The sequence below is a fragment of the Pistacia vera genome, unplaced genomic scaffold (genome assembly GCF_008641045.1).
Source record: "Pistacia vera cultivar Batoury unplaced genomic scaffold, PisVer_v2 Contig614, whole genome shotgun sequence".
Lineage (NCBI taxonomy): Eukaryota > Viridiplantae > Streptophyta > Magnoliopsida > Sapindales > Anacardiaceae > Pistacia > Pistacia vera.
In genome coordinates, this window is record NW_022196462.1 from 556,398 (window position 1) to 628,486 (window position 72,089).

General features: G+C 35.9%; 3 protein-coding genes and 1 pseudogene across 3 annotated transcripts; 3 read left to right on the plus strand and 1 right to left on the minus strand.

Annotated features, from left to right (window-relative positions):
* Positions 1-4,760: 4,760 nt before the first annotated feature.
* LOC116110790 (pentatricopeptide repeat-containing protein At1g20230-like) lies at positions 4,761-15,907 on the plus strand. Its single transcript, XM_031397007.1, has 3 exons — positions 4,761-4,906; positions 15,537-15,680; positions 15,727-15,907. Exons 1-3 carry the CDS (start codon positions 4,761-4,763, stop codon positions 15,905-15,907), a joined length of 471 nt encoding a protein of 156 aa, XP_031252867.1.
* Positions 15,908-16,576: 669 nt separating this feature from the next.
* LOC116110791 (pentatricopeptide repeat-containing protein At1g20230-like) lies at positions 16,577-18,868 on the plus strand. Its single transcript, XM_031397008.1, is given in 1 exon segment — positions 16,577-18,868. A coding segment is annotated over 1 exon segment (2,292 nt).
* A 4,215-nt stretch (positions 18,869-23,083) lies between these two features.
* Positions 23,084-25,390, plus strand: LOC116110792 (pentatricopeptide repeat-containing protein At1g20230-like). Its single transcript, XM_031397009.1, has one exon. The coding sequence runs from the start codon at positions 23,084-23,086 to the stop codon at positions 25,388-25,390; it is 2,307 nt and encodes a 768-aa protein (XP_031252869.1).
* Positions 25,391-34,039: 8,649 nt separating this feature from the next.
* Positions 34,040-35,820, minus strand: LOC116110793 (annotated as a pseudogene).
* Between the last annotated feature and the right edge of the window lie 36,269 nt (positions 35,821-72,089).

The following is a 72,089-nucleotide window of genomic DNA, read 5'->3' on the forward strand; positions in this document are numbered from 1 at the left end:
CTAGGGTTGTGGGAAAAATGATAGACTCCATGTGGAATAACGATTCCTACGGTGACCCTCTAGTACTAAAATTGGAATATCTTCCTCTAGAAAACTCAGAATAACAAACCTTAAAATATTATATAAACTAGACTCCTAGAGCTCACAACATAAATGGCACAACTTCCAATTTGTTCTAAGGAATTTATGGTTGCTTCATGAAATTTCCATCTCCTGGAGACACCTTTTCCAAACGAGAATCTGAATGTCGTGGCGCTAGAATTTTTCTGTCGCAATGCCAAAAAAGCTTCGAATTTCAACACAAAAAGTTAGAATCTAAAGAAGTCATAAATATAAGAATTGTATCCTTCAATTTAACTTTCAAATGGTCCAAGAATCATCCAAATTGAAGGTTTACAGATCAAGTTATTGTTGAAATACCGAAGCATGCTCAAAATTGGAGCATTTTCTAGATTTTGTGCTCCATGCTAAATATGCCATATCTTCCTCATTTCAACTCCGATTCTCGAATCGTTTGTTTCTAGTCATCACAAATTCTCTTGCCAACATCATCTTTCATCTGAATATTATTTTTAAGCTTTTATTACCTAAAAACACAACAAAAATACATGTGATCCCAAAAGTGCATTTATGAAACAATTAAGTCAGTTCATGCAAATTAACCCTAATTTCCCATAAGCGATACCTATAAACCACTAAGTATAAGTGAATTTTCAAGAACTTATCATTATTTCTCTTGGATTGCATTAAAGTTCCCTACTCTGAACTTATCCACCTCCAATTGGTAGTAGTTTAGAAGGTACGAGAAGTCAAAACTGGGATCCTGCCTCCTTGTCTCTCTGATCAAGTATAGCAACATCCTAGAAGCATATAGCTCACCCTTATGCTTCTCTTGGGCTATTACCTCTTCTATATCAACCACCTCCTCTTTAAGAGCGACGATCCCAGCTTTGCACTCCTTCTTCTAGGACTTGATAACCTTAGCCTTTGATCGCAAATTGGACATCTGAAACTTCAGTGAGTCCCTCTCCAACTTGATCTCTTCCTTATTAGCCACCTCTTCTCAGAGCCCTTGAAGCTCGCAATCCCTTGACAACAAAAGCACCTCAAAAACTTCCCTTTTCTTGGCAATATCGACTTTGGCAACACCGAGCTCATCCTTCATTTTGCTGGCTTGGTTTGCCACAACCTCCTTAACTGTCTCAAGCTCTCTAATAATCTTGTTAGCAGCATCGATCCTTGGACTCGCCTCCCACTGAAACATCGCCAGGGTGTTATAACCTTGTGCCCAAGAATCAAAGGTTAGATAGGCTCCGAATATAAAATAAAACAAGAAAATACAAGTAGGCCAAAGCGAAAACTGATCGCATAACTTTGTAATATCATTCATCGCATTGGCTAGCTTCTCAATGAGAGACATTACTCCTCATCAATAATGATCTGGTGAAGGACCATTGCCCATAGAGCAATGCAGGTCGGGACTTTCATGCCTCCAATCTCCTCTTGATCCTTGCCGCCCAAGGAGGCCACGCATGACTCATCTTGAAACTGGAAGAAGGATCGTTCATCACCTAAGTTTGCCTTCTTCTGAGATGACAGTTGGCAACACATCTAACCCTTTGCACCTCTCTTTAGCCTCTAGGTAGTGATGTCTAGTGCCTTCTATGTCATTTTCTAGGAAACCCTGCATTGCTCCTTTCTAAAGTCCTGTCGTGAAGACTTTTGTACCCACCCCTTGCATCTCGAGGCTGTTTGCCTCAGAACCAGGTGTTAGAGTGGGTGCCCTAGTTCCAATCAATTATTGTAGAATTGACTCTTTGTAACAATGTTCATTGATCAATAAAAAGGAATTTTATTCTATATCGCGTAAATAATTATTGTATATATTAATATATGTCCGTAGAACCATGACAAGGGTATCAAGTGTTTCAAATCTTGATAGTGAGAACCCTATGAGCACATACGGTGGCCATTCTAGAAACGTATATAGCCCTAGTATTATTCTGAAGTAAGGGCACAGATAATACTATAAGGTTATCACAGTGTTGAAAGACCCTGTCGAAAGGCAGTGACTAATCTCACTTGTCGAGGTTGTTTGGTGACAACCTAGTGCAACACATGGGTGCTTGTTATAGGCAAGTTCACTGGACTGACCCACCAGAGGATTCTATATGGATGGTAACCCCAGTGTCTATGGAACAAATCCTCTAACGAAAGGTGGTGCATGTGATCCTTAGACTTGAGATCACTAGAGCGTCTTGTGCACCGATTGGTGTACTTTGACACTAGCCCAACACAGTTCTATTTAGAGCTATCAATACAGTAGTGATTGGTTACATCAAGGAGTGTATCAAGATTATGATGGATCGACAGAGGATTCATCACTCTCGGGTATGGGGGAAGTTATCTCACAACGTAATTCAGTAAATGACAATGGCATTAAAAACTGTGGCCACAGTGGGATTGAGTTATTGCTCTATCTAGTTTATAATTTCGGTCATTGGTCTAGTAACTGAATACATACATAGCAAGAGTAACTGAGGTTGACACTATTTATGTGCCTCGATCTCGTTGAGATAATGGATGATGAAAGGATTGGATTGTACGGTAACCATATCGTTGACAGGTAGTTGCTTCGCTGAATCAGACTTTATCGAGTGGCCATGATGTCTTGCTAAGGGCCAATCTTGGTCTGTGTGTAGTGAGACGATTAATTAGTGTTAATTGCGATATTACACACTACCGGTATGATAAGGAGCCTACGGGTCACACACATAGAAGATAATTTAAGAACCAGTTTATAAGAAGGGCATTTTCGTCTTTTTAGGCAAAATGGTATTTCCGTAATCTCACAGTGCAATTAAATTTTCTGAGGTTATAGCCTTTATTTAATTTGATATTAAAAATTAAATAAGTAAGATTATATTTAAATATGTGTACGGATATATTTAAATGACTTATTGTTAATGTTAAATGCTAATATATTTTACAAATATTAATTGAATTTAATTGAAATAATAATAATAATAATTAAAATATCTAAATGGGTTGTTTGGACATAGGGGTTGTTTGGGTTGGTGCCCAAGCCTATTCCATGATGGAATAGGACATTGTGTGAACTATATAAGTGCAGGATTTTGTGAAATGAAAAAAACAATTCATTCAATCATTTTGATTAAAAATTCCAGCCCCTTTTTCTCTCTTCCCACGCCAGATTGCTTTTATGTGATGAATCAAATATTCATTTGATTCTTGTTCTTGGTTCTTAAGGCTAAAGAGGATCTAGCAAATCCTTCTTTAGTTCCTTAGGGTTATCTTCATGTGAACTACCGCTGGTTCGATCCTACCCTTGGATTGGTAGCGAAACCCATTCAGAGACACGTTGGAGGAGCCTCTAAATGTGCGTATGATTTCTTAACTCTAAACTGATTTTTCTACAGATTCTAATTTTAATTTATAAACTGAAAATTTGTGTCCTGATCTTGGTCTTAAGACCGAGCGTATAGGAGCAGCACTAGTCTCAAGCTTCTTGGCCCATATCCCTAGAACCACAAACGGCAGTTAATAAATCTCACACAAATAAGGTGTTTAGTGAAACAAATTCTACTTACTCTTCCTCGCAGCCTTAATGAAAATGGTTTGAAATGTTGCCGACAAAGGACAAAACTTGAAGGCAATTAGATTCTTGAGAGTAATCAACTTACTCAGGTCGCAATCCACTTCTAGCAATAGGCTGAAATCAGCAAGGAGAGTTTGGGTCTCAATTGACAAGAAGCACTAGTCGCGATTGACTAAAAACAAAAAGGGGAGAAGTAAAGGCGTTTGCAAACCAACGGTGCTGCAACAATAAACAAACAGCAAGGAGACCTACCAACATCCCCAAAAGACGCGTCCCCTCGCATGAGCAAAAGAAGTAGTCAAAATCCCATTTTGGGATTCTGTTCAGAATACCGACCATCCCAGCATCATTACATTTCGTCTTGGAGAGGTAATAAGAACCCTCCTTAGTTTTCCTTAAACAATACATATATACAAACTAGTCCATGGAAAGCTCACCCAGATTGGCCTTCCGAAAGGCAATGTACATGCTAATCATATATAAATATGAATTGATGGTGAGCTACAAGGGAGCGATCTCAAATAGCTCCATCACCAATTGAATGAAGTGGTGTTGAGGAATCGACACCCCACACCTCAAGATCATCCTAGATATAGCCACCCAACTACTGGGTGGGTTATCCGATACGCTGCTGCCCATCGTGCAAAGTATGCAACCCAGCCATATTCCCGTTGAATGTGACCTAGCTTGTCGATAGGCAGGGCCACGAGAAGGTTTCCTGTGGGCTTAACCACTAACAAAGGAATAGGATTCTCGATGGACCTAGCGTCCTCCACCATATAAGATCGACTTTAGCTCCGCTGGGTCAACTCCCCTTGAAGATACCTCACTCGCGAACCTAGTTCACTTTATCAAATCATCTCCAAAGGCCACGGTTATGAGCCAGCTGATATTATCGGCCATTCTACAAACTCGTCGTTAGGTACCTGAAACACGTAAGGACAAGTGGTACAACCTAAGTTCCTCCTACAAACCAATCTACCTACACTTGCCCCTGGTCCTAAGACTGAAATGCTCCTAAGTAAAACACCAGTCGGTGAACCCTGAATGTCCACCCAAAAAGCTTAGCACGGATCCTAGAAACTCTGGCAAAACACAAACCTAAACTAACCTCACACGCAACCAACCCTGAAAAAGTGACATGCAAAAGAGGGAAAGAGAGGAACTCACCAATGAGAAGCGATGTGAAGGGTTAGAGCGTCACCACCAAAAAATGCAGCTAGAAAGCAAGAAGGAAGACATATCAGAAACCAATGATCTAGATGATGGTCGTTCTGCTGAGAAAATGTAAGTGAAGCGAGGAAATCTAGGTAATAATCCACATGGCATATTATTTAAATTCAAATATGATTTTTATATTCATATATTATCTTTACTAATATTAATATCATCAAATATTAATATTAAATAATATATATAATATTTAAATATATGAATATATTTAAATACATAATCTCACTGATTTTAGTTTCACTATGAAATTAAATATAGGTGACAACCTCAACAAATTTAATTGCACTATGAAATTATCAAAATGCCCTTTCATCTCAAAAGACGAAAATATCATTTCCATCATAAATGACGAAAATACCCTTTCATCACAAATGATGAAAATACCTTTTCTCACCAATTCATCCTTAATCTATCTTTTATATGTGTGACCCGAAGGCACCTCATCATATCGATAGTGAGTAATCTCGTGATTGACACCAATCAATCGTCTCACTAAACACATACCAAGATTGGCCTCTAGCAAGGCATCATGGCCACCTGATAGATTCGGATTCAGCAAAACAGCTTGCCTATCAACGATATGGTTACCATGCAAACCGATCCTTTCATCATCTGTTATCTCATTGAGGCTAAGGTACATAAATAGTGTCAACCTCAGTTATCTTTGATATCTTTGTATTCAGTTACTGGACCAATGACCGGAATAATAAATTGGATTGAGTAACAACTCAATCCCACTGTGGCCACTGCTTTAGTGTCATTGCCATTCATTGAATTGCGCTGTGAGATAACTTCTCCAGTACCCAAGAGTGATGAATCCGTTGTTAATCCACCATAGTCTTGATACACTTCTCAATGCAGCTAATCACTACCGTATTGATAGCTCTGAATATAGCTACGTTAGGCTGGTGTCAAACTACACCAATCGGTGCACAAGGCGCTCTAGTGATCTCAAGTCTAAAGATCACATGCACCACCATTCGTTAAAGGATTTATTCCATAGATATTGGGGTTATCATCCATATGGAATCCTCTGGTGGGTTTGTCAAGTGAACTTGCCTACAGCAAGCACCCATGTGTCGTACTAGGTTGTCGACAAACAAACTTGACAAGTGAGATCAGTCATTGTCTTTTGATAGGTTCGTTCAACACTATGATAGCCTTACCGTATTATCTGTGTCCTTGGTCAGAATAATACTGGGGCTACAGACATTTCTAGAATGGCCACCATATCTGATCATAAGATTCTCACTATCAAGATTTGAAACACTTGATGCCCTCATCACGGTTCTACCATCCTAAAGACATATATCAATACACGCAATTATGATTTACATGATATAAAAGAAAACTGCCTTTTATTGATTGATAAACATTATTTTAGAGAGTCAATTCTACAATAATTGATTGGCTTTAGGGCACCAACTCTAACAGTTAGTTCTAATCCTAGACCACATAATGTTGAGCAAGACCCATTGGCGGTAGAGACTGGGGTGGCCGGTGGCGATAGGAGGTTTTTGCCAATGCATTCCCCTAAGAGAAGAAGGAATACGAGGTAATGGATGCATTCTCTGTGAGGCTCGCTGCTGGAGGGCCGTCCTCTGTGAGGCTCACTGCTAGAGGGTCGTCCTCTATTCATGTTTAGGTATCTTCTACGACTCCTAAAGAGGCCATGGTGTCCTTCCTAGAGTATCTACACAAGCCCATGGGTACCCTTATGGATTGTGTCATGGCGAGGGACTGGGATGAGAGCAAGCAACTTACCAAAGCTGACTTGCTGAAGAAGGTGGCTAGCGATCAAGCTTAGGTGTGCTGTGTAGTAACAAGATTCCTTTTGTTCGTGGGCTTGGTCTGTTGCTTATTCGCTTACTGCAAATTTGTGGAACTCTTTTCATAGTCCAATCTTCTTTTTCAAGAGACCTGCGGTGATCTCCTAATGCTAGAAGAGAATGCCAAGAGACTTCGATGAGCTGAGGCAAAATTGGTCGAGCTAGAGATGATCTTGAAGGTCAATCGGATTACGATTGAGGGGGAGTTGGCACTGCAATGCAACACGATTGAAAAAATAGGGAGCGGCAAATCACCAAGCTTCGATTGGAAATGTCCACTTTCCAAGAGCAAACGCGTAAAGATCGGTGAACCATTGCGACCCTTTAGCAGCAACAGGACAAGCTACAACACTAGGTTGTGGCTCACTAGAGTCTTGTGTGATGGCACTTTTCTAGCCAGATTTCCTTCACACATTTGATGTCTCCATTTGATGCTAGGATCATGTCCATACCTGAGATATGTGTGAGTGGTTCATATGCACATGTCAATAGCTCATATGCTCTACTAGGAAATTAGTTTTAGCTTTTCAGTGGTCCCAAGGAAGTTTGGTAAAAACTTCCCTAAAATAGCTAAACATGAAAAGTGGTTGCTGGCTGGTTATCCTCTTGCATTTTTACACAAGTTTCTTTATATTCGTCTTCAACAATGCATTTCATTTTGAGCCTGAATATCCCTCTGATAATTCTCTAATTATCCTTTGAGGTTTTTGTTGTTTTCATTCAGGTTTCATTATGCTTTGGTAAGCTGTAAAATACGTTGTTTAATCTTTGCTTGTTTGAGTGCTTTGGAACGTGGTTCCTTTGGTGCATGCTTGAAGGAGTTTCAAGTTGTTAGAGCTGAAGTGCATCTTCAGTATTGAATCTTGAGAAGAGCTCAAGGATGACCAGGTGGTCTCTCGGTGTGAAGCAAGCTGTGGTAGTTCAAAGTTCAACCAAAAGGTGAAGTTTGAAGTGTTGTCATAACAGGGAGTGTTTTACAACTGATACTTGTCTTTGGCTTTGTAGTTGAACTACAAATGTTTATCATAATGGAGTTTCTTTGTTTGGACTTGGTCCCATAGATGTAGGCAGTTTGTCGAACCATGTAAAAGTGATTTGTGTGCTTTACATTATGCCATGTGTGTTTAGTTTATGTTGATGATGAGCAAGCAAACCCATAAGCACAAAATGAACAAGTTTTACATATTTTGCATAAGTTTTATAACTTGGTAATTGTATAAAACTTTCAAACTCGAGTGAGGATTAGTGTTGGTGTTCCTCATTGTTGCTATTTTTCTTTCTCTCTCTCTCTTTTTTTTTTTTTTTTGGCCAAAAAGGGTGCATTTGTTTTCCTATCCTATTCATATTCCAAATCAAAATTTTGTCTTCAAAGTGAGCAATTTTTGGGAGGTCCATTTTCAATCATACGTAACTCTTATTATTGTCAAATGTGGGATAATATCTTCCAATACTAGTGACAGCAAAAATATAGAAATTTTTTCTTTTTTCTTTTTNTTTTTATGATATCGCTTTTCTCGCAGCAAGCCTCCTTCGACGACATTTGAACTTATGGTATGTGATGAGGGCGTAGGTTGCCGCGTTTTGTAGGGACAGAATGGTATCTCTAACTTTTCAGATTTAAGATGCATTTAATGCAGGTGCCAGGGTATGGCCATACCAATTGATTTGAAAGTCTGTGATGCCTCGCTTTTTCAAGGTGATGATTACGCTATCCCAGCCAATGAAGTGCACATGGCACTACAACAATGGTTTAGATTATTTCCCACTCAAGTTGCATTGCTGATAAAAGTGGATTACTTCTCGCTCAAGTTGCATTGCTTATGAAGTGCATATGGCATTAGAGCAACGGTTTAGATTACTTCCCGCTCAAGTTGCATTTGAATAAGATGCCATGTGGATTATTACCTTGTTTGGTAATGAGGATTTACTATTCTAGTCATGGAATAAACTTATTCCTAACTAGATTAGGGTTTTAATTTTTATTGCATATAAAAGGCAACTTAAAATTAAAATAAAATGAGAGAACACATTAATTAAATCAAAGCCACTCACCTCACTCTCTTTCATGTTTTTCACTTGGTGGAGAAGAGAATTTTTCTTGAAGAAAAATTCTGCATCTTTCTTGATTGTGTGTCTTGCTAGCACTTGAAACCGCAAGTCGATCGCCATCTTGTCTTCATGTGGATACCGAGAGTTCACTCTTATCTTAGAGTGGGAGCGATTCGTATCGATTAGAGGAGCCTTCAAACGCTGGTATGAAATCTGGAAATTTTATATTCAATATTATTTCATATGTAAATAATGTAAATCAGGTATAAGGTTCTTGAGTTCAATGTGGTTGTTGGGGATTTTATTTTGTTTTCTATTGCGTAAACCCTATCAGTGACTAACAGTAACTTCATCCTCCTCTATCGAAGGACAAGAAGGCCCGACTCCTAAGTGAAAGGTCTATTGGAACGCTTGCAAATGGTCAACCAAGTCGTCTTGCTGCTATGACCACCATCACCAAGAAGATCGTGTCCACTAGAATACATCTACAAAACGACTTAAAACAATCACTCACGACAACTTGCAAAGGCGGCGCAAATAACAGAAACAAAGGAAAAGCATAACCTTGCAAAACCTGAAGACACGACTAAAAAAAAAAAAAATTACAGAGATAATGCGCAAAATTTGGCTAGATACGCAAGAAACCAAGAAGCAGAAGAAGCACACGAGTAACCCTTCATAGAGGAATCGATCATATTTATAGGCGTTAAAGGTTACCAACCGACTCTCAATGATGGTCGGTTGCCATTCCAAACGATTCATTATGATTGGAAAAGAAATAGACGCGTCTTTTTCCAATGTGCTATAAAAACCCAAATTCAAAAAGGCACGCCCTCGAATTGAAAAGACATTACACAAAAGTGACGTGATAGCTCAGAATTTGCACCAAATGAACAATCGTGTTCATCGAAAATACTACATAATTCACACCACCAAGTTTTTGAAGCCTGATCTCGCCCTTCTAAAAATTTAGGGGGGAGGGGGGTGCAGTTAATGATTACTAGTGATTGATGATGTTATGTGGTGGGGCGCGGTTAATGATTACTAGTGATTGATGATGTTATGTGGTACATACAGGTTAGAATTAACCTTTCGAAGCTCGCAAATTTTCAAATTTTAAAAATCGGGAGCAATCTGTGGAAATCAAAGAGTCCTCACAAGTAAAAATGCGCAGGAATGCAAAAAGTTGTGCAAAGGACAAATTACGAATATGTGTGCATATATAAGGAGAGCCATTAGGTCAATTCAAGCAAGCTAATTCAAACAAAAAAATCCAAAGTAGTAAAGGTGAAGAAAGATAAAATACAACAAACTTTGGTTCCCTCTCATCCATTTAGGGCCTATTACGAATCCTTAGGCCTCTATACATCTAGTAACCCACGAAGGTGAATAATAATGAAGAAACACCTAACAAAAACCACCAAGGTAACGTATCGGAGACTTCACCAAAAATATCCGGAGGAGGAGACGTTGAACAGATCCCTTAAAAGCTCGAAAAAGATATAGGACTTGCCAAGAGGCCTATAGGAAACAGAGCAAAAGGGGTAGGCCAAAATGAGTAGGAAGAGAACAGAGAAAAATAACCTTGCCACTACCCACCTCGCAAGAAAGACATCCCCGCATTGGTAGAACCGATGTCCCTGTATAAAAAGGGCGTCTCCACACAATCTGCAAGCACAGTTGCCCTTTATCTAAGGCAAGCTTGCACATATGAAAACGCTTCCCCTAATGCAAGGATAACACTACCATGTCTAGGAGGACACTAATCTTTGCTAGGGGAGGGAAAGCAATTGAACTACACATCAGGGTGAATAGTAATCCTCATGGGGAGAGGTGGAGTCCTAAGAATCCACATCCTGATGCACCTCAACTAGCCAAGTAAGCCTCGCATCCTCCGTGTTCAGCCGATCAAGCTCTTCCCAAATGATGACAATGCGCCTATCCTTATCGTGAAAGGTGTGGCATATTGCGTCCAACTCCCTTTTGTGGTTAGCGCGAGTTAAAGCCACGACCTCTTTCAACTTCGCTAACCCCTCTTTTGCTCTTTGGAGTAGTTCAAAAAGTGCAGCCTGACCCTAAAAATTAGGATATGGCTCCTGGAAAAGAAAGGTCATCAGGAAGAAAAGCTGCAAGGGGGAAACCACAAGTACCCGTTAGTGACGTAAACATCCAAGCCAATAAATGCAACAAGCCTAAGGAAAGGAACAAACCTTGCTCTGATCCGCAACCGCTTGGGTTACCAGAGTGACCCGACTCTGCTACTTATACTATTCCCAGATAGAACCAAGAACATAGTCAAAAAGGGTGCCCAATGAAACTCAAAGATGATCTAGGGGCTCCCTCATTGCTTGTAGAGGGTCCATGCCATGCCTTTGGTAACTAAGGAAGGCGAGCCTTTTAACAAACATTCGAGGCCTTCTTCTACTCCTCCTAGCCCTTCTATCCTCAAAGAGCTTGATCATTAGGGCCTTTCCCCAATCAACGACACCGCCTGGAGTGCCCACCTCTTGGCAATTGTGAAGCCACCCAATAACAAGAACCACATTTGAGGGCCCAGCCTAGTCAGAATGATTCAGCCAAGACGTAGCTCATCGCCATTGTCCGCAAGCCGCAAGGAGGGATTCTACTGCCATCTCCTTCTTTTCCATCATAGGTATAGAGGCTGTTAGAAGATGACATTTGCATGAAAATGAAACTTCAGTTAGATAGTGAAACACAAAAGAATGATAACAATGATAAAACCAGGCAAAAAAGGTATACCAACCTTGCCTAATAATCTCCGGTGTCTCGACAAAGGTTATAAAGCAAGAAGAGGCAAGTAACTTTCTAAAAATGAAGAAGCAAAAGCGATGGAGATAATAGCCCTAAATGAAATGACCATATTTATAATGGAGAGGAAGGCAAACCATTCACCATCATCATTATCATCGTTTCATTGTACCTGCAGAAGAGGTATAGGCGTCTCCTCGTTCCTTCCAACTGCTATCATTTCCAACATATCCATACGCATGGGGAAGGTAAATAGATGCGCAATCATTCATTGTGCTGCCAAAGAGTTAAGTGAAAAGGCTTGTGATGTGACCAAATGGGGCAAGTGAAAAGGTGTCAAAGGTGACACATCACATAGACGCAACAGATCCGATAAGATAGATTTAGCTTGCCAAAGCCATTAGACGCTGAAGCTTGCAATCCATCTGACGCGAAGTGTAACACCCACATCAAGGTACATAATTTTATTTATGCCCTAATACCGTTAGTTGAATTTCTTTGAAGTTACCTTAGATAAATGTGGAGGAAATTCCTTAAATTTTCATTGGGGGTAAAATGGGTTTTTTACTCCTAATTAGATGAAAAAAATGTGTGTGTATATTATGATATATATATATATATATTAATATATTATATATAATTATATACTATAATATATAATATTATATATTATTTATTATTTATTTATTTATTTATTTAGTTATAAGGTTGCAATAACCTAAACCCTAGCCATTCTAACCCTTATTCACATCACCCTTTACCCCCATTTTCTTTCAATTTTCTTCACTAAATTTCAAAGAGAAATCATAGGATTTGGCTTGGATTTTTATAGGTTTTCAATCCTAAAGCATCCAAAGGTAAGATTCTAGCACAAGGAGTGTGACTAAACTTTAAAGTTTTAAATTCTTTTGGTTTTTATATGATCTAGGTCAAGAGGAAGAGACTTTTAGCAAAAAGAGGTGATATCACACATTCAAGGTAAGTAAACCAAATTTGAGCCTTGATTTGAGCAAGATTTGTGTAGCATGAATTCTTGCATGTTTGTATGTGGTTGTATGTGAGAAGTATTGGCTGTTTTTAATGTTTAATGATGCATAATTTCCAGCCATGAGAAGTAGTATATGAGTATGTGATGAATTGGTGGAATTATGGAAGAATTAGTGATGAAATTTTGAAGTGTAGAGAATTGTTGAAATCGACCAGGTTTGATACTAAAGTTAGTGAGTTTTGGGCTCACATTTTGGTGGAATTAAAGAGATGTGGAAGTGTAGCCAATATGCTACTTGCATGTGCATATGAAGTGATTGATGAAAATCCAAAGAGAAAATGCATGCATGAGTTGGTTAAACCCTATTGAAGAAAGGGTTAGAGAAAGGCAAGAATTGAAGTAGGAAGATTATGTTGGGCTTAACCAAGTGTAAATGTTAGTGTTCAAGGGTACATATTGTTATGCAAAAATTTAGAATATCACTTGGTCATGTTAGTTCCGTGAGAGAAATGGCCCTTAGTGTTTGATTTTAGTTACTTGAACCTTTTACTACTTCTGAAAAGCACATGGAAGTGTTAGGGAAGAATTGCAAGTTAAAGTGTTACTTTGATATGGCAATTGTGATAGTAAAGAATGGTAGAATATGTCATGACATACCATTATGCCATAATGAATTTTCAAGTTTGTATATGTGAACGTGGAAAGTATATTAAAGAATGGGCTTGATCATGCATATATTGTGCACATGATTTATATATAGCCTTGATTTAGTAAATGAGAATATAAAAGAATATGTTAGCAAAGAATGAGAAAAAGAAAGAAAAGAGAATGGCTTGTAGTTTTCTTTTAAGCTAACATGCAAGTATGTAAATTTTCTCACTTACTAAAGAATGCAAGCATAGAATTTCCATAGCTTGGAAATTCATGTTGAAATGTGTATAGTATCTCTTTCTATTCTCTTTCTACAACATGCTACGTTATAAGGTTGTTGCGATGGGGAACCCGTGAGTGACAGAGATGCCCACATGCACGCCGCCGTCAGTGAGAGACATCAGCATAGAGATACAATATTTGTACAGTCTGTTAGTAATGTATGTCGATGAAGACTGTACCTAGCAAAGCATACCTACATGCACGTCGCCATCAGTGAGCGGCCACAACAGAGAGATACAACATTTGTACAGTCCGTCAGCAGTGCATGTAGATGACTATTGTACCCACTCACATGGCCAAGGTTCCAAATCCATGCATCAACCTAGTCCGATCAGCAAACCAGAATAGAAGAAAGAAAAGAAAGAGAAACAGAGAAGAAAAGAAAGAGACACAACATAAGAGATAGATAACAGAAAAGAAAGTTCTTTACTCAGGAAAGTTTATTATTCTGCATATGTATTATGCTACTTAAATGAGTCAGTATTTCTTATGTGCTCAACGATGTACAGTTTTATTCATTGTCTTTGCACGTCGATAAATAGCAAATTAGAGTATCAGAAAAGAATGCAGAATATCAAAAAAGAATGAAGAATATTATCAAAGATTAAAGTGAGAAAAGGAAAATCAGAACATGAGTAATGGAGGAAAAACAGTTGTGCAGTTTGGTTTACTTACTGAGCAATTAGTGCTCACTCAGTTATTCTACTGTTTTGCAGGTTCTTGATGATTTACGATTGGGTGGGACGTCAAGAAGCACAGGAGTTTGGCGGCACTGTCCAAGACTACCTTGTACTATCAGTTATTTTGTGTATATGTTTATATGAATTAAAATTAAAATTTTCGGATTTTACATTATATACCTTTATGTATATATATGTTTACAAAGTTATTTAGTAGATTTTATCATATATTTCTCAAAGAATTACTAGGTAGAAAGTATATTACACGCAGGTCACTAGAAAAGAGTTTTTGAAGCCCAACACCACCCACCAAAAACTGGGTGGTTAATGTTGTGCCTAATTTCTTAGTGGTTAGATTTGTGCCACGCGTCCTTAAGGTATATCAAAGCCTATCAACCAAGATCATCCCACGTGTCATCCCATCAACGCTTACCTTCTCTCACAAGGTAATTACTGTCATAAGCATGGGTTAGGCTATTATTAGTAGAGCCTAGTCTATCACAAGCATGGAGATTACTGACTCAGATCCTGATTAAAGAGATTATGCACGCGAACAATCCCGTAATACCTAGTCTCAACCACTGCTAGACGGACCAAGTATAAAAGGAGTCCATAGCCTCCATTTCAAGAGAGAATTCCAATCTAGTAAACTTCAAGAGAAAAACACACTCTTCTGTGTAAGAAAGCGTTTTAAGAGAGAAGGTTGCGAGGGCTAAACGTCTTCCATTTAGCTCGTGCACATTTCCTTTGTAACTTCTCTCGGCCCTATAACATATCTAAGCAATAACATAACAATGGATGTAGGCTTGGTCTTTATGCCACTGAACCACTATAAAAATCTCTTTTGTTCTTTACTTTTTTTATGTCATTTTTATCGACCTTGTTGGTTATCAGTAACCACATGCACATCTTACCTGGCCCCTTCTGAGGTCGACTGGGTATCTCTGGTTGGTACGAATTTTTGCATTAATCGTTTGTTATGAAGATATATTGAGGTATTGGAGGATATTAAAAATGAAAATCATAAAACTTAATAAATTCAATCTTTTGTTTGAAAAATAATATTATCGGTTCTTCCACGACTGCAATGGAAATAATTTTGGCAAAAAGTTTAGGCCTTTAGAATTAACAATTACATTTGTGGCCAAGGTTTAAACTTTAATGCCAAAAAAAAAAAAAGAAGATAACTGAGAATGCACAAAACCTTTTTCTATTAGCCTTGTTTGAGACAAACCCACCTTTGCTTATTTAATATCAATCATTGTAATTCAATAAGCTATCCATGCCTCATGCCAAATCTCTTGGTACCACACCAACGTAGCGTAAAATCTCTATACATGGAAAGGCTAAAGGAGCTATAGAGATTTTTCAATTGATGCAAAGGACCGGGCAAAAGCCTTGTTCTATTAGCTTTATTGTGTATTATCTGCCTGCAGCCAGGCTGGCCTAGTTGATGAAGACTGCAATTTTTTTGATAGCATGTGTAAAGAGCATGGTATTGAAGCAAGGATGGAGCATTATGCCTGCATGGTCCTTCTAGGTCATGTTGGAAGACTAGAAGAGGCATATAATATGATTGAGTGAATGCCTTTCGAGTGTTTGGGGAGCTTTGCTTACTTCTTGTAGAGTTCACGGTAATGTGAGTATAGGTGAGGCTGCTGCTAAACATCTCTTTGAACTAGAACCTACAAATTGTGGGAACTACATCCTTCTGTCCAATATATATGCTTCCAAAAGCATGTGGACTGAGGTTGATGCAGTGACAGATATGATGAAAGCTATGGGTTTGAGAAAGAGCCGTGGCTGAAGTTGGATTGAGGTCAAAAACAAAGTGCACATGCTTTTTGCTGGAGATGAATCACATCCTCAAATGGCCCAAATCATGAAGAAGTTAAATAAATTAAACATAAGAAATTGAAAGATTTTACAAAAAAGAAAAAAATAAGAAATAAGAAAATAAATACTAAGAGCAAAGGCAAGAGATGAACGACGAGGGAAACGCGGGAACTGTAGTGTAAGGGCTTGTTTGAGAGATGGCCACGCATCTTTGTTATCACGACAGACCGGGTCGAAGAATGCTATGACCATGGTGGTGTTCGATCCAATTGGCTGACTCTTGTACACAAAACCATCATACTTTGCCAGCGGCAGTGACTGAGGTTGAACGCTCCATTTAGATGAATTGTTTAGAATAAGAAACAATGCCAAAGTTGATTATAATATTGGAGTTGCGCTATTACTTCGCGCATATTTTTGCTCTGTGTTCCTCGACTTCTCTTTGCTGGAATGGACGGCGAGAAACAGAGCTTTATTTATCTATTTATAGTTAAAAATTAATAAATCACATCCTCGTTATTTTTAGCTTTTATTTATTTAACGGTACCCTTTTTTTCGTATTCTCTTGCCTTTTGAGGAAAAAACTTACCATTGCGTGAACAAATCAGAGCCGCGTTTGAAAAATTAGGTTGAACAAATAATGAACTTGACGAAACAAGCTCTTCCTCTCTTTGAAAACATTCAACGCTCAATCTTCCATACCCTCAACTCACTCAAATCATCTCTATCACAGACACAGCAAACGCATGCTCACATTCTCAAAACTGGAATCCTTGCAACAAAGCTTGTGTCTCAATATGCAAATCACCAAGACTTCGATGGCGCAAACCAAATCCTTTCTTCTTCTCTTGAGCCGACAACCTTTTCTTACTCTACTCTTATCTACGCCTACTGGATACAAAATCATTTTACTCAATCACTCCGTGTATTCGCTCAAATGCTCTCTCACGGTCTGGCACCTAATACTTACTTGTTGCCTAATATCCTTAAGGCTTGCACTGGATTGTTGTCATTGGAAACTGGAAAACAAGTTCATGCAATGGTGTTTGTACACGGGTTTTATTTAGATTCGTTTGTTCAGTCTTCTTTGATTCATATGTACGTTCGATGTCAGAAGATTGGGGACGCTCACAAAGTGTTTGATAGATTAGCCCAACCGGATGTGAAAACTTTTAGTGCTCTGCTTGCGGGTTACGCGCGACAAGGGTGCTTGGATGCAGCGAAAAAACTCTTTAACGAGATGGGTCGTTTAAGAGTGGAGCCCGATGTGTTTACTTGGAATGGTGTGATTGCAGGGTTTAATCATAGTGGACATCATGAAGAGGCGGTTCTTTTCTTTCAAAGGATGCATTTTAAAGGATTTACGCCTGAGGAGCATAGTGTTTCTAGTGTTCTTTCTGCTGTGGGTGACTTGGAGAATCCCAAACTTGGGATTCAGATTCATGGTTTTGTGATTAAGGAAGGCTTGTTGGAGAACAAGTGCGTCAGTACTTCAATTATTGATATGTACGGTAAGTGTGTGTGTACATGGAATATGTCCAAAGTGTTTCATGAGATAGAAAATTTGGATGTAGGTGCTTGCAATGCTTTTGTTACGGGTCTCTGTAGGAATGGTCTTGTTGACAATGCATTGGAGGTCTTTAGGCAATTCCATAGCCAAGGAGTGGAATTAAATGTTGTGTCTTGGACGTCAATGATTGCTGGTTTCTCACAAAATGGGAAAGGTATTGAGGCATTGGAACTTTTTAGAGAGATGCAGACAGCTGGGATGCAGCCATACAATGTTACAATACCTTGCTTGCTATCAGCTTGTGGAAGTATTGCAGCATTGATGCTTGGGTAGGCGGCTCATTGCTTTTCTATCAGAAGAGGAATATCTGATGCTATTTCCGTGTCTAGGGCACTAATTGATATGTATGCAAAGTGTGGAAGGATTCAAATGTCTCGACTTTGTTTTGATATGATGTCATCCAAAAACTTGGTTTGTTGGAATGCTATGATGGGTGGATATGCTAGGCATGGAAAGGCTGAAGGAGCTATAGAGATTTTTCATTTGATGCAAAGAAGTGGACAAAAGCCTTGTTCTATTAGCTTCACTTGTGTATTATCTGCCTGCAGCCAGGCTGGCCTAGCTGATGAAGGCTGCAAATTTTTTGATAGCATGTTTAAAGAGCACGGTATTGAAGCAAGGATGGAGCATTATGGTTGCATGGCAACCCTTCTAGGTCATGTTGGAAGGCTAGAAGAGGCATATGACATGATTGAGCGAATGCCTTTAGAGCCAAACGCTTGTGTTTGGGGAGCTTTGCTTAGTTCTTGCAGTGTTCACGGTAATGTGAGTATAGGTGAGGCTGCTGCTAAACATCTTTTTGAACTGGAACCTACAAATTCTGGGAACTACATCCTTCTGTCCTATATATATGCTTCCAAAGGCATGTGGACAGAGGTTGATGCGGTGAGAAATATGATGAAAACTTTGGGTTTGAGGAAGAGCTCTTGCTGTAGTTGGATTGAGGTCAAAAATAAAGTGCACATGCTTCCTGCCGGAGATGAATCACATCCTCAGATGGCCCAAATCATGGAGAAGTTGAATAAATTAAACATGGAGATGAAGAAGTCAAGTTACATTCCACATACTGACTTTGTGCTGTGGGATGTGGAGGAGCAGGATAAGGAGCTGATGTTGTGTGGGCACAGTGAGAAGTTGGCTGTAGTGCTTGGACTTCTTAATACTCCAGCAGGAGCTCCTCTTCAAGTGATTAAGAACCCAAGAATCTGCTTTGATTGCCATGTTGTTATCAAATTTATATCCAGTTTTGAGAGGAGAGACATATTTGTTAGGGACACTAATAGGTTCCATCATTTTAAAGATGGAGTTTGTTCTTGTGGGGATTATTGTTGGAAAAATGTTGTAGCTGACTCACAAATTTAGCATCACTCATTCACGCTTGAAAAGGAGGAAGTGAATTTATGCAATTGAGTCCTTTGGTGATGTAGGAAAATTATGGTTAAATTATGATTCCCCATTGTTTCCCTTTCTTTATTTGATTTTCTTATTTAGAATTTAAGTAGTTTCTTCATTTCATTTGGAGTTTTGTTTATATAGGAAGTTTCAATTTAGTTAAGCCTTACTTTCTTATTATATAATTCCTTGTTCTTATGATACATAATATAAGGATTTTCTAATTTCTTGTTCTAGTAACATTAGGATTAGTTTAGCATAAATAGGCTTGTTATTCTATAAACAATGATGAATGATTTTTTTTAAATAAAATTTCTTGATGATTCCTTTGTGAATTGTTTTGTCGTGGATTCGACATCTTCTTGTGCATTCGCGATTCATTGTTCGTGGATTCGAGCCACTATGCTAGAGCATATCTCGTGCCTATCCAGTTTCTATTATGCAAGTGCTTTTAAAGCAGTTTTATATGTTTGATTCAAATCCATTTTAGTGAGAATCTTTTGTTTCTTTGGCATCTGATAAAATACTAAATACTCTGAGAGATATGTGTACATATGAGTCAATGAATGTCCAGCATTTCCCAGGTTCTGATGCATGTTGGTTGAACCTTTATCAAGTTCAACATAACTAAAATTCTTTGCTTTTGGTGCTTCTTTATTGGTGGAGTGGAGAACAGAAACTGGACGCATTCTTTAGGTATTGTATAGTATATAAATTATTTAGCCTGTTTTCCCAATTATGATGTGTAATATAGTTACATGGAATTTATGTTCTCACTGTATCACTTTGTTCATTAGCGTATACTTTGCCTAGCATAGAACGGTACCGTTCTCATTCTTTTGAAGCTTACCATTGCGTGAAAGGTGAAACAATCAAAGCCCTCTGATATATTTTATTTGGCACTTCAAAAATAAGGCTGTAACGAATGATGAACTTGACGAAACAAGCTCTTCTTCTCTTCGAAAACACCCACGTTCATCTTTCATACCCTCAACTCACTCAAATCATCTCTATCAGACACAGCAAGCGCATGCTCAAATCCTCAAAACGGGAGTCTCTATGACACGGTCTCGCAACAAAGCTTCTGTCTCAAATGCAATCACCAAGACTTCGATGGCGCAAACCAAATCCTTTCTTCTTCTCTTGAGCCGACAACCTTTTCTTACTCTACTCTTATCTACGCCATACGAAACAAAATCTTTTTACTCAATCACTCCGTGTTATTCGCTCAAATGCTTTCTCACGGTTTGCACCTAATACTTACTTGTTGCCTATATCCTTAGGCTTGCACTGGATTGTTGTCATTGGAAACGGGAAAACAAGTTCATGCAATGGTGTTTGCACACGGGTTTTATTTAGATTCTTTTGTTCAGTCTCTTTGATTCATATGTACGTTCGATGTCAGAAGATGGGGGACGCTCACAAAGTGTTTGATAGATTAGCCCAACCGGATTTGAAAACTTTTAGTGCTCTGCTTGCGGTTACGCGCGACAGGTGCTTGGATCAGCGAAAAAAACTCTTTAACGAGATGGGTCTTTTAAGAGTGGAGCCCGATGTGTTTTACTTGTAATGTTGGTAACAAAAACATTAAAAATATTTAGGGGTATTTAATTGAATTAACAAATTTAGGGGGTTTAAAAAATGTTGAATAAAGTTGAATAATATTGTGAGTTTTTGGGTATTTTACTGTTTAACTTTTTTGGGAATACTAAAAGTAGTATTCCTAAAATCCAACCAAACGAAGCCCTTGAAGCTGGTCTCTGATATAGAGAGGCTTTGCCTCCATGCTTTGGTCTTGGGTAGATGATTAGGCTAAATTTCTTGCACTAACTTCTTATTTCAGTATGCGGTATGTTTTAGGATTATCATTTTATATTAGTTAGTTCATTCATCCTCACACAGGAGACACAATACATTTTTCCCGTCCCTAACCCCTCCAGATTTTGCACAGATTTTGAGCTAATTTGGGGATCCGACACCTATAATGTATTTACTGTCAATCTAACTAACTACTTACGTTTAGAGATTGGTCACATCATTTGTTAATTGCTAGACTTTGCAGGCTGATTATATTTTGTAAGAGTTACAACACTTACGAGTTATGGTTATTCACTGGCCTTGGCTGATTATGTTGATTTAATTGCTTATTCGAAATGTGTCGAAGAAACCTCATCACTCAAATGTTAGATATATTCTTCTCGGTAATTAGAGATCAACAAAGCTAAAGCTTCTTTAGTGTGAGGTACCAAGTCTTTGCTAGACTATTCTCATAGTTGCATGTTAGAATTTTAGCCCTTTATCAAACACAAGTAATCTATAACTTTATATGAGGCGACTATTGGAAGGGTTGTGTAGACTGATGTATTTTAGATGGATCGGTGCAGATTCATGTGGTTTGACTCCAAAAAGACTAATATAAACCAAATGTTACATAGAAAATCCTCGATGATGTAGGTATATGTTCATTGGTTCAGTTACAAAAAACATTGTTCATCTTTCACTCTAGAATAATTGGATATTATCTTTGTACTTATAGCATGGTTTTAGCATCTCATAAAATCAACTAAGATTTTGTTTTAGTGATCAATCAAGTAGTCAGGTTCTTTAGATTGATAGGGTCCACTTGCACTCCACCGTGGATTGACATAATTATTGTCTTCAAAATAAACGGTCATAAAAACAAAAACTGGAGTGGGTTTTACATTCTCACCCTCTTATAAAGATGGTTAAAAACCAAAATTAATATTCCAGGTGACGACCCACAACTCTATTTAGGAACCTGTTAAGAGTCTTAATTGGTCATCATAAAGCTACGTCAGCACTTTGTACCAATTCATATACTTTCTTCTCACTCCCGAAACTCCATCACTATCATACTCATTACAAAACCCTCAAATCTCTAGCAACCTAAATAGCTTCAAAATAATTAATCAATAAAAACACTACGAAGATTAACTGTATAAAACCTATCGAATGTGAAAACGGGAATTTAGACGTAAACTTGACTGGATATCAAAGTGCATGATGTTTAAAATATAAATTAACACAAACATCGTAGGTGCACTCATTAATTTCCATAATTCTTTTTAGATTGAATCTTTCGTTACTTATTAGAGAAATACAATTAATTAGTTTACAATTTGAAAATAATATGCCATTGATGCTGTGAATCTTAACATGATGTTTGAAGAACCACTCCAACAAGTGGAAAGTAGAGGAAAAATTCAGCATGTTTACAATGTGCAAAGCATGAGAAATAACAAATGCATTGTCGTGGTAACTGCAATTCTTAATTGAAAAAAGAATTAAGCACGTTAAAAAAGAAACCAGATTGAACTCCTACCCTTTTTGAGTTTCTCCACCCATGCAAATCAATATTGAAGTCATGCAAATTTTATAAACTTTTTTATTTAGATGATCAATAAGACATCATGAAATTGAAAGATTTTATACCAAAAAAAAATAATTAAAGAATAAGAAAAGAGATACTGACGACTGAGGCAAGAGATGAACGATCAGGGAACGCATGACCGCAGTGTTCAGGGGCTTGTTTGAGAGATGGGCACGTGTCTCGGCTATTGGGGTAGACCAAGTAGAAGACCGCTTCGACAATGATGTTGTCCGAGTCAATTGGCTAATCCTTGCACAAAACTCATCGTACTTTTCCGGAAATAACGACTGGACTTGAATACTATATTTAGATGAATTATTAAGAACAAAAAACAATACTAAGACTGATTATAATATTAGAGTTGTACAGTTTACTTGCTGCTCTCTTGACTTCTATTCGTTAGAATGGTAGGCGAGCAGTGGCGGATTTACTTAATAACGAATGGGGACCACGGCCCCCACTCAAACTTTAAAAAACTTCGATTGTATAAATATTTATATTTAGTTGCATTTTACCCCCTATAAGACTTTGACATTTTGCCCCCACAAATTTTTTTTGTTTATTTTTTGCCCCCATCGAGTGAAATTCCTGGATCCGCCACTGTAGACGAGAAAGAAGGTTTTATTTATTTACCCATAGTTAAAAATAAATATTCCCTTTTATTTATATAATTAACTTAAATGTACGGTACCGTTCTCAGTCTTTTGAAGCTTACCATTGCGTGAAAGGTGAAACAATCAAAGCCCTCTGATATAATTTTATTTGGCACTTCAAAAATAAGGCTGTAACGAATGATGAACTTGACGAAACAAGCTCTTCTTCTCTTCGAAAACACTCCACGTTCAATCTTTCATACCCTCAACTCACTCAAATCATCTCTATCACAGACACAGCAAGCGCATGCTCAAATTCTCAAAACTGGAGTCTCTAATGACACGGGTCTCGCAACAAAGCTTCTGTCTCAATATGCAAATCACCAAGACTTCGATGGCGCAAACCAAATCCTTTCTTCTTCTCTTGAGCCGACAACCTTTTCTTACTCTACTCTTATCTACGCCTACTCGAAACAAAATCTTTTTACTCAATCACTCCGTGTATTCGCTCAAATGCTTTCTCACGGTTTGCCACCTAATACTTACTTGTTGCCTAATATCCTTAAGGCTTGCACTGGATTGTTGTCATTGGAAACTGGAAAACAAGTTCATGCAATGGTGTTTGCACACGGGTTTTATTTAGATTCGTTTGTTCAGTCTTCTTTGATTCATATGTACGTTCGATGTCAGAAGATTGGGGACGCTCACAAAGTGTTTGATAGATTAGCCCAACCGGATGTGAAAACTTTTAGTGCTCTGCTTGCGGGTTACGCGCGACAAGGGTGCTTGGATGCAGCGAAAAAACTCTTTAACGAGATGGGTCGTTTAAGAGTGGAGCCCGATGTGTTTACTTGGAATGGTGTGATTGCAGGGTTTAATCATAGTGGACATCATGAAGAGGCGGTTCTTTTCTTTCAAAGGATGCATTTTAAAGGATTTACGCCTGAGGAGCATAGTGTTTCTAGTGTTCTTTCTGCTGTGGGTGACTTGGAGAATCCCAAACTTGGGATTCAGATTCATGGTTTTGTGATTAAGGAAGGCTTGTTGGAGAACAAGTGCGTCAGTACTTCAATTATTGATATGTACGGTAAGTGTGTGTGTACATGGAATATGTCCAAAGTGTTTCATGAGATAGAAAATTTGGATGTAGGTGCTTGCAATGCTTTTGTTACGGGTCTCTGTAGGAATGGTCTTGTTGACAATGCATTGGAGGTCTTTAGGCAATTCCAAAGCCAAGGAGCGGAATTAGATGTTGTGTCTTGGACGTCAATGATTGCTGGTTTCTCACAAAATGGGAAAGGTATTGAGGCATTGGAACTTTTTAGAGAGATGCAGACAGCGGGGATGCAGCCAGACAATGTTACAATACCTTGCTTGCTATCAGCTTGTGGAAGTATTGCAGCATTGATGCTTGGGAAGGCGGCTCATTGCTTTTCTATCAGAAGAGGAATATCTGATGCTATTTCCGTGTCTAGGGCACTAATTGATATGTATGCAAAGTGTGGAAGGATTCAAATGTCTCGACTTTGTTTTGATATGATGTCATCCAAAAACTTGGTTTGTTGGAACGCTATGATGGGTGGATATGCTAGGCATGGAAAGGCTAAGGGAGCTATAGAGATTTTTCATTTGATGCAAAGAAGTGGACAAAAGCCTTGTTCTATTAGCTTCACTTGTGTATTATCTGCCTGCAGCCAGGCTGGCCTAGCTGATGAAGGCTGCAAATTTTTTGATAGCATGTTTAAAGAGCACGGTATTGAAGCAAGGATGGAGCATTATGGTTGCATGGCAACCCTTCTAGGTCATGTTGGAAGGCTAGAAGAGGCTTATGATATGATTGAGCGAATGCCTTTTGAGCCAAACGCTTGTGTTTGGGGAGCTTTGCTTAGTTCTTGCAGTGTTCACGGTAATGTGAGTATAGGTGAGGCTGCTGCTAAACATCTTTTTGAACTGGAACCTACAAATTCTGGGAACTACATCCTTCTGTCCTATATATATGCTTCCAAAGGCATGTGGACAGAGGTTGATGCGGTGAGAAATATGATGAAAACTTTGGGTTTGAGGAAGAGCTCTTGCTGTAGTTGGATTGAGGTCAAAAATAAAGTGCACATGCTTCCTGCCGGAGATGAATCACATCCTCAGATGGCCCAAATCATGGAGAAGTTGAATAAATTAAACATGGAGATGAAGAAGTCAAGTTACATTCCACATACTGACTTTGTGCTGTGGGATGTGGAGGAGCAGGATAAGGAGCTGATGTTGTGTGGGCACAGTGAGAAGTTGGCTGTAGTGCTTGGACTTCTTAATACTCCAGCAGGAGCTCCTCTTCAAGTGATTAAGAACCCAAGAATCTGCTTTGATTGCCATGTTGTTATCAAATTTATATCCAGTTTTGAGAGGAGAGACATATTTGTTAGGGACACTAATAGGTTCCATCATTTTAAAGATGGAGTTTGTTCTTGTGGGGATTATTGTTGGAAAAATGTTGTAGCTGACTCACAAATTTAGCATCACTCATTCACGCTTGAAAAGGAGGAAGTGAATTTATGCAATTGAGTCCTTTGGTGATGTAGGAAAATTATGGTTAAATTATGATTCCCCATTGTTTCCCTTTCTTTATTTGATTTTCTTATTTATTTAGGGTTTCATTTTAGGAATTTAAGTAGTTTTTTCATTTCATTTGGAGTTTTGTTTATATAGGAAGTTTCAATTTAGTTAAGCCTTACTTTCTTATTATATAATTCCTTGTTCTTATGATACATAATATAAGGATTTTCTAATTTCTTGTTCTAGTAACATTAGGATTAGTTTAGCATAAATAGGCTTGTTATTCTATAAACAATGATGAATGATTTTTTTTAAATAAAATTTCTTGATGATTCCTTTGTGAATTGTTTTGTCGTGGATTCGACATCTTCTTGTGCATTCGCGATTCATTGTTCGTGGATTCGAGCCACTATGCTAGAGCTTATCTCGTGCCTATCCATTTTCTATTATGCAAGTGCTTTTAAAGCAGTTTTATATGTTTGATTCAAATCCATTTTAGTGAGAATCTTTTGTTTCTTTGGCATCTGATAAAATACTAAATACTCTGAGAGATATGTGTACATATGAGTCAATGAATGTCCAGCATTTCCCAGGTTCTGATGCATGTTGGTTGAACCTTTATCAAGTTCAACATAACTAAAATTCTTTGCTTTTGGTGCTTCTTTATTGGTGGAGTGGAGAACAGAAACTGGACGCATTCTTTAGGTATTGTATAGTATATAAATTATTTAGCCTGTTTTCCCAATTATGATGTGTAATATAGTTACATGGAATTTATGTTCTCACTGTATCACTTTGTTCATTAGCGTATACTTTGCCTAGCATAGACTTTTTTGTTTTCTTTAAAAAAAAAATAAATAAATAACAATGATTCGGGTGCGTTTGGCTCCCTATTTCTACCCATATTCTCAATCCTATTCTCCAAATATTGTTTGGCACATTATTCCAGAAATATTACTATATTTTTTAATTACTTTTAGACCCCTTAAGTTTATTAATTTCATTAAATACCCCCAGAAAAAAGTTTGAAAATTAACAAAAACACCCCTATCAACCCACACTTGCCAGATTCCGACAATCTTTGTCGGTGGTAGTCGGAATCTGTCCAACGACCTACACCACGACCAGAATTGGTTGGTAGTTCATCGATTTGCCCTTTTTCGACCAGATCCACCACGGATTTGGCCGAAAAAGGCCAGATCTGGCCGTCAGCGACGGCCTAACGGCCAAAGAAATGGCCATCGTTGACCGAAAACGATGGCCAAAGATGGACTTGTTTGGCCTTTTCCGGCTGTCAACGGCCACATTTGGCCGTAGATCTGGCCTTTTTCGGCCAGATCCGTGGTGGACCTGGTCGGAAAGGCCATAGCGACACGTTACAACATAGATCCGACCAGTCTATGTTTTAACGCAATTTTTCAGCCAGATTCAGACGGTGGTGGCCGAAATCTACCATTGTGGGTGGTGGGGGTGTTTTTGTCATTTTATATGTTGGGGTGTTTAATTAAATTAGCAAACCCAGAGGTTTTTTTTTTTAATTTTTAAAATTTACCTCGTAATACTCTCTCATTCAACTACCCAATATTATTCTCAAAATCTTATCCAAAATAATAAGTCAAACGCACCCGAAGTTTTTCAATTAAACAAAAAAGTGTTCTTCCTTATAAGGAGGGCCTAGCTCTTCCAAAGTATACTATAATAGTATAAACAGTATAATCTTCAAGGCTTTAGGTAGAGTAGACAAGTATGTTTGATATTTAAAAATACAGGACAAAAAGATGAAGAATCCAGTAGGACAGTTTAGTATTCTTTGTAGTCTATTGTAGGGGCGGGATAAATAATCCGAAAACCGAACGAACCGAAACTGAATCAAAAATTAGGTTTTTTTACAAACCGGTTCAGTTTTCGATTTGTATAATTCAAAAAACCGAAAAACCGGTTCGATTTTCGGTTTGAAAATTATTTCAAACTGGTTAACCGAAAACCGGTTTTTAAAGCACTTTTACCCTAACTATAACAGCAAAAAAAAATTTTGGCTCCTCTCTATTTCTCTTCACACATAGTTCAGACTCTTCTCCGCGACTCAGCCTCCAAATCTTAGTTAAATCTCCCTATTCCACACCGTGAGCTACAGAGCTACTCCATAGTCCATCCACCCCGTGAGCTACTGCTGCTGCATCCACTCTCCAGCGATCTTCACAGTCCAGTCTTCCACACCGTGAGCTACAGAGCTACTCCATCCACACCGCTGCTCCATCCACACAATGAGCTACTGCATCCACTCTCCAGCGATCTTCACAGTCCAGCGATCTTCACAGTCCACCGTGAGAAGACTCCACTGTGAGCAGACCCACCCTAAAGAGACTCCACCCTGAGCAGACTCCACCGTGAGCAGACCCACCGTGAGCAGACTCTTGATTTTTATGTATTCTTTGTTTGTTATTTTTTTAATCTTGTTTTGCTTTCTGGGTTTGTTTTAGTGAAGGAAGGTAATGTTGTTTGTGCTGTTTTGGGATACTTTGCACTTGTTAGAAGGAATTGTGGCGATGCTGGTGTGGCGTGAAGGAAAATGGGGGTTTTTCTTTATTGATTTTGGGATTTTGTGAGATGGTTTTCTGGAAACTTTGTTGTTAGATTAAGTTTTGGTAAAGTTAACCCTACACTACATTTGAAGAGATTAAGGCTGTTAACTATGGATTAGAGATGTAAAGCTCATAATTAAGGAGCTTATGTAACAAATATTATTAATAATCCTTTAATTTTACATTTTCGGCGTATTTTGTTACTAATTTTACTTGTTTCTGATTTCTGAAACCGATGGATGGTCCTCACTATGTAGCAATCCAATGGTCTCTAATTTTCACATGCCTGTTAATATTATTAAGATTGTCTCTGCCTTTCTCGACACTTCAAGTCAAAGCCAAGTTTCTCCTTGAGAGAACGTTAATGTTGTCCACCAAATAATCAAATACAAAGCTTTTGTATAATGTTGATTTTTAGTCTTCATGCACGTTGTTATAGGATTTCGAATACAACTAACAAAAAAATTTGAAATATAATATACCACAATAGTTGATATAATTTATTTGTTCATAGCGAATTATAGATTACTCTTTGATTTTTGCTTATTAGAGATGTAAGCATGTATATGGAACAGGTAGATGTGGTTCTAGATTATGTCTTTTTCATGACTATGATTTATTTCTTTCATTTACCTTAAAGCTTTGGGTCACTGCAATTTTTTATTATAAATAATGATACTTTACTTAATGCATAAATATGATTTATATTGATGTCTTATTTACTTAATACATATTTTTATTTGATGGAATTGTAGATGTCATCGGCCGCAGACAATACTGGTGAGACACCGACAAGTATGACTCCAATTCCAAATTCCATGGCACCACTAGCACCTTTAGCCCCCAAACGTGCAAGGGCAACAAGTCTAGGAAGAACACAGACTCTATTGAGAAATTCTTTTGTGCAGTTTGGGCTGAGTTGAACTTGATAGACAAATGGTGCCATGAACTTGGTTCGCTCTGTTATAATTGTTACTGTCTTTTAAATCATACTGTTGATGTTCCATTATAAAAGTTTTGACTATTGTATTGTTTGTAATTTCAGTATCTGGTTAGCAATTTCTATCGTAGATCCATGCACATGCACATATGGAGGGAGGAAGAACACAGATATGTCTATGCTTCAGCCCAAAACTTCACCTTTCTATCATGGAAAAATCTTGAAGCTAGTCTGTGAAATAGAGAGGCTTTGCCTGCATGCTTTGGTCTTGGGTAGACGATTAGGCTAAATTTCTTGCATTAACTTCTTATTTAAGTATGCAATATGTTTTAGGATTATTATTTTATATTGTAAGTTCATTCATCCACACTCAGGAGAAACTATACATTTTTCCCGTGCCTAACCCGCCCAGATTTTGAGCTAATTTGGGGAATTGGCACCTATAATGTATTTACCTTCAATCTAATTACCTACTTACGTTTAGAGATTAGGTGTAAAAGAAAAAAAAATAGAAAAGAAAAATACATCAATAGCTAGACCTGAAAATTAATAAAGACATTTTTTTTTTTTTATCAAAACATATACGGGATATGGGAGGATAATAAAAGAAAATTACAAAATCCAATTAATTGAATATGCGTTAAAAGTTATTTTTGAAATATATATAGGATTAACATTATTATTAAAGGAACATAATTATAATTCTCTTATTTTATGTATTGTAATTAAGTAGAAATTTGATTATATAGTAATATGTATTGGATAGTCATCAACAAGGACGGATTTAGCCCCTTTGAGGGCCTACCCTCATATTTAAAAAAAAAAAAAAAATTATTAACGTACAGGCCACAAAAAATTATTAATTAATATATATATCCAGTTTCACTCTAAATTTAAAAAAAAAATAAGAATTATTATACATATATCTAGGTCTACAAAAAACTTGTTATTAATATATATATTTTAAGCCCACATCATATTAAAAGTTTAAAATTCTCTCAGGCCACAAAAAATTGTTAAATAATATATATATCTACATCCACTCTCAGATTTAAAAAACATAAAAACTATTATACATATATCTAGGTCTACAAAAAATTTGCTATTAATATATATATTCTAAGTCTACATCATATTAAAAGTTTAAAACTTTCTACACTCTTTTTCTCCACGGCTCCACCTGCTTTTTATGATTTTATCCCCAAAATTATTTGCTCTCGCATTCTCTCTTTCTCATTCTCTTTCTCTTTCTCTTTCTCACATTATTCGCTCTTAAAACTTTTGAAGACCGAAATTATTAAATTTTCACTATTCAAGGTGTCATAATTAGCTCCGTTTTTTATTTTATCAATTTTAGGTATGTCCATTATTTATTTCAAGTTAGTTTATTTTAGGATTGAATCCTTTTTTTTTTTTAGGTTTTTTATTCTAATTTGAGGGAAAAATACGTTAAACTTATGAGTTTATTTTGTATTTTGTGCTGAGAATAAACTTGTTTTCTCAAATTAAAACACTGACTATATTTTAAAGGACATTATTCTTCACCTTTCACCAACCACTTTCTTATATTTCTAACGTCACCATTCAACTGCTCAAAACTATTAAAGAAATTTGGGTTACCATCTATGTTTATACTAAGAAAATTCCCCCTTTTTTATGAATTTATATTAAAAGTCAATGTAACGTTGACTTGATTTAAGTTTTGGTTGACTTTAGATTAATTAGGTTAGGTCTAATCAAAATCATGAAAATTCATATTATAATCTTTGGAAGCAAAAAATAAAAATATTAAAAGAAGGTTTTACTCAAGGTTTACTCAAAATTTTGCTTCACATTGATTTATTCAAGTAGGAAAATATTGTGTTGTTGCATATTATTTTCACTCAAGTTCTTAATATTGTATTTTTTTTTTTTTTTTTTATTAAGGTTTGGTGATTTTTTAAGTTTTCACTAGTTATTTGGCAAATAATGGCAGAGCCGCAGATGCCCCCAGACAAAAATCTTGGATCCGCCACTGGTCATCAATACTAGGAAAGAAGAAGTTGGTGATATATACATGAATCATATGTGTGGATGGCCACCGGTTAATATTAAAGACAGACTTTCTTGTCTTCAATACATAAAATTATTTTTATTTTTATTTTTTAATTTTAATTGGACGAGTTCATACATTGAATTTGCATGAGGAAGAACATGGAAAACTGTATATCACAAACTAATGCACATTACACAGGAAAACAAAATATGCATGAAGCGTTATGTAAAACTAGGGTCAGGGTTTTACAATATTATTTGGTTAGCAAATTGTATCAAGAAAAAAAAATAGATCAAGTTGATTAACTTCTCACTTGTACAGAATTAACAAAAGAAAATTAAATGGAATTAAAAAAATATATTAAGATATAAGAGGATGTTAAAAAGAAAAGTTCACAACCCACCAAATAAATAATTTTAAAAAAGAATTAAAAAAAATAAAACGAGGGTTGAGAAGAGCTTTGATATTACTGTTTTTCCCAATTAATTTTAAAATTAAATGGAACATCATAATAACGATAAGGCTGCTATTACAGAAACAACACTAGTTAATTCAAAATAATACACATGATATACACGATTTTATAATAAATAATAATATTGTCAATCACATGATTCAAAAGCAATATTTATGGGATAAAATATTGTAGAAAAAAAATATTTAAAGAAGGAATATTTATGTTTTTTCCCATATTTAAAAAATGTTTTGTGGGTCAAATGTAATTTCCTTAATTAAACGTGGATTTAAAATATAAATTTTATAAAACATTTTAGTCTCATAGTCCATATCAAAGAGCACATAATGCTTTGATTAATTGTTTAAATGATCTATAGTCTATACTTATTGTTAAAATACTGTAAATGGTGGTTTATTTTATACCATAAGTTTGAACAAGAAATAATGCAATCTACTTTAAAAGAATACAATAATATCAAATCAATAATATTACCGATATCTAAATTTTAAAATTAAGTGGGTTGAAATCCTTAAAATTAAATTTGATAAAAAGAAAATAGTCATGATATTGTAACATTCTTCTTCATTTATAATGTGGCTAACACATTATATTTACTTTTATAATTAATATATTTATTTAGTTAGGATAGTAAAATCCTCAAATCCTTTCAAGTGCAATTTTTTTTTTTTTTTTTTTTTTTAGAAACTCACATCATATTATTGACAACAAAACTAAAATTATTCACAATTTGAATTTTTCAGTACAATTTGTATTGCAAAAACAAACATTAATTAAAAAGGGGGAAAGACAATTTCTCACCAAGGTTTGGCAATTAAAAAAGGGAGAAAGACAATTTCTCACCCAAGGTTCAGCGAAACGACACTTTCCCACCCACTGTTATATTCCATTAGAGAAATCCATTACTATTTGACTGTAAAGGCGAAAATATTCTTTACTATTTGATTAATAATTTTTATTATTTATGTCATGCAACAGAGTCAATTACCAATATATCCTCTAAATATGAAAATTGATATAAATTTTAGTTAATTCCAATAAAACATTATTTTTATAAAAAGTTAGAGAGACAAATGTAAATTTACATTCCCATTAACAATAACAATACCCTATAATTGAGCAGTATAAAAAGGTGCTGGCAGTACAGTATCAAATAAGCATTGAGAAGATTCTACAGAGAGAGAAGAAACAAAAACACGACAAAACCAGATTAGTTTTTTTTTTTTTTTTTTTTTTTTTTTTTCTTTTGATTGGTTCTGTCTCTCCTTTCACTTCTTTACTATCCACACACACACACACTCTGGACAACACAACAACATTTTACAAAATCAAATTTTTAATTTTCTAGTATTCACATAGATGATAGACCATAGTACCCACTATCCAAAACCCTCAAACCCACATGGCTTCTCTGACATTCTCTTTCATTCTCCAACCTCAATTTCTTGCTGTTCATCTTCTTTCTTCTTCTTCTCCTTCCTCCACCAAATGTATTCTACCACACTTCTTCTTCTTCTCTTCCTTCACCAATGTATTCTGCCCACATAATCTGTTATAAAATATTAGTAATCGCAAGTAATATCTATGAATATAAAAAACAATAGAATTAAATGTCAATAAAATAAAAGAAAATACAATAAAATTAACAATACCAACAACGTGATCACGTGTGGAGATCATTCAAAATAGGAAAAGATCTAGTAAAGATACATCTTAGGATGAATGTTAGCTTGTGTAACACACAGTTTCCTTAAAGCAGATTCGTCTCTTCACCGAGTGCACAAGAATTTGAGTAGCGTCTGTTTCCCAAGATACAACGATAGATGACTAGAAGAGAAGGACCACTCTTCTATTCTAAGAACTGAATTAAGCCTTAACTCCAACAAAGGAAAACTTTAGAAACTAGAGAGAAATGAGAGATTGAAATTCTGATGTGTTTGAAATGAGGAAGAACACCTTTATACTACTCAAGATGGGACAAAACGTTGAATTTCATCATTATTTTCCACCTTTTCACTTTCAATTCTTAAAACCTCCTCCAGTAATCCACTAACTTTTCATCTTTCAAATTCTCACTCACACCACCACATCTCATTTCATTCAATTTATAATAAATCCAACATAACTTCTCTTCTCCTTCCTCCTCCAAATGTATTTGCCCACTGCAACTCCCCAAAATGCTAGATATGACCATGAGCCCATCGAATTGTTAAATTTGAATTCTTCTATGCACTTAAAGCATATGCCATACATTTGATTAAATGCAGTTTTTGTTACTAAAATATATATTAAATCACCAAAATAATATTTTTGGAATTTAGCTAAAATTTAGTTACAATTTTTTTTTTTTTCACAAACTCACAAAACACAAGATCTAGCTACTTCCAACAAACTCATTAAAATTTCAAATCTCTACTGATATTATTCAACTGAAATTCATATACAGATGTTTTTTTTTTTTTCAAGAACCCAAACAACACAACATAACATCCAGCAAAACCCATTGAAGTTTTTTTATCTCTACTGAAATTTAACAATTAAAATTCATATACAAACTCTTTTCACAAACCCACACAACTTAAAATCTAGCATCCAACAAACGTAAAACACCCATTTCAAGAAAATGAATCTTCAAATCCTCCAGCCACTGAAAATCCACAAAAAATAAACCCCAAAATCACAAACCCACAGACCATAAGTTCCAAAAGAAGAAGTGTGTGCGGAAAAAGAAAGGGGGCTGCGGTGTCGGCATCAGTGTCACGGTCGAGCTAGGTGTTTGTGACACTGCCTTCGACCACGATTTAGTTGGTTGCTAGCTGAATGGGTGGCGTCGTAGCCAGCCCAGCTTATGGCTGGCTGCCAGCAAGTTACGCCAGCGTCGTAGCCTCCAGCGTAGAAGGAAAAGATGATAGAGAAGAAAAAATAAGGAAAAAGAAACAGAAGGAAAGGAAAGAGAAAAAAAAAAGCATATTTCAATTTTTAAATTTTGATTTATGAGGCTTCATGTAAATTGACCCTCTTGCCCTTCTTCAGAACAAATTTTCTTAACAAAACATAATGGTGGGTGGGGAAAATGTCATTTTGAAACTCAACGGGTGGGAAAGTGTTTTTGGCCAAACCTGGGGTGGGAAAGTGTTGTTTCTCCCATCAGAAAGGTAATAAATAGTTGCTTTATGCAAAACCGTATAAGAAATTAAACATGATTTATATAAGAGATTTAAAACTCGTAATCGTATGTGTTCATACATTAAATTTACATAAGGAAGATCATGAAAACTTCGTAGCAAAAACTAAACCACAATTCACAAGAAAACAAAATATGCATTAAGAAATGAGGCGATAGACTTCTTAATAAAGACTTTTCGATACAAAGAAATATTGAGATGTTGGAGGATGTTAAAAGAAAAATTACAAAACCTAATAGATCCAATAATATCCTATAAACTGTAATTGAGATGGCAAGACCACATGAGTTGTGGCCGGATGACAAGAATATTTTATTATCTCATATTTTTTAGACATTAGCTCTTACTATTTTTATATTTTGTTAATTGTAATCTCGTATATAAGGGAGATAGAGTAATAAAGGGGGTGTGCGGTTTTATAGTCAATAGGTATTGCCTTGCTGTCTTGGTTTCCTCCGTTAAGCCAACAATTAATTTATTTTTCCAACTAGCTCTACTCTGCAATATAGTACTTCTAAGAGGAAAAACCAGTTTTACCATATTTGCTATAACTTTTTTCTCTTCCACCTTAACAGACTTGTACATAAGATCTTCAGTAGGCACAACTGCTAAAGTAGATAAAAATTTTCCTAGAAATGTGAGGATTTGAGGTATGGGCCATCTGGGATTTACTTTGTCCGAAATTTTACACATGGGTGCAACCAAAATTGCTCCATCAAAACCTTGAGAATCAACGAAATGGATCAAAAGACAAATAGCACCACCCATTGATTCTCCATATAAAAAACGAGGTAACCCATTAAAGGAAGGATCTTGTTTAACAGAGTTAAAGAAAGACAAACAATCTTGAACAAGAAGATCAACATTTGGTACATTAGCCCTATTACCGTGAGATCTGCCATGGCTTTCAATGTCAAGAACAAAACCCATCTGGGCAAGAAAGATTGTCGTGGCTTGAAAAGTCCAGCTCATGTCATTGCCGTATCCATGGGCCATTCAGAGGAGGCCGCGTGGAGGGGTGTTGGTGGGTATCCATGATCGGTAAAGAATGATAAGCCTCTTGGTGAAGTGACGTATGAGCTTGTTGATTTGATTCTTTGTCGATGGTAATATTCTTCCTCGGGAGTGCTGCCCCAGTAGTGGGAAAGCGCTTGGAAATCCTCCATTAATGGCGAGTGAGTGAGAGAATTGGGTTTTGCTCTCCCAGCGTTCGTTGGAATTGGATTATGAATGTGATTGAGTTTCACTTTGGTAGAACACTTATAACCAAAAACTTTCTTATTTTTTTTTATTGTGTTTCAATCGAATCAGATTTGAAGATGGAAAAGAAAAATTAAGCATATTTCATTAGGAATTTTTTTTTCTTGGCAAGATTTGTTCAATGATAGCGGCAAAAGTTTGGATTTTCCTATTTCTTTCGATTAATACTTTTAGGGTACGTTTGGTTCAAGGAATATTATATTATTAAGGAATGTTGTATTACTAAAAAGATAGATTGTTAGGGAATCCTTAGAAAAATGTATTTGGTTGGTTGGAATAAATTGATAGGTATGTTATAATAATATGTTTGGTTAGGAGGATAAATGAGTGGGTATATTATATAGATTACTAAATTGCCCTCCTTTTTAAATAATAATATAATATTATTTTTAAAATGATTTCTTTTAACCCACTATATTTGAAATTTTGCTAAAATATCCCAGCCATATAAAACTTTAATTTTGAGCAAAATCATCCCTACCCACCCCAAGCCACTGCCGGCAGCCGTTGTAATGGCACACGACAGGCCAGATCTGGCTAGTCATGCACCGGTAAGGCCTAATTCGATCATGGATCTTTGATCCATGGCAAAAAAAGGGCTAGATATGGCCGTGAATATGGCTATTTCACGGCCATATTTGAAACGGCTATAGATCTAGTCGTGAAAAGGCTAGATCTTTGGCCATGAAACAATGACCATTTCATGGCCAAAGATCTGGCCTTTTCACAGCCAGATCTATGGCATTTCACGGCCAGATCTATGGCGTTTCACGGCCACATCTTTGGTCGTGAAACAGTCAAATTTGGTCGTTTCCGGTGATGGATCACAAATCCATGGCCAGAAACGTCCTTACCGGCAAGATCCCGTCGGTCTTGTGCCGATATGACAACTTTTACAGACGGCTAGTGGTGGTGGCTAGCTAGCGGCCGACGATGGTCTTGGATGGTTGGGGGTATTTTGTTAACTTTTAAACTTTTTTGTGCTTGGGGTGTTTTAGCTAAATTCTCAAATATAGCGGGTCTGGGCTAATTGTTATTTGGTAGACATATGAGGGCAAATGTGTCCGAAATGATATAATATTAAGGGTAAAATAGGGTCAAAATTAAGATTACCTCGATAATCTTATATTAACACTCCTTGGGAAGATAATCTGATTACCCCCAATATAACCAACAGTAAACATTATTTGCAATAAAATATTACATAATATTTTATTACTTGACAACTAAACGAGAGAATCTTGAAAATTAAACAAGGATTACATGATTAATCTTATATCACCTCAAACCAAACGCAACCTTAGGGTTTAATTTTGTTTTAGTTGCTTAATTGTTTGGTTACGCAATTAGGCTGAGTTTTTAATTAGGGCAGATTTTCGTTCTGGGTGATTTTGGTTATTTTGGGTGCATTTTGTGCTTTTTGGGAATTAAAATAGGAGAAAATGGTAAATTTGAAGAATTTAAATGTTTTGAGTTGAATAGAATATGATTGGATTTTGAATTAAATTGTGAATATTAAAACAAATATCTATTTTGATAGGATTGGATAGGATAATAGGAGGATAGGATAGGCTGAAAAAAATGAAACAAATGGAGCCAATCCTTATTTGACTAATTCAACTATAACTCATTAAAAAATAGATAATTTAATTAAAAATATATTTATTTCTTAACAACATAACATTCCCTTCCATTTGAAAACACCCTTGTCCTCAAGGGTTTAATTCAAGTAAGGTGGCCATGAAAATTCAGGACTTCTACCAATAATTTCCATTTCTTCGTCTACATCACCGTCATTGAAACAAGCTTGAATCATGAACAACTTTTTGCACCGATGTCCGAGACCAATTTTTTCATTACATTTGAAGCATAGTCCCTTTTTCCTTCGTTCATCTATTTCTTCAATTGTTAGTCTCTTGATTGGCATTGTTGCTGGACCACTTTCAACTTCATAATTTGTGGACAAAACTTTGGATGAGACGAGATCACAAGCTTCGTTCTTGGCTTCATAAAGCCTGGCTAACCCAATGGCTGAGGACAATGTTTAACACGACCTGTCCCGAATTTCCTCATCCCGTAGGATCCGGGCACTCCCACAAGACTCGGATACCTGAGATGTGCCATGTAGAAAAATTGTGAAACCTGTTAAAGGACTTACTTTTTCTGAATAACATCGTAGTATTTCCATTTCTAGCATCTAAAAAAAAAAAAAACGTAAAACCGTCTTTCGTTTTAAAAAAAAAAAAAAAAAAAGATTTAGGGAAACTTGTGGCGTCAGGTTTTCCACTTATAAAATACTTTCCGAAAACATAAATAAAAGGAAATACATGATGGGAAACATGAGTTTTTGAAGCGGAAGTCCAAAATACAATATGACATAAATATAAAACCCACATAAAAAGATGTTGACGCGTGGCACAACCCTGAGGGGAGGCTCACTGCTCGGCACAATCTCCGGGAGATCCTGGTGAGGGGGAAAAACATTTAAAAAGGGGGTGAGCTGAAATACTCAGTGAGTGGGGGAAAGGGGAGGTTTATAAAAGTTCTTAAAAAAAAAGAAATAATAATTCTTGATTGGCATCTTTTTATAATAAAATAACATACAACAATTCTTAAACAAATCCTGATGAGAATATAATTCTATGAATATGCAATGGAAGCAAACACCCCATTCACGTATGCAATATGTGATTTATTTCTAACCACCCTACACTCAGTAAACTGTGCTCTAACTTACTTCCTTTACCTGTATCGGGTTCTGAATCAAACCTCAACATTTGGTATTAGAAACTGTCACCACAACTAGTACCAATCTATCATACTTGTGGGCGTCCCACACACAGGCAGAGCGAGGGACGTACCTGTCATACCCAATAAGGTCTATCATCGCGCGGGCAAAGCCTCAAAACAGTCATAGTTGGCGGACCACTCAATGCCTAGGCAGAGCACTGATAACTGTCATACACATGCGCAGAGCCAAAATCTGTATCATTGGGGGATGGGTACTTCGTAAGGTGGCTATAGAACTACAAAAAATCTTATGCATATTCTTAACTGACATATCACTCATGAACATTTCACATATTGGCTTATAAATTCTGCATGTTGACATAATATTCAAAAAATCACATACAAGGGTGAAACTGCAATTTTCTAAACATGTTTTAAAACTGACAGTTCAACCCCTTTTTTTTTTTTTTTTTTAAAAAAATAATATCCACCAAGTAAACCCACCAACCTAATTAATCCATTAATTTAAATAAGCCCACAATTAAGAAATAAAAACCCAACAGCCTAACTATTTCAATAAACCAAACACCTTTAAGCCTATTTACTTAAACTCAACACCATTAGGCTCAATTTCTTCCATTAAATCCCAAACCCAAGTCCTATATCCATCAATTAACACTACATATAACATGTCAAACTCTAATTTGATCACATATGCGGATAATATAATCAAAGCATATATATATCAAGGAGTAATGAATTACATTACGCATGCGAAAATGTGCATCTCATGGAAATAAAAAGGGCCACCGAATGTTTAAATGCAGTACTCAAGAACTCAATACAATTTCCATTCAATTGCCTTAACTTCTAGCATTTTAAAACACCATGGAAATCAATTTTCTCAAAGGCATTCTAGCTAGAAGCATGCAAGTGTATTCAACCAACCAACTTTTAGTTCAAAAACATAACTCAAGCATCTCCCAAAATGCTGTCCAATCGAATCCATGCAATCAAAATATCCAGCCACCATCACAGTTTATTGAAACAACCAAATGCATGCAAGTTCAATTACATTCCATTTTAAAAACTCAAATCAACCACTCTAAAATCTATCCGAAAAACATACAAGAGAAAGTAACTCAAGCAAGCTTCACTTTTAGCTCAAACCTTATCAAAATACAAAAATGGCATACTACAATTAACATGCAAGCATAGATCTAAACTTTTAAGGAAAGTTTTCATTTAATCCACTCACTATTCTAGCTCAGCCGAAGCTCCCTGCACTCTCCTCCACTCTTCTCTTCTGATCCTAGCATCAGGAACAACAATGGTTAATTTTTCTATTGGATTGAATAAGAAATGAGAGATCTACCACCCAAGCTGCATGCATGAATAACCAGTCTGCTCTTCTTTTCTCCTCCCAAGATTTTTCATTTCATCTCCTCCATTTCTCTCTCACTCTACCATTTTCAGCCGAACCCATTCTCCTCTCTTCTCCTTTTTCTTCTTTTCTTCTTCTTTCTTTATATCCTCTCTTCTATCTTTTCTCTCTTATCTTTTCTCTCTTTCTCCTTCCGTTTTCCTCTTTTTTTTTTTTTTTTCTTTTTCTGCTCTGCTCTCGCTTTCTCCCTCAACTCTCATCTTCTTCTTCTTCATTTGGGCGAACAACCCATTTCTTTTTCTTTTAAACAAAAGTCTTTCTTTTTCTTTTTCTGAAATTTTAATCTGCCCCCCAAAATTCTCTTAATTTCTCTAACCCCGCCACATAAGCTTTTCCTAGCAAAAGTGTCCAGATTTTTCCATCTTGATACATGCAAACCCATCAGAATTTATTTCTTTTATTTTTACCCCTTAACACAAACTTTAAAAACTGACAGAAATGCCCCTTTCTTACAACAGTACCATAAAATATTCAAATAGAAAGGGAAGTAAATAACTAAATAAAATCCATGCTATTACTAAATTAGAAATGGGGTTTTACAATGTCGAAGGTCGATTTGCTAGCACATCAGCTCGGATGGAATCTTTAAACCACTTATAAAACAACTAACTTGTCTACCTTGCGGCAAGGAACTTGCTTTCAGTAATAATTTCTCAAATTGCTTCTGGAATTCTCATACTGAACCTTGTTATTGTAACTTAGTAAGCTTTCCAAAAAAATCAAGGAATTGATTAGGACCAAAATGCGAGTGGAGCCCTTCTTTAAATTCCTCCCATCCAACAACAATCATCTCTTGCTTTAGGGGTTGGTACCATAATTGAGCATTGACTGCTAGCTAATATTAGCCGACCATGTGCTCCGACTCAGCTAAATACACCAAGAATTGTGACAGTTCCCAACGCTTCGTCAAAGTGTCACATCTATCTCTTGAATGACTCAACTCCATTCTCATGCCTCGGCCTTTCATGAAATGGGGAATGGATATCATAGGCAAAATACCAACCGCGTCGGGCCAACGGGTGTACATGCTTGCGCTTACCGACTACTTCACTAAGTGGATGGAAGCGGAAGCCTTCGCCCAAATCAAGGATTGCGAAGTAAAAAGCATCATGTGGAAGAATATGATTTGTCGGTACGGCCTACCAAAAGAAATTATCACCGACAATGGCACCCAATTTATCAATTCTGGCTTCCAAGACTTCTGTAGAATGTGGGGGATCAAATTAAGCTTCTCCTGATAGTGTATACCCTAAGAACCAATCATGTCGTCGGTTCCAAGGCATTATGTTTTGTATATATATGTTAATGTATATATTTTGTATATATTTTTTTTATCTTATTAATAGAAGAAAGTGTTCTTATTTCACATCTGGTTTATTGCTTTATTTATATATATGTATTACATGTAAAATGTTCGAATGATACAAATCTTTAGAAGATTAAAATCATCAAAGTATTCCCTACGTAGGTAATATTAATTAGGCAATAATATTACATAGTAGGCATATTGAATGCCTCCATAAAATATTATGTGATGGCATTAGTGTGGGTGATTATAAAAGTTATATCACTAGGGTATTAGCATGGATAAGCGGTTAGTAAACTATTTATCGAATATGGCCATTTATGATGAATCACATGGACATTTAAAATGTTGTCAATGACTCATCATAAGATCGTACTAGTGTATTATTAATCCTTAGACCTGAGATATCACGGTTGGATTCTGCATAAACGTATATGGTTTATATGGTGTATAAACACGAGGCTAATCATGTCATGTATTAATAAACCGATTTGGCCATGTGTTGTTTATGTGTGAGAACAAGTGATAGTTAAGACGGGATCTGTTGACTTGGTATAGATTGATATCAAGTTCCTAGACAAATGTCAAGATACATTGGAAAAGTGAAATCTCTGGCCGGGGAATATAAAATGTTACATGAAAGGTTGTTTCATGGTGACACTATAACAATCCTTGGAATAATACCAAGGCAACTTTAAGAAGAGTTTATTTTAGCAATCTGTGGAGAGGCACAGGAACTTTTGCAGCTGTTGTACTCCTATTGCTCACTATCATACAAACCACATGTTCTGTGATACAAGTGTGATTTTCATAGATCTGTATTAGAGCCGCGGTCTACTCTTAATGTAATTTCGTATTTGAATTGTTTCTACTCTGAATAATAATAGTTATATACTTACTATATGCATGTCATTGACTCACTATAACATGTTCACTATATTATATCATCCATTCCGTGAGAAAACCCATAATCTTTGGCTGCTTATCATAGTATATTCTTTACTAGAATTACCTCAGTCTTGTAAGATAGTTGGCAAGGATCCATGAATTTGAGGCCAAAACATGATGAAGAAAAGATGATTATGACTTCACTTTTTAAATACATTAGCCATCCTGGACAAAGGTTGAAGACAAGCTTGGCCCAAGTCTGCTTTGGTCATTCAATGTTTGGTCCTACTCGTTGTACGCCATTTTTGACTTATTAGCAGCTTACTGTTACAACTAGGATTTTTAATTGAGTGTAAATGTAGATGAAAAATGATACACTTATCAAAAATTATACCGAATTTATGCACCGATAGGCGTGACATCATTATGATCATCGATTAATTATGAATTTTTCTTTTAAGAAAAGAGATGGTGTCACGTCTATCAGTGCTTGAATATGTATTTTTTTTTTTTTTTTTTTGTAACGGTAATATTACTCGATTATAGATATATTGGTAGGCAATCATTGCAGTAGACTTTTATACTATTACAAATTCTTTGGAAAAAGTTTTAAAATAAGAAATGTGAATAAATAAATCTTCAAATAATTTGTTAGAATTTTTTTTTTTTTTGGTGACCCGTGGTATCTGAGCCGGTTTTGCTCGCATCTTAACTAAGCCTCCACAATCTTGAAGTGAACAGTTGGGTAAATCCCTAAAGCGGCCATCCTTATTAGTGCTTGAAGGGATTTGAACTCAAGATCTCATGTTGTTCATGTTGAACCTTTTTGTTTTTTTATCATCTGGTTATCCAGTGGTGGTTTGGAATAGAAGTGTTGACTTAGCTACTTGTCTTCTTTCATCATTGGTCGTTGAGTTGTTAAGAAATATACATCATAAGCAGAAGAGGAAGCACATTATTCTGTGATTACTGATTAAGGTACCTAGTGATATATATTTGAGAGGACGAGCTCTGATGCTTTCCACCACACAACTATTTCTTAATTTCCGGCCAAAATATTCAGCTTCAAATACACTTGTTTTATTATGTTAATTATATATTCCTGTTCTTTCTTTTTATCATTTTCCTCCTCCAAAAGTTAATCCAAGGTTATAGTGACGTTTGGTTTAAAAATTTAATAGATCATGCATGCATAAAATAGAATGAAGATTCTTAGGAATATATTCATTCCATTGTGAATATCATGTATATGCTTATACAGAAAATGAAAAAAAAAATATCTGTTCTATATTTTCTATAACTTTTAACTCTAACAGTGGCTTTAAGATGTTATATCAATAGCAATTTAGGTATTAAAATTATTTGGTCAATTTTGAATTTTGAATTGTATCTTATTCTTTTTAGAATTATTTTGAATTACAAAAAATTAACAAAAGAAACCCTTTATTAGCATCCTAGTATTGTGGCTATGAGAGATTGCCTAGTATCATATACCAATAAATATATGTGATATATGAGTAAGGGATGTTTGGTTGGAGGAAATAGAAGATTATTAGGGTTATGTCATCTTATATTACTTGATTATCATGTTTGGTTGTCAAGTAATATAAGATTCCGGTAATCTTATATTACCAATAGTTGTTGCTGTTAGTAATATTGGAGGTAATTTGATTATCTCAATTTTCTTAGGTATTGTAAGATTATCAAGGTAATCTTATTTTGTTACAATTCTATCCTTTATTAATAAAAATTTTGGACAATAATACCCCTATTTTAAAATAAATTTACATTAATATACCATTTCAATTTTACCCTTGTTTAATTAAATTTTTGGACAATAATGTCCTTATATTTAAAACAAAGTGCAGACCACCACTGCCACTATAATGACTTCTTTGTACTATCATATTCATACAATAAAAATACAAGTATACTTATCAAAAGAGTTGGGCCCAAAAGTTTCTTTACTTAATATATATATTCTTTACATAGTACAATATCATTTGTGTAAAAAGACTCTCAAAACAGTGGACAGTGTAGCCAAGTCTCCCCGCTTGCCGACGTCCATCCGACCACGTCCTCACCTATGTCCTGCAAAAACATAGAAAACAACGGGGTGAGCACAAAGATGCTCAGTAACTGAATCCTCTACTCCACTATCCCCATGTATCACTCTTCAATTCTTTCCTTACTCTTGTCACTTTCTCTTATTCAATCTCTTTTGTTCTTTCTCTGTTTCTAGTTCTCACTGTTCTTTTCTTTCTTTCTATTCTTTCTTCCTTTCTATTCTCATCACCCATTAGGGATATCATGATAACATGCATGGATGAGATGCATATGCACTAATGCAAAGCAATGCATTTTCTCTCTTTTCTTTTCTTTCTATTCTTTTCTTATTCTTTTCTCATGTTTTCTCATTCTTTCTCATTCTTATTCTTCCTTATTCTTATTCTTTCTCTTATTCTTTGCCGATCGGTCTTGGTTGATGCATGGATTCGAAACCCTTGGCCATGTGAGTGTACTCTCTCTCATGTATAGCCCTCATCCGCATGTATTCTCACGGGCTATACGAATTCTTTTTCTCATTCTCATTCCGCTCTCTCATGGCGGAGACCACTCTCTCAAGGTGGTTTACATGCGGGTAATTCTACACTCACGGGTTCCCCATCGCATAACCTATTCTCTTTTCTCTTCTTTAGCACTTTTTATTCCTTTTATTCTCTAGTGCTAATTCTTTCTTTCTCTTTATTCTAAGAGAATTAGTTCTTTTCTTTATCTTTATTCTTAGAGTGTTTCTTTCTCATTACTCATATTTCTTTCTTTGATGATTACACATATAAACATATGCATATGGATGGCTGATGCCTATAATCTTTCTTATATGCACTCATGAAATGCAAATATGCTATGTTGCATAAAGTAAGGTTCTCTACTTCTACTCATGCTTCTCTTAGGCATTTCGTCAAACAATATGTGTGCATACCTAAACTCTACTCTAACTATAATTCTACTTCTTTCTTAACCATCCAAAATTGGAGTTCAACTCCTTGAAATCATCACACATCCTACAAAGAAAACACACTTCCAATAGTCCTCTCAAATTCTTCTAACATAATTTTATCAACACAATCCACCCTTCTCATGGTGGAAATCTCTCCATAAATCAACATTGAACTCATTCATAAATCCATCAACTCATTTCAAACATAAAAATTCAAGCATTAATCATATAAAAATCTCTATACATCATTCAATCATGCAAATCGCAATTTAGGTGGATTTACTTACCTTATACTCAAGTAGAATCCACTTAAGCTCTCTACTCTTGATGGCTTGATACTTTCTCTTAAACCTTAAACACAAACTTAATAAGGATCCTACTCTTACACTAATAAAAATTCACATCTAGAGTAAGGATTCTTACCTTTAAGTGTTTAGGATCAACTTATAACAACTTCTAGCCAAAAGCCCTCCAAAAATCCTTGGAAAATTGAATGAAAGCTTGTGAGAATTGAAGGACGGAAGAGGCGGTGGAAAAGAAAGAATGAAAGGGTTTCTAAAACTAAACCGTTAATATCTCATATTTTCTCCACTCTTTCCCATTTTACCCTTACTCTTTCTTAGAATTCCAACTTTGCCCTTTAATTCTTTGCAAATGCACCCCCATTTAAACTATTCTCAAAGCAATTTCCTTGCATTTCACGCCCCACTTTTCTTGCTAATTAGGGGTAGAATGGTCATTGTGCCCCGAAGGAAGAATTCTCTAGAAACTCATAAAAAATTTCAACCAAATCTTCGCGGTGGTGAAGAGGAATTCTTCGCCTCGGCGAAACATTCCAGGGCCTATGTCGCTGCGGCGAAGTCTGCCTTCACAAATTTCAACTAGACTTCACCAATTTCAGGGCATTCAAGCAATTTCAACACATACACACTTAACTAAGGACACAAAAACAACTTTAAGTGCAAAATGAGCAAATATGAGTAACGTACCTCAAGCGGGAGTTACAGCCACCCAGCCACCACGGACCGTCACCGAAGTCCCTTAAAAAGACCAAGATTCGGTGGGAGGCTCCGGGAGGCTTCGATATGGCCGTTTTCAGCCATCAATATGGCCAGAAACTACCATATTGGAGCCTCGTGGTCACGGTGAGCTACTCACAGTGACTTTCGGAGACTTCTGACGGCGGCGGTAGGCGGCGGCAAGGGGTGGGGGTGATTTCATCATAAATTAAAGTTTTATATAAGCAGGGTGTTTTAGCTAAATCTGAAACATTGGGGGTTAAAAGAAATTATTCAAAAATTAATAATAAAAATAATATTATATTAATATTTAAAAAGGGGACAATTTAATAATTTAAATAACATACCCACCAATTTATTTCCCCTAACAAAATATATTAATAAAACATACCCACCAACTAACCAAACACATTTTCCTAAAGATTTCTAGTAATCTTTAAGGTAATATAAGATTCTAGTAATCCAACATTCCCTGAACCAAATGCCCCCTTATTAGCATCCTAGTACTGTGGCTATGAGAGATTGCCTAGTATCATATACCAATAAATATATGTGATATATGAGATAATCTCTCATATAAATTAGCAACTTGAATCAATTTTACGTAAATAACCTCATGCACAAAATGATTTCCTTGTGAGGGGGGTTGCATTTATCTATTCAGCAATACTACACTCACAAACCCTTCTCACTAACTTCTCTCACAAACACGACGTGTCAGCTCATAATTTGTCAACTCGCAATGGGTCCCGCCTACCCAACGATAAGTTTGGCCTAACCAAATGCGAACTGACCAATTGCGAGTTGCCACGTCAGCGTTTGTGAAAGAAAATTGTGAGAAGTGTTTGTCAACATATCTTTATTCTTATCTATTTGCTGCTATTGACTCTTGTCTGTACGTTTGTCTATAGGACAATGAACTTGCAAATGATAAATTCTTCCTTTAAACATGAGGATCTGGTCAAAGAGTTGTTAAGTGACATTGACCAACACTTGGAGTCTGATCATGATCTTGATCTTGATCTTGATCCTGATCCTGATCCTAATTAGTGTTGCATTTACAGGGTTAAACATTCATAGAATAAATGAAAAAGTCTACACTCCTCAATTAATTTCTATAGATCCTCTCTACCATGGTAAAAAAGAATTAGCTAGTATGGAAAAGAAGAAACGAAGATATATGAAAAGTTTTCTTGGAAGAATAATAATTGAGAAACGTGATGAAATTTTAAGCTTCATCAAGAACAATGAAAGAAATATACGTAACTGTTACGGTGAAACATCTGAGCTAGGGCGTCTTGGTAGGCATATATGTTATTGGTTCTCTTCTCCTTTAAGCTAGCTTTTGAAAGTAACTTCTACCCAATCCTAGTTATCATGGCTTTAACTAGTTTTTGAGCTTGAGTTCTACCCAAGCCTATTTTTGGGCTTGAGTTCAACCCAATCCCATTTATCAATTTTAATTAGTTTTTGGGCTTGAGTTCTACCCACGTTTGTTTATCAATGCTAAAGAATAAATGAAATCATAATTTAAGAATAAATTAGGAAAATTGATAAAGCAAGACAAGAATAAATTAGAATTGGTAAAGAAATTCAGGAAAATTAATAAGTACTTCGATAATTAAATAGAAAAAGAAAAAGCAAGACAAAAATAAATTAGAATTGGTAAAGAAATTCGGGAAAACTGATAAGAACTTTGATAATTAAAGAGAAAAAGAAAAAGCAAGACAAGAATAAATTAGAATTGGTAAAGAAATTCGGGAACTTTGATAATTAAAGAGAGAAAAGAAAAAACAAGTCAAGAATAAATTAGAATTGGTAAATAAATTAGGCCGCAAGTTTGGCCACCACTGATTGGAGTTTAGGGTTTGATCGTCATAAGTGATTTTATTTGATTATTTATTATATAAATTTAAAATGGTTTTATATTTATTATTTTATTTTACTGCAAATCAGGAGTAAATATAAAATTTAAGTTGTGTAGGATGTCAGATGACAGATTACAGGTAACTCTGATTAACCGCGGTAGGGCCGTAGGGGGTGGTGAGCCTTATCTAAAACCAGAGGGAGTTATTGGATAACTCAGGGGGTTTGGGTTTAGACTTTAGGGTAATTTTTCTTTTATTTAAATTAACCCACTTTAATTTTTAACTGTACCAGATTCTTTCAAATTAAAGATTTGTGAAGTGTGCATATAAATTATGGCGAGGAAGCAGAAGAGAAAATATACTATGAGAGAGAGATCAAAGAGATACACTGTAATGTAATTACATAACACATCACTGCTGTGAGGTAGCTGTGACTTTCGAGAGAAGGAAATCAACTCAGGTCAGGATACTATCATCTTCATGCTGCTCTTAACCTTTACTATGCTTTTATTTATTTAATTTTCGTTAATCAATTCAAGATTAATGTGATTGCCAAATTCGGACACTGGAAAAAACCTCCAGTGAGTGAAACGACACCTCCAGCACCAATGTGATCAAAGTTCGGCAACCAATCTATTGGTACTGGGGTTCAGACTTTAGAGTAATTATTATTCAGATAATTCAGTGTATAAAATAGTACAATACTTTTTTAGTCTACCTTTTTTAGTTTATAATATATATAATACAATGGATATGCATTGGCTAATTGTACCTTGTATTAATAAATAGATAATGTTAAATGCATAGTATTACTTTGGAGTATAACATGCACTTTGTTCCATTTTCAAGCGTTTGGTATGTATAGATGCAAAAAATCTACCGTCATAAAAATAGGGTTTGATCCTGTGAGGTTGAGGCCACTGACAATCCGCTAGACCTGCACACATGAAAGGGCAGACGTGAAGCTTTCGGAAAACACGGGGGTGGTATTTGCCGTAGGCACTCCGATGCTCAAGTCAGCAAGGTTGAAAGAGATTATTTTATAAGAATTAAAGAGATGAAGAATTACCAGGAGTCTTGTCAGAAGCTAGGACTACGGCGGAGGCATCGGGTTCTTGGGAGCAAGAACTTTAAGAGCAAATAGATAGTTTTGAGTAATATAGATTAACTATGGGAGATTGCCTCCTTAATAAGAGGGCAGGCCTCTGTTTTTATAGTGAACCCAATGGGCTGGAATCCTACTACGACATTGAGTCCTCTTTTTTGGGAGATAATCCCTATCAAGAAAGAAATATGATTTCTTGGCCTTATCAGATTAAGTTTAATAGTTTAAGTAAGATTTGGAATCTTAGTAGGACACTAAGTCCTATTTTGGGAGATAATTCCTATCATGAAAGAGATATGATTTCTTGACCTTATCAGATCAAGTTTAATAGTTTGAGTAAGATTTGGAATCTTAGTAGAAGAGGAAATAAAATGAGATTTTGATTTTCTATTTATGGACTGTTGCAGGCCAATGGGTTGAAACCCAGTTTAGCTTAACTTATAGGATAGCCCAACTAGTAGAGTGGGTAGTGCACAAGGTGATTTTAAGCGTAGAACCAATCGGGATTGGGTTGAGGCCTTGGGCCATGACATATTTATTTCGTTATTGGGCCTCGTCAAGCCCAAGACGATTTTTGGCCCTAACAGTTAGCCCCCCACTCTCTAAGTTAAAGAGTATTTAGCTTAAAGAGTATATTTAATCGAATGAATGCAGACTGAGCGGATTAGTGAGAGCAGCTTGTTAGGTCGGATGGATCATTGTGTGGATTGGGTCGATGACTTGTCGATTTAAGGTGCAAGTCTTTCAATCGGTCTGGGCCGATTGAATGTGTAAATCTATAAATCGGTTTGGGCCGATCGAAGGTATATACTTATGAATTGGTCTGGGCCGATCAAAGGTGTAAACTTAAGAATCAGTATGGGCCGATCGTAGGTGCAAACTCATAAATCGGTCTGGGCCGATGGAAGGTGTAAAATCATGAATCGGTTTGAGCCGATCGAATGTGTAATCTCATGAATCGGTCTAAGCCCATCAAAGGTGTAAACTCACAAATCGGTCTGAGGCGATCGAAGGTGTAAACTCATGAATCGGTCTGGGCCGATCGAAGGTGTAAACTCATAAATCGGTCTGAGGCGATCGAAGGTGTAAACTCATGAATCGGTCTGGGCCGATCGAAGGTGTAAACTCATAAATCGGTCTGGGCCGATTGAAGGTATAAACTCATGAATCGGTCTAAGCCGATCGAAGGTATAAACTGATGAATCGGTATGAGCCAATTGAAGGTGTAAACTCATGAATCGGTCTGGCCGATCAAAGGTGTAAATCAATAGATCGGTCTGGGCCGATTGAAGGTGTATGCCAAGTGGAGCTTGGAGTCGAGCCGTCGTGACCGACTTGTAGTTAAAACCTTTGAGGGCTATGTGGCCCAGTCGGCATGATCGACTTTGTAGTTGAAAACATTTGATTGAAGTTGGAGTAGTGACATGCATTGCATGCATGTTTTAAGCAAAAAGCCAAATAGAGAGTCAATATGCATGATTTGCATGTGTTATGGACTGAATAAAGAGTGAGAATGGGATGCATGTATTCAAGTAATAGGCCGAATAGAGAAAGATTTAACCAAATATAGTGGTAGTTAAAACGAGATAATGACACATACCTTTCCCCTTCAAGTGCTGCCACCTATGCTTGCTAGACCGAGTGGAGAGGAAGGTTTTACTTTCTATGTCGAAGCTGAACCAGTTGAAGTTGAGTGGGCACGTGATTCACTTTTGGGGAATCGAATAGGCATGTTGATATTGTATGTGCAGACCCAAATATCATTGAGTGGACTACTCATGCTATTTAGTGGTGCTTAGCTGCAGTGGGGAGTGGAAAGTTTGCAAACAACGGGGAGCGTGAGGTTTTTTGTGACAGGTGTGTTGGAGATTGTGATGTGAAGGTGGTTTGAGTTGATATGTATTGGTTGGGAAGGGGCGATGGTTCGAGTTTGGAGTTTTGGAATACGGTGGGGTAAAGAGATTAGGCGAGAGTGGGGTGGCGTCACTTAAGCAGGTTTCATTTGGGGGGTTTCTCTTCATGTTTAGTAGATGACTTTAGGTGTTTTGAAAGGATTACTATTGTGTTTTTAGGATTTAAATGTGTGATTGGAGAAGCTGTTAGGGTGATTTTAGGAGAACAGGTGGACAAGTTTTGGGTTTCAAATGAAGTTGAATTGGGATTGGATCAAGGTTGGTCGAGTTTTGAGTTACCTTCTAATGGGGTAGAGGTCCTGGAGATGCTGGCGTATTGCGGCATCTTCTTGAATGAATAAATGATTGGTTTTATGGCGGGTAATGCATTGCAAAGCTCTGACGACGGTGGCGGACCACCTGGTTGTTTGATGATTGAAGTGAAAAGGCGTGTGTAGAGGGGTTAGAGATAGAAGTTATTGCCACATAGCCCTCAAAGGTTTCAACTACAAGTCGGTCATGCCGACTCGACCGCAAGCTCCATACAAGCTCCATACAAGCTCCACTTGGCATACACCTTCGATCGGCCAGACCGATTCATGAGTTTACACCTTCAATCAGGCCAGACCGATTTATGAATTCACACCTTCAATAACCAATTTATTGATTTACACATTTAATCAGCCTAGACCGATTCATAAGTTTACACCTTTGATCGGCCCAGACAGATTCATGAATTTACACCTTCAATCGTGAAGACCGATTTATTGATTTACACCTTCAATTGGCCTAGACCAATTTAAAGTTTACACCTTTGATCAGCCCAAACTGATTCATAAGTTTACACCTTCGATTGGCCCAGACCGATTTATTGATTTACACCTTCAATCGGCCCAAACCGATTTATGAATTTACACCTTCAATCAGCCCAGACCAATTTATTGATTTACACCTTCAATCGGCCCAAACCAATTTAAAGTTTACACCTTCGATCAGCCCAGACTGATTCATAAGTTTACACCTTCAATCGGCCCAGACCGATTCATGAATTTACACCTTCAATCCTGGAAGACCGATTTATTGATTTACACCTTCAATCGACCCAAATTGATTTAAAGTTTACACCTTTGATCGGCTCAGACCGATTCATAAGTTTACACCTTCGATCAGCCCATACCGATTCATAAGTTTACACCTTTGATCGGCCCAGACCGATTCATGAATTTACACCTTCAATCGTGGAAGACTGATTTATTGATTTACAACTTCAATCGGTCTGGACCAATTTAAAGTTTACACCTTCGATTAGCCCAGACCGATTCATCAGTTCACACCTTCGATCAGCTCAGACCGATTCATGAGTTTACACCTTCGACCGGCCCAAACCGATTCATGAGTTCACACCGTCGATCAGCTTAGATCGACTCATGAGTTTACACCTTCAATCGGCCCAGACCGATTCATGAGTTTACACCTTCGATCGGCCTAGATCGATTCATGAGTTTACACCTTCGATCGGCCCAGACCGATTCATGAGTTTACACCTTCGATTGGCCTAGACCGATTCATGAGTTTACACCTTTGATTGGCTCAGACCGATTCATAAAGTTTACACCTTCGATCGGCCCAAACTGATTCATAAGTTTACACCTACGATCGGCCCAAATTGATTCATAAGTTTACACCTTCGATCGACCCAGACTGATTCATAAGTATGCACCTTCAATCAGCCCAGACCGATTTATAGATTTACATATTCAATCGGCCCAGACCGATTGAAGGACTTGCACCTCAAATTGACAAGTCATCGACCCAATCCACACAATGGTCCATCCGACCTAACGAGCTATTATCACTAATCCGCTCAGTCTGCACTCATTCGATTAAATCTACTCTCTAAGCTAAATACTCTTTAACTTAGAGAGTATGAGGCTAACTATTAAGGCCAAAAATCGTCTTAGGCTTGACGAGGCCCAATAATGAAATAAATATGTCACAGCCCAAGGCCTCAACCCAATCCTGATTGGGCCTACACTTAAAATCACCTTGTGCACTACCCACTCTACTAGTTGGACTATCCTATAAGTTAAGCTAAAGTGGATTTCAGCCCATTAGCCTGCAGCAGTTCATAAATAGGAAATCAAAATCTCATTTTATTTTCTCTTCTACTAAGATTCCAAATCCTACTCAAACTATTAAACTTAATCTGATAAGGTCAAGAAATCATACCTCTTTCATGATAGGGACTATCTCCCAAAATAGGACTTTGCGTCCTATTAAGATTCCAAATCTTACTTAAACTATTAAACTTAATCTGATAAGGTCAAGAAATCATATTTTTTTCTTGATATGGATTATCTCCCAAAATAGGACTTAGTACCCGACTAAGATTTCAAATCTTACTTAAACTATTAAACTTAATCTGATAAGGCCAAGAAATCATATTTCTTTCTTGATAGGGATTATCTCCCAAAAACGAGGACTCAATGTCCTACTAGGATTCCAGCCCCTTGGGTTCACTATAAAAACAGAGGCTTGCCCTCTTATTAGGCAGACAATCTCCCATAGTCAGTTTACACTACTCAAAACCATCTATTTACTCCTAAAGTTCTTGCTCCCACGAACCCTACACCTCCACCGTAGTCCTAGCTTCCGACAAGACTCCTGGTAATTCTTCATCTCCTCAATTCTTATCAAATAATCTCTTTCAACCTTACTAACTTGAGCGTCAGAGTGCCTACGGCAAACACCACCTTGATGTTTTCCAGAAGCTTCACACTTGCCCTTTCATGTGTACAGGTCTAGCGGATTGCCAATGGCCTCAACCTCACGGGATCAGACCCTGTTTTCATGACGGTAGATTTTTTACACCTACAGTATGACAATTATTCTATATTACCATTACAAATATAATAGTTAATTCTTCCCAATTCCAACATTCTATGTAAGGGGAATCTCAACCCACATATTTTTTAATTTAACTCTTTCCAAGTGATATTAATATAATATATTTATTTATGATTTACGAGAGATTGCATATTATTCTGAAAGCTATTTATGGAAATAATTACCTCATGCATGCAACATGATTTTCTTCAAGGGTTGACTATTTCTAGTGTTGCATTTATCTATTTATTGTTATTGACTATTGTCAATATGGTTTGTCAATAGCGCAAAGAAGTTGGAGATGTGTGATTTCTTAAAAGTTGAGGATTTGGTCAAAGAGTTGCAAATTGACATCGACAAAAACTTGGAACCTGAGTTTGATCCTTGTCAGTGTTGTATTTATAGGGTTCCCAATGATCTTCGTAGCATAAATGAAGGAGCCTACACTCCTTAATTAGTTCCAATAGGTCCTCTTCTCCATGGAAAGAAGAATTGGCTAACATGGAAAAGACAAAAATAACATACATGAAAAGTTTTCTTGATCGAATAACAGCTGAAGATCGAGATAAAATTTTAAAATTCATCAAGGATAATGAGAAAAAACATCCGTTATTGTTATGCGAAGACATCTAAACTTGGGAGCATTGAGTATGTAATGATGATTCTATATGATGCTATCTTTATCATAGAGTTATTTTTAAGAAGGTATCCATCCGATTTTGGTGGAAGTGATTTATTACTATCAAGAACAAATGTTACAGTATCTTTATGTAGGGACTTTCTATCGCTCGAAAATCAACTTCCATGCTTCGTCCTCGAGGAAATATGTAAGTTAGCTCTCGCTGGCCCTAAAATGCCTACCTTCATGGTGCTTTCACGTGTTTTTTTTTTAATTCTTTTGCCTGTCTAGAATTGAGTACATTAACCCCCTCGGTGGCAGTTAAACATTTAACAGATTGGAGAAGAACTACTCTACTGGCAGGCTACCAAAGATTTGAGCAGATCAATGGATGGGTTCATGGTTTACCTTGGGAAGTGAAGTTGCATGAGTCAGGAGTGAAGCTTAAGTGTTTTCAAGGAGAAGGCAATTTAATTGATATAAGATTGGAAAAACAAAAGCAAGAAATCCTATGTTTTGAAGTATATGAGATGCAAATACCACATTTAAAAATATTCGACGAGACTGAAAGTCAACTTAGAAATTTTATGGCTTTGGAGCAGTGTCATTATCCAAAGGATACCCGGGTTTGCAATTACGTTAGGCTAATAGATTATCTTATTGATACTGAAAAAGATGTGGATGTGGACTTGCTTGTTGGAAATGGAATTATTTCCAATACTATAGGCGACAATGCTTAAGTAGCAAATATGTTTAACAATCTTAGCAAATTTATCAGTTTTAGCGACTCCTCTTACTTTGACATTTGTGAGGAACTCAAGGGACACTGTAAGAATCTATGGAACAAAACAAAAGCAACTTTGAAAAGAGTATATTTCAACAATTTTTGGAGAGGAACCACAACTGTTGCAGCAGTTTTACTCCTACTGCTCACTATCATACAAACCATATTTTCTGTTTTGCAAGTTGTGTTTATGTAATTTACATTTGCAAGTTGTGTGATTGTAATGTAATTGTGTATTGAAGCTTGTTGTCTTAATAATGTAAAATGCTTGCTATGTATTTCATTATTTTTCATTCACTCACTCTAGCATGTTTCAATTATATCTTTCGTTATTTTTCTTCTCAAACAGTCAATATTTTAATATGCATTCTTAATTTTTTTTTTTTATGGCAAAAGTGGTGGAATCCACATGAATTTCTATCCAATCCAGTACAGTCATTCTTATAATCTAAGGATGGATTGGATTAGATTTTTGTGGATAATGGATTGGATTATGGATTACTCAATTCATAAATTTTAATATGCATACTTAATCTTATTTTTTGTATTTTTAATCAAGTCGTTCTATTTTCATATTAATTTTTCTAATTAGTCAAAATACTAATTTTCATTCATACTAATTTGTGTTTTAATAAGTAATTAATAAATATTTAAAAATGTATTATAACAATATTAGTCATTAGTAGACACCAATTAACCATCGTTGATGGGTCAACGGTCCATCAACCATCGTTGACCAGTGATTAACATTGGTCAAAGGTAGCATGTTGGCCCTGCCTCTGATCTAGTCTGGATTAGACTTCTCTAATCTATAGGAATTTGGTTGAATCATCAAATTTCGACGCTTATTTTGGTGACAAAAGATGGTGGTGAATATTTCATCGCCTTTTTAAGCCAAAATTGGTGCCAAAATCCGATGATTCAACCGAATTCCTATAGATCAGCTAGTTTCGATTTTAAAGGGATCATATTCGACTCTACCAGACCACCTTTGACCAGCGTTGATTGTCGGCAATGGTGCCCAACAACAATTTCCATTTCAATTTTTTTTTAATTTATAAAAAATTATGAAACTCATTGAATTTTTTTTTTTTTTTTTTTTTTTTTTTTTTTTTTTTTTGTAATTTGAAGAATGTGTAGATAATGGACAATGGATGGTCCATAACCTAGTCCCATCCATATGGATTCATATCCATATTGATCCATTTCATATCCGGACTAGATCCAATCCAATCCAAATTACATAACACATCCCTGCTGTGTGGGAGCTGTGGCTTTCAAGGGGAGGAAATCAACTCAGGTCAGGATACTGTCATGCCGCTATTAACCTTTACTTAAACTACCCGAGCATGCACTTAATGTTCATTTGCTTATCTATCTTAATCAAATTCAACACTAATGGGATTGCCAGATTCCGACACTGGAAAAAAAAAATTGGCGAGTGAAACGAGACCTCCAACACCTATGTGATCAATGTCTGGTGATCAATCAATTAGTGCTAGCGGTGTTGCCTAAATCATCACTATTTGCAGTTGTTTCTAGAAAACTGAAACTTCAACTATAGATCTCGGCCAAATCAAACCTTCAATGACTATGAAACTTGGACAAATATGTTTATATTTTATCTTCAATGACTAAGAGTAGCAAACTTTTGTAGTTCTATAATTTAATGACAAATCCTGAAAACATAATGTATAAACTGTAAGACCAGGTTCAAAAAAATAAGGCTAATCCTGCTTGGAAATTCAACACACAACAATTTTTATGTCACTTCTCAATGTTTCAACCAAGAAAAACCAGATTTTGCAGATCGTTAACATGTCCGTCAATCTGCATTTGTCTTCTAAAAATTTTGTGAAAGATGTGACTGAGCCTTGGATTTCTTCCCTTTAGCTTCAGCAACTGGTTTTGCTTTGAAAGGCAACTTGCCACCCATGAACGGTTGTACGACTTCTGGTACTTCCACACCATCTTCCTTTTGGTAGTTCTCAAGGATACAGCAAATGGTCCTTTCGGTTGCTGTGAGTGTAGAGTTCAATAAGTGCACATATTGCTTCGTCTGCTCATTGCTGTGCAATATTTCAAAATTACGCGATTGTGAGGTTGGAAGAATTTTGGCTACAAAAATAATATTAAAAGATTAGTGTGAAGATATGAATATTGTTAATTATGAAAACTAATATTTGTCATTATGATAAATATTATGTTATTTTTAAGTAGCATAATTCATGCTAATCACATCCTTAATTATGTCAGATTATAAAATTAAGGCATGATTTGCCTTTTAGAGATTCTTATACTTGTATAAATTAACACTTTGTGCAAAACATTATAATATTAAAAAAATACAAGAATTATTTGTTTGGTCTTTTACTCTCCTTTCTTAAGCAGGTCTCTGGCAGATACTTCGCTCCTTTTTCCTCCTTTCTTCTTTGCTCCTTCTTCTTCTTCTTTAATTTCTGAAATGGTATCAGAGCAGTACTTTTGAGCTTCCGCTACTTCCAAAAACCTTCTCTTTACTATCCTTGAAAAATCAAACAAAAACCCCGATTATTTTCTTTGCAAAATAAATGGCAGACAATCAAACACAACCTCCACCAACCCACACATACCCAACACCAACAAACTCCACCGTGGGCCAAACAGGCTCTATCCCACCAAACCAGATAGGCCCAAACCCAACACAAACTCAACCAGTCTCAGGCCCGACCCCAACAAGCCCTATCCCAACCCAACATCAAACAGGACCAAACTTAGTCGGCCCAAACCCATTACCCAACACCTTTCCATACCCATTTGGTTATCCGGGTCCCTAACCGAGTCAGGATTCCCAATCGGGTCGAAATCCCTACCCGAATCAATTTCCCTTCAATTTTCACATGTATCCAACTGCCAGCATGAATTAGGCGACATCCTATACGCGCTGACATCCAACGACCCTAATATCGTTCTCATCAAAAACACCTTAACGGGATCTAAGAATTATGCCACTTGGGCAATGGATTTTCTCCGTGCTCTCATCACAAAGGATAAGGAAAGTTTTCTTGACGGCACCACCACCTAACCATCGATCAACGACCACCTCCACCGCCACTGGAACAAATGCAATATGCTCGTTCATGCTTGGATCGGCAATTGCATCTCATCGGAGGTGGCAACAGGCTTGCCACCCACTGATCTAGCGAGTAAAGTCTGGGCATGCATCAAAGAGATGTATGGCAAACTAGATCTCGCCCAAACCTTCACTCTCTGGCGAAATCTCTCGGAGACCACACAAAACAATATGTCGATCACGACATATTTCAACAAATTGAGTTCCATTTGGAACGCCTTGGATGCTGTTGAAGAAACTCTCCTTGGGTCGCCAGAAACTCTTCCGCAATATCACCGGATCCGAGACCAAGAACGCTTGAGCAAATTCCTACTTGGCCTCAATGACGACTACTTGTTGTTTCGCACTCAAATGCTGGCCTCCAACCCACCACCATCTCTTCGCCGGACTTTCCAGTTAGTCATAGAAGAGGAAAGCCAAGATAAGTTGCCGATGTTTCCCAGCGAAAAGACACCTTAGCACTCGTTGGTGCTCACCCTCAAGCCTTACAGCAGTCACATAATTTCTCCACAGAAGCAGCTCTCCAACAACTAGGGTTGCAAATGGTGGAAGGCAATATTTCATATGGGAAAATGGGCAGTCGAGATTCAATCCCTTCATCCAACAGCCCACATTCAGCCCAAGAGTCAATCGGGTCAACAAATGCAAATGGGCTAGGTTTGATTTCTTCTTTAAACACTTATGTAGGCCCAAATTCAACTGATGGCTCAAGTGGGCTTAGGTCTTCCTCAAATGGACAAAATGGCTACCATGGGTCCGGATCTTCTAGACAAGGCAAGCCCACATTTTATTGTGACTATTGCAAACCAATGCTTGTAAGTGTCTGTGTGAATTTTTCATTCAATTGTCTGAATGCCTGTTTTAATCCATATAGGGACTTCCGTAGACGACATACAGTATTTTCCCCCTATCGTTAAAGTCCTGGAGGAAGATCCATATAAATTTCCTCATTAAGTTCGCCATGAAGAAAAGCGTTATGGACATCTATCTGATGCAAGGACTAGTCATGAGCAGAGGCGACTGAAAGAAAAGCCCGAACAGTGACATGTTTGGCAACATGAGAAAATGTCTCTTAGTAGTCAAAGCTTTCACACTGAGTGAAGCCTTTAGCAACTAACCGAGCCTTATATCATTCAATAGACCCATCAGAACGATGATACCATAACACCTACAAAGTTCTACTAGTAAACAATACAACATGATACCAGCAGTCCATGTTAGAAGCAGTACCTCAAACAAATTGGATAACAATCTTTGTGTAATACCAATAGAACTTGCTAGCTTCTATATCACAAAGGAGTTTGTTTATTTTGAAAATGAATAGGGGCATCATACTACTGATCATATCATATGGCTTTGCCCGCACTAAATAGGAACAAGTAAATAGAACATACCTTTTTCTGTCCATATCGAATCTTCAATATTCTCAACTGATAATCTGTACAATTTGAACATGACACCAACTCTCTATAGGTTTGTGATGCAAGAAACCATCTTCTAAATCGTACTTCTTCACAGTTGCATCATTCAAAGCACTAGAGACAATGGCCACAATTTGATAGGGGATGCCTAGCTGCATGTAAAATAAAATTCAATTAGAGCCAAACCCTTCCTAGTTAACAGATTCACGATTTCACTTAGCAATTTTCTTTTGATTTTATTCTAAATCTCACTTGGTATCAGAGCCTGTGACTAGCGTCCATGGCTAAGATGTCTGGTTTTCAGTTTGATAATAACATGGAGAAGACAGTCCTCAGTTCAGCTCAGTCTTCACTATTCAGCTCATCTCAACGTTCAATCTTCTCATCTAGCCTGCAAGTAGTGAGTCTAAAGCTTACAAGGGATAATTACAAAGATAATTACTGCTTCTAGAGGTCTGAAGTCTTGTCAGCTGTAGGAGCTCATGAATTGGAGGAACATTTGATAGGTTTTGTTCCTTGTTCCGAACCCTTGATTGCTTTAGAAATTGATTGTTCTACTAGATCAAGTGAAAATAAGTTTAAAGAAAACCTAACTAAAGGAAAGATTAATCTAGCTTATATAGCTTGGAAAAAGACTGATAAGCTTCTTGTAACTTGGCTCCGAGCCTCTATTTCAGAATGTATGTTCAGTCATATATCCAAATGTCAGTTTGCCTCTGAAATTTGGTATAATCTTGAAAATGAATTTCTTACTGATTTCAAAGCAAGAGTGCATCACTTGAAGAATTTACTTCAAAACACTCAAAAAGGAAGTAGGACTGTAAGTGAATTCATTAAGAAAATGATAGGGATTACAGAGAGTTTGTTCGCTAGTGGTCAGGTGATAACTGATGAAGATCTTCTTCAGTATATATTGGATGGACTAGGGCTAGCGTTTGATGTTGTTGTGGTTAATTTGACATTTCAAATCAAACCTAAGTTTGATTCAGTGACATTACAAGAAGCTCAATTCCTACTTCAAAAATATGGATGAGACTTGAAAAGTTTAATACTGTTGATTTTTCTAATAGCTCAGTCAATTTAGTTTCTCTCACTAATTCTGGTGGCAAGTTTGTACACTCTGCTGCTGTGAAAGGACCTACCAATGCAAGCGGTGATGTAACTGGAACTCCAAATGCACTTAACAATATGACGCTTTGGGTAATTCTCTGCCTCTTGCACCAATTTATCAGGCTTATGCATTCCCTTCTATTCATGGTGATCCATATTTCTCTACTAGACATCATAATCAGTTTGGTGGATCTTTTAGTGCTCCCTTTCCAATCCTTTAAACTGATCAATTTACATATATCAGTTTGGTGATCATTAGCTAGGTTGTTTGGTTAATGAGAAAATGAGAGAAAATAGAATGATGTCTAGAGATAAAACTTAAGACTCAATTAATTGTATTGCTTAACGAAACATGAGTTATAATATGGAGATAAAAGCGTTCATTTGGTTAGCTTGTTACGAAATTTGAAAACCTTTTTTTCTCTCATGTGAGATTAGATATATTAAAATACTAAGTAAATAACGTATAACAAATATTATTATCGCGATCTTCTTCTGTCTAATTATTTGCATGTATTTGTAGGCAACTCCATTGGTGATTCAGTGAACTTAATTTGATATAACAAATGTTTTTATCTCATTAACTTTTTAAGTTAATTAACTTACGTGTATATTTCGATTTAAGCAAACATGAAGATATTTGAAAGAGATAAATTAAGTATAAAGTTTTGAGTATATCGTTATCTATATCCATCGAATAATGTTTTATTATTCATGCATTTTTTTTTTTCTCTTTGTTATATAATAATTATAATTAATAATTAGTTTTAAAGTAATTGTGCTTAACAAATAGCATGATACATTCATTATAGGCTCTTAGCTGACAATAGCTTTAAATATTTTTCATTTAAATAACTTTATAACTTTGTTATTCTTTTTTAATCCCCCCTTTGTAATATATGTATTGTAGTACATACAAACGATAGTGAAAACTCCATAGGGTTGATCCTTTGAGCTCGCTTCAAGCTAGGATGACCAATCAACCAATCTTGGGATAAATGGTTTCTTCCATGTTTGTCTACTTCGACTTAACTCTTGTACATAGGAAATGAGACTCAATCCACTTTTATGGTGAATTTTAAAGTTGTTTTCTTTCACTCATATATAACTACCTAATTAATTTTATTAACCTAAAGAAGAAATAAATGACTAAAAAGATGAAGATATCGATTAAATTTCTTCTTTTTCTTTTCTCGAAGGAAAAACATAGGGAAAATTTCTGTTTTAACAAATCATTTGTAGATATATTAATTAAAACACATAAAGTTAGTGGTATTTCACAACTAATCGATTAAGCAGTAGCTCACAGACCACCTAAAAAGGAATATTTATTATTTGATCCATATCCTGACATAAGAAGTCCAATAGGAGCAACACTTGAAATGGCAATCCATAAAAAAATACCGATATTGAAATCAGCTAAAACAAGGTGATAACTAAAAGGAATTACTGAATAACTTAGTAGAATTGATATGACTGCTATAGATGGTTCAATACTGAATAACCGAGTATTTACTCTAGACCTTGTATTCCATTTTGGGTGTCGAGGGAGATAAGAAGAGTAAATGCTGGAGTGCTTGGTTGTTGGAGTTGTCGACTACTTCAGCATTAATGGGTAACGGAGACGCACTCGGGGGTCCCGAGCCTATAAGCGGTTTTGGGCTTTTCCATGTATAACCGCTGTAGGATTTCTTTTAAGTTACTAATTCCTCATTGGGTTGGGCTTAGGAATAGGAATCCTTATAAAACTAGATTTAGTCTCTTAAACCTAGTATATAATCATACTTTTCTCTTATGATGGGTGTGAGAGCAATTCATTCATTGTAAACGAGAGAGGTGAGGCATATTGCAATAATATTGACTCGCCTGGACGTAGCCCATATTGGGTGAACCAGGGTAAATCGCGCGTATTATTTTCTTTGTTTACTGTTTGATTTGTTTTACTATTATATTTTGTTCCTGTTGTTGTCTCTATTTCGTTCATTGGTAACGTTGATGGTGTTATTCCCATTTTCCATCATCCTTATTTTACCTATAAAGAAAGAGTAGGGTTGTCAAAGATATGTGTAGACTAATGGTCTGTAACATGATAGAGGTTATGAGTTACACAGCAAATACAAACCAAAGTCCTTTGTCTAACATAGGTTTCAATCAATTAGTTCATTCTAGTCTATCTGGGCACAGAGGTTTACTAGATCTTTTTCTTTTTTGTACTGTATTTTCCTCCTCTCCTTTGTCTATATACTTGTACCGATGGAAGTTAAAAAAAAAAAAAAAAAAAAGGACAATTTGAATATATATGACCCATTTCTTCCTTTTCATTTTTGTCTTTTCCACTATCTTTTATTATGCTTATTCTTCACACTTGGACATTTGCGATGTGATGCAGGCAATGCAACTTTCATCAATTTTAGATGATGTTGCCCATCACTTTGATTTTGGAGCGAATCGACTCCTTATTTTAGCCGTATATGAAATTAATGGTTGGTGTTGCTGCTAGTGGTGCGGTTCCTTTGTTGCCCCCACTGTACTGAAAGAATATTTCTTATCTTATTCACTTTAATCTTTACACATCGCAACTTGACATGCTATGAGATAAGCAAGAATTTTAACAATTTGAGAAAGATGATTGGAGAAGAAAGAAAGGGCATCATTTAAATATTTTTCATCTGTATTTAATGTATGCAAAAAGCTTGGTGATAATGTTTTTGATTGCTCTACCTTTTCTTTTGAATTGGTGAAAGATTTGATTGTGATTTCTTATCTGGCTGTGTGTTGAATTGAATTGAATTTGGAGTGGTTGATTGTGGGGGTGTGATTGTAAAAAATGAAAATTGCAGGAATTATGGGGGTGTAACTGTCAGAATTAAAAACTGAAGTGAATAGTATAGGTACCCACGAGTCCACCTGTACTCGCATAAGATAGGGTCCAAGTCCAATATTTTGGACCCATTTATAACCGACCCATTTTGGACCCGTACCGAGCCACCCACCCGTTTTGCTAGATCTAGTGGTGAAGGTCCATATTGACTACCATAAGGTCTATCCCAACAGATAGTATATTCATAGGTTTTTCCTCGATTCATTCTTAGCATGAATTGTTGAAAACAAAAATAAGTTCATCAATATTAAAAATCTAATAAATTAAATATTTCAAAATTGTATTTCATATTAACAATTTATTGACTCTCGAATATTCAACTGACTAATTAATTCTTTATAACGTACATTTTTTTTCTTTGACAAATACGACAGAAATCGTTGGCATTTCTTCAAAATTTTACATAGACCTCACTAAGATAAATAGTCTTTTATGTGCAATTCCAAATGTGAACTAAGTTTTCGTATCTTATTGGTGAACCTGAATACTTAGAATTCAATAGATTCAAAGGTTTCTTCTCTTTTTCTTGAAATATAATTGAGGCCTCGTTTGGATTGAGGGATTTTAAAATCTAAGGATTTTGTACAATCTGATTTTGTATCCATGTATATGATAAATTCCATTGTTTGGTTTAAATATAAAATCCAGAAATTGTCGATTTAAATTTCCATGCACTCATGTTTGGTTAGATGAATATAACCATGGATTTGATAAATAATTTTCAACTTTACTCTCAATATCCAAAACCAATCAAATTCAACTTTCATCTAATTAAATACAAGTTAAATTATATTTGATAGATAAGTTCAATTATAATAAAAGATTTTTTGTGAGTTGGTGAAAAAATACAAAAAGAATTCCAAATTAATATAATATATTATCAACTATCTTCATTCATGATTAGTTGAATAATTTCATATTAAAACATATAACATAACCAAATCTATATAGAAAATTAGTGTCAATATAATGCACTAACTGTAATAACTCTCTTTCTAGCTAGTATACTTTGGAAAATATAATAAGAAATCACTGAATATACTATAGAAAACATATATGTATACAAGTATAAGATAGTGGGCCCAAAAAATAACTTTACTTTATAATCAAATTCTCTACACCAAGTAAGAAAGTTATATACAAAAGTAAAAATACAACTGGACAGTAGTGCCATGTGAGTGAGTACAGTTTGTAACTTATCTACATGCACTTCTTACGGACTGTACAAATTCTTCTTTTTTCTTCTTAGGCCGCTCATTGAAGGCGGCGTGCATGTAGGTATGCTCTTCTGGGTACAGTCCTCATCCACATGCACTCTTACGGACTGTACAAATTCTTCTTTCTTATTCTTAGGCCGCTCACTGAAGGCGGCGTGCATGTGGGAATATTCTTCTTCTTGTCACTCACAAGTTCCCCATCGCAACAAGCTTCTTTTCTCTTATCTTTCTTTTTAGAAATTAGTATTCAATTTCTTTTCTTTTCTTTTCTTTAGTAATTTTCTTTTCTTTCTCTTTGTTCTTTTGTGTGCTTATATGCATGTAGATAGGCTTTTTCTTGTTATTCTTCTAAATTCAAATGTTTAAATGCAACAATACAATATGGCATGTAAACATGTCATTTTCTACTTTCTCTACCATCTACAAACCCATCTCAAGATAATATGCTATCATAATCATACATGCACTTCACTTTGAAATTTCATCAAACAAGTTATATGCACAAACAAGCACTAAATTAGCTACATTTCTATCTCTTCTTCTAGCTACCAAAATTTGGAGCACAATTCTCTAAAATCAACTTCAAACCTGGCCAGGAAATTCACACTTCAAAATTATGTTCCAACTCTCTCATAACTTCTTCAAATTTCCACCAATTCATCTCATACTAAACACTACTTCTCATGGTGGAATTCTAACCAACACTCAACATCAATTCCATCAACAATTCTCAACATTCAAGCACATAAATGTATATAAAGTTTCTCTACACAATTCTTGCTCAAATCATGACTAGAGTTGGATTTACTTACCTTGAACTTGAGTAGTTCCACACTAGAATCTCTCTCTTTAATAGACTTCCTCTTCCTCTTAAACCCTAAGCATATAAACTATAAAAATTCAACACTTTAAAAAAAATTAATCTTACATCTTGGTGCAAGAATCTTACCTTTGGATGCTTAGGATTAAAAATCTACCAAAATCCTATAAATTTCCTTGGAAATTTGGTAAAGAAAATTGAGAGAATTGGGGATGAAGGTGGCGTGTAAGGGAGTAGAAAATGGTAGGGTTTCAATTCTTGAACCCTTAATATTACATAATATTACTTTTACTTTCCCATTTTGTCCTTGCACTTTTTATGAAATTTCAACTTTGTCCTTTAATCAATTACAATAATACCCTTATTTCCATTGCATTCTTCATGAAATTCTACTACTTTTCACTCCCCACACTTTCAACTAATTATGGGTGAAATGACTATTTTGCCCTTGAGAAAGGTTTCTAGAATTTTCTAAAAAATTCCAACAAATTCTTTGCCCCGGCAAAAATTTTTCTTCACCTCGGCGAGACATTCCAAAGCATACATTGTTGCGGCGAACTTCTTTCTTTGCCGCAGCGAAGTCTGTAATTCTAAAAGCGCGATTTGGGCAATGTGTACAATGCTGTGGCGACAAAACTCCTTTGCCACGGCGAAGTCTGCAAATTCTAATTTTTCAATCTTTCACCTTGCAATAGGTAAAACTAAGGGCTTTAAAACATAAATAACGTACCTCAATGTGGGTGTTACACTAACACTATGTCCAAAAACATATGAAATTTGCTGGAACATTAACAAGTTTCATTATAGCATATTAGTGTCACAAAGCACTAAGTACTACAAAATAATCAGTAGCAAAAAAACATAATTAGTTGCTAGTCATGCATTTGGAATCAAAATACCCAAAACATTTGTTATCTTTGCTTCATCATTTAAGCTGAAGAAGAAATCAATTTCAAATGGGCATGATATAAAGATGAAGAGCTCAAAAGTAAAGAACGACAAATATATTTCTTTTAATTAGGGTAAAAGTAATTATTGGGATATTAAATTATTAGCAAGGATAGTATTGAAAAATTAAATATTAACAAAATCTCTCATTTTATTAAAAACATATGGATATGGCAAAATCCCACCTATCAGGAGGGATTTTAAAACCCTAAAAAATGAAGGATTCCAGAGGGTGGTGGATTTCAATTTTTTTTTTTTTTAAACCAAATGAAGGATTTTACTAAAGCCATGGATTTAACAAAATCATTCATTTAGAATCTTTCAATCCAAAAGAGCCCTAAGATGAATGATTTTTTTACCATAAGAGGAAATCTTCTCCCACCTTTTTTTTATATATGAATTTTACTGACTGTTAATAATAATGCTAGTAATTTGAATTTGACATACACAACAATCTTACATTCTTATCAACTCCCTCAAAAATAACCAAAAATCAATTCAATTTGCAATTAGATTAGGGATCCAAAAGGATGTTATATTTGTGAAAAAGAGAAAAGTTTAAGACCTGAAAAAATAAGATTTTGTTGATTCATTTATAGATCTAATTGATATGTATATCATTCAAATGGTATCATATATCAGAATGGAATGTAAGATAATGCATGTGTGCATCTCTAGGTTTTCATATATCCGACACCGTAAGCATAGATAGAAAAAACATAGTATTAACGAATTTTAAATCATGAGTACATAGGTATCCTTACCATACGAAACAACTACCATTATTGTAGGATTATAACAAATATTAAAATAACATAAACATGAGACCAACTCAAGCTAACATAATCAAAAATATAAATTGACAAAAACACTCTTTTATATAGAAGTCAAACCCTAATACTAATCAAATTAGGAATCCTCCCTAAGTTTGAATTTTAATACTAAAACTATGACAAGTTTTATTTTAACAAGACTAAATAAACTTACTAAAAAAACTAAATAAGCTTAGTTTAATCTCTAACAATTATTGGTATTAAACCAATAGCAATTCATACGAACTAAATCTTCTCATTGATAATTGGACCAAAGAAAGAACTTTATGTTAATGAATTTCTTTTTTTCTCGAGCAAGATCTTTTCTTTTATCTCAAACATAACTATGCATACCAATTTTATTCTTCGAATTGAAACAAATTAGAGTTCTCAATTCTCTTTGACATTTAGGGAATAAATTTTTTTCATGAACAAGCAAATCATAATTCTTTCTGTCTTTAGTTCCCGTCCTTAATTGTTGGCTTGGAATATTCATAAAAAAATTTCTTATCAACATAGCCTTTTTCTCAGTATCTTTTATTAAATTTTAATTGGTACTTAATTCTTATGAACAAATGAAATACGTATAGTTTGATATAACAATTTCTCTTGGATTTATAGTTGGAGTAGGAGACACCTGATTTAGATATGATTCATTAGCTTTTCTTAAGGAATTATATATCTCATCTCAACTAAAAATGAAAAAAAAAAAATAGTAAGAAATCAAGCTTTGCTTCTGTGTTGCTCTTGCATTGCTTTTTCTTTCTACATTTTTTCATGTCAAAGGTCCTGCATACTTTTCTTCATTCATCTTTTTCTTGGTTTGAGAGAACTGTTCCACGACCTACTTTTTCTCAGTTCCTTCTTCTCCTTCTTCCATAACTCGAACTTGGAGAAGGAAGAGATAAGAGGGAGGGCCCTGTGGAGAATGTGGTCAAAAATCCATAATAGAGTCTGACCATAACAGTCGAATTGATTAACTCCATGCATAAAGATATTAGATTACCTTGTAAAACCTGTACCATAATACTAGTAGCAGAAATGACCACATCATTTTTACTTTGACTGATTCAAATTTTTATTGTATAAGTTATTCAACTCATATTCTAAAATAGTACAAAAATGAGTACAAAACCAGCTAAAAACTAGAATTCCTGTGGTTGCAATTACAACAAAAAGATTGGGAATAAAACTAATATAGACAATAGAACATTACTGGCAAAACAAATAAACAGGTGGACGGTTAAAAGATTTGAAAAACAAAATGACTAATTAAAGCTAAATACTAAATTAAAGAAACTCTAAAATCTATTTAAACAATAATGATATGACAATGAAAGGCAAAAGTGAAGCATGGCAATGTTAAAAAGGAAGTCAGGTGTAATGCCCTACTAGAGGTACGTAGCTAATGTTTATTGTTTAGCTCTTATTTGAGTTTGTATGTTGTTCATATTATTTGGTTGGCCCTTGATTGAATAGATGTATTGGTTTGGTTGAGTGGTTGCCCTGAAATTGTAAAGACTTGGCGAAATCTTGGTGTTACAGACTTCGCCGGGGCGAAGAATAATCTTCACCGCGGCAACGAGGTTCTGTAACCAAAGAGGTAGATTCTGTAATTTTTCGCCGGGGCGAAGAAAGAGTCTTCGCCGCGGCGAAGAGCTGAATAAAATGTGTATTGAGATTTCTAGAGAATTCTTCCATAGGGGCAAAATGACTTTTCTACCCTTAGTTGGCAGGAAAATTGGGAAGTAAAATGTAAGAGAATTTTATGGAGAATATATTAGAGTGGGGGTGTGTTTGTAATGAATTAAAGGATAAAGATGGAATTTTGGAGAAATAGCAAGGGCAATAGGGGAATGAATGAATATCTTTTGAGCTAAAAAGGGAATAAGTTTCATAAACCCTTCATTCCTTCTTCTTCCACCGCCATACTCTTTCACCATTTCCTCTCAATTCTTCCTTCCATCTTTCAAGGATCTTTGAAGGTTTTTAGTTGGATTTTGGTAGAACCTTGATTTAAGGCATCCTAAGTTGTAGAGAAGAGACAAGCATTTAAAGGAAAGGAAAGTACTAGTGTGATCTCTCCATTACAAGGTAAGTAAATCCAATCCAAGTTGAAATTTTTGCAATCTTGTGAGTATATATATATTTTACAAGGTAAGTAAATCCAACCCAAGTTGAAATTTGAGCAATCTTGTGAGTAGAGATTTATATATATATATATATATATATATATATATATATATATGTGTGTGTGTGTGTGTGTGTGTGTGTGTGTGTGTGTGTGTGTGTGTGTGTGTGTGTGTGTGTGTATGTTATGCTATTGAGAAATTGGGTTGAGATGAGTATTTGTTCTATGGTTGTTGATACACTTCATTGATGAAGAGTGTTAATATGTGATGAATATGTAGTGATGAGAGGAGGTAGTTTGAGATGAAATTGGAAGAGATTGATAAATCTATTTGGAAGTGTTATTTTATGACAGGGATTATAATTTTGTGAGGGAGTTTTCTCCCATTTTAGATGGTTCAAGGGAGAGATAGAACCATAGATAAAGTAGAGTTTATGTATGCACATTAGTTGTTTGATGAAATGCATAAGAGAATCATGAGTAGTAAACCTTAATTCTTGCAACATTGCATATTGGTATTTCATGAGTGCATTAGTGGAGAAGATTAATTGTGCATTGAGTAGTGGCTTGAGAAAGAGTACAGAACTATGTGTATGAACTACTCTAAGAGTAGAAAGAATGAGAAAATATGAAAAACGGGTTGGTGCTTTGTGATCTCTACCCAATAGTGATGAAAAACGGGTTGGTGCTTTGTGATCTCCACCCGATAGTGATGAGAAATGGGTTGGTGCTTTGTGATCTCCACCCAATAGTTATGAAAAACGGGTTGGTGCTTTGTGATCTCCACCTGAAAGTCACTAAGAGTGGGTTGGTGTTGTGTGAACTCCACCCGGCCGTGCCTCCGATAAGATGAGACCGTGACATATAACAGAAGTGAAGTAAGCAAGAGCTGTGTAAAAGAGAAAATAATAAATGAGATGAGAAAAGTGTAAGAAAATAATTAAAAGAAAGAAGTTACGGGGACAGTCGTAGAGGATTTACTTATTGAGCATTATTTTGTGCTCACCCCGTTGTTTTCTTTATGGATACAGGATCTAGGTGAGAACGCAGTTGGACAGGCGTCGGCAAGCGAGGAGCAATAGCTACACTGTCTGCTGTTTTAATGGCATTTTGTAAATGATGTTTTATTTTGTATAAAGAATGTTTATACGTAATAAAAGACAGTTTTGGGCCCATGTACTTTTGCAATATACATGTATTCTACTTGATATACTTTTGTGAGTACCCTAGTATAAAGCAGTCATTACATTAGGGCTGTTGATGTTATTCGTGGTACTAATATTGAGCATGGTGGCGATTAAGCATGTAAAGGGTGAAGAAGCTGCCCCTAACAACCCTTGCAAGTCTGGATATGAACCAGAGTGCCCCCATAACCAACCACCCAGAGACGCTGAAGAAGCTAACCAATATACTCGTGGCTGCTCAGGGATCAATCGTTGCCGCGGGGGATAATGAAATGTTGTTTTAACCTAAATCTAATTGTTGATTCTACAATTACGATTCATATATAATTTTTTAATTTTTTATTTTTACTAAATTCAATCAATTGTACTTCTATTTCTAATAGATGGATGGAAATAAAGTGAGATACGTTTTTAAACATATCAAATGTCTAAATAAACCCCATCTATTTACAAAATAACTTTTACCTTTTATGTTTTTACTACTCATGTTATACTTTCTCGATTCTTATATATATATATATATTCTATTCTTTTTTTGTTATATATATATTCTTCTTTCTTTTTTTCCTTCTGCATCTAATATATTAATGAAACATATAAACAATTGTGCACATTAATATCACATATGTTTTCTTTAAAAAAAAAAAAAAAAAAGAGTAACAAACTTATAAATTCTGTAATTGCATAAATCAATTGAAAGTTAGAAACAATAAAATATGAGAAAATAAAACTCATTTCAAAAATAAAATTAAGGTTTATGATGTGGCATAGGAAATAGAAATTTTAAATTAATACAAAATATTTATTGCAAATGGATCACATATAAAATGCATTTGAGTCTTATTTAGTAATTTTCATAAAAGATAAAGCTGTAAATAAGAAAAAAATATATATATTAGTGTCAACCAGGGGCGGATCCAGCCCATTTTTGGGTGGGCCATGGCCCACTCTCAAATTTTTTTTTAAAATATTAATATATATGATTTTTGGATTTTGACCTACCCT

Bases quoted from the DNA above. Each gene is read 5' to 3' on its own strand.
- LOC116110790 (XM_031397007.1), top strand. From the start codon at position 4,761: ATGCAAAAGAGGGAAAGAGAGGAACTCACCAATGAGAAGCGATGTGAA. The intron at 4,907-15,536 runs GTAAGTGAAGCG...ATCTGCCTGCAG, and splicing joins GGTCGTTCTGCTGAGAAAAT to CCAGGCTGGCCTAGTTGATG. The intron at 15,681-15,726 runs GTGAATGCCTTT...TACTTCTTGTAG, and splicing joins GAGGCATATAATATGATTGA to AGTTCACGGTAATGTGAGTA.
- LOC116110792 (XM_031397009.1), top strand. From the start codon at position 23,084: ATGAACTTGACGAAACAAGCTCTTCTTCTCTTCGAAAACACTCCACGT.